Source organism: Callospermophilus lateralis, chromosome X (genome assembly GCF_048772815.1).
Source record: "Callospermophilus lateralis isolate mCalLat2 chromosome X, mCalLat2.hap1, whole genome shotgun sequence".
NCBI lineage: Eukaryota > Metazoa > Chordata > Mammalia > Rodentia > Sciuridae > Callospermophilus > Callospermophilus lateralis.
Window position 1 is genome coordinate 120,641,697 of NC_135325.1, and position 72,089 is coordinate 120,713,785.

A 72,089-nucleotide genomic window follows, 5' to 3' on the forward strand; every position below is an offset into this window, starting at 1 on the left:
ACTGGGGATCAGCTGTAAATGAAATAAATGAAAATCTCTGTTCTCACTGAGCTTACATTCTAGTGAGGGGAGACAGACAGAAACTATCCAGTATTTTCAAGAAACAGCAAAGAAAACACTGTGGCTGGAATGGAGTGAAGGAGGAAAGTAGAAGGTGAGACAGAGGAGATAACAGAAGCCAGAGCTTCTGTGTAGCACACTGAGGCTGGAATAAATAATTATTGACTGTGGCTTTTGCCTGAGAAATTGAGGGAGTCCTTGGGAGGTTTTGAGTGAGGAGTGACTTGCTTGATACCTGAAGAGGGTCATTCTCTTTTTTTATGTTGGGAGTTGACAGAGAAATGACAAGAGTGGCTACACTGAGACCAGTAAAGAAGTTGTAGCCATTTTCCAGGTAAGAGAGAATGGCGACTCAGATCCCAGGTTTAATAGTTTAATAAGAAATCAATTCTGGACTCTGAAAGGATTTGTCATTGGATTAGGTGTCTGAGATAAAGAGAGTCAAAATGACTTAATTTTAAACAGCCTGAGCAACTAATGCAAAGGCAGGTGTTGCCAGTAACAAAGGGGGAAGACTTTGGGCTATAAAGCAGGTTCATGAGCAAGGCTGAACCCAATGTCTGAATTCAGATGGTCTATCTTGAAAAGGGGAAATTAAAAAGCTAGTGATCAGAGCAAGACTGAGAAATGGAGTGAAGAAGGAAAGATTAAGTCAAAGTGTGTGAACGTAGTTGGGATTAGCATTTATTCATTCATTGAACATATTCTGAAACCAAATATTTTTTAGTATGCCTAGAGCCCAAAGACAAGACAATTTCCTTGCCTGAAGGGAATGGAGAGTCCAACGAAGGAAACAGAAATGTAGATAAATGAGTCTAGTACTTTATGCGTCATAACAGAGGCATTCAACATCTGAGTCCCTGCTATATAGGCAGTACAATGAGGAAACAGGAGGTATACACAGTGTTCTTTAAAAGCACAAAGAAATGTTTGCAAAGGTCCATAAATTAATTCACAAGGATTTTTCACTATAATATGATATCAGAGTGTTGGCAATAATCTAGATACTGTATCACTAGGAATACATATCAGTAAAATCTATGGCATACACAAAAGCAATTAGAAATAGCAAACCAATTGTACCCACAGCAATGTGGATATAGCTCCGAAACAGTGTTAGTGGAAACAGTTTCTATAAATGCAGAAGACGTATACAAAACACGACTTGTCCAAAATTATCAAAAAAGCTATAGCAAACATGTTGCAGATTATGTCTAGAAGACAATGGGGATTGAGAATGATGAGGAAAAATAATGTCAATAAAAAAATATAAACAAGAGGAGCCAGGTAGAAACTGATGATGATAATATGCTGAGAACTGAAGAGCAAAGTTAACTCTTTGCACCGGAGGTAAAATAACTACCAAATAGGAATTCAGCTGATAACCTTAAGGGGAAGGGTATTTATGGGGCCTGCAAGCATGTCCAGGCACATGAAGGCATGAAATTGCATCTTAGGTTCAGGAACAGTTGTAAAGAGCCTACATGTTTCAAAGCCCTGGGCAAATTGCACAACATCTTACGGAAGGTATAATCTTTCCAATATGTCCCCTTTTACTATGTTGGAGTTAAAGGTAACACTCTGCTCTCTTTCAGACTGTGGTGAGATTCTCTTTCAGCCCTATTATAGTTTTCATACATTGTGAATACGCCAATGACCTTAGTACAATGGGGCATTTCTGTTTCCTGTAGCCTCAAGGTTTGTGGCCCTTGATCTACTGCTTTAAAGCTGGAGTTCCACCAGCAAGGACATTGTTGTTCTTTCTGTGAGTCATGGGGGAAAGGAACTGGAGGACCAACATGCCTCTCATTTTAGGACACCTGCCTGAGGCAGTTCACTTCACCCACATCCCTGCCGCCGCCCCACCCCCCGCCAGTGCTGCCAGTTAACTCTTACCTCTCACATTGCCACCGGAATCATTCCCTTCTCTAACAATACCCCTCCTGCTCCCCAGACTGGATCAGGTCCCCCTATAATAGGTGTACCTATTCTTCATAGCCCTTATCACAGTTGTAAATCTATATTTATTTTGTGATAATTTGATTGATGTCTATCTACACCTCTAGATTCCAAGTTCAATGCTGGCAGTCATTTTGGTTACCAGTGTCTCACTAGCACTTACCACAGTGCTTGGCACATGGTTTGCACTTAATAAACTTCTTAGTTGAATGCAAGTCTTGTAGACAAAGGGAATATGGGTCAATGTGGATATGAGCTCAGTGAAGAGGTAGGAATGGGAAAGTCATGGCTGGCGCTACTGTAGAGGATAAAGACGGAGAACTGCAAGAAAAAGGTGCAACTGCCCCTGTAGACTGGCCAGATGAGTGCTACATACATGCACACCCTCTGGTGCAAGGTAGGCATTGAGAAGGGCAGAAACGCACTGTAAAGGAATTAATAAGCACAAAACACATTCTTTTTGCATCAAGGTCAAGAAAAATATAAAAATGAATTGAGGAAAGAGAAGTATGTGATCCGGTGCCACTCAGAAGGTACAGAATGTACCCAAGACAGCCCAAGATCTCTTAGTGGGGAAGGGTGTTATTCTCTGCCCTGTACCTCGAAGGGTCAGTGTGCTTGCCACTGTTACAGTTCAAAGTCTTTTCAAATCTAATTCATCACCTTTCTTGTCCCACCTCCAATTCAATCAGGCTCTGCGCTACTTTGGGAGAAAAAAAAAGTGAACCAAATCAAAGCCCCGTCTAATCCTTGCCTGGCCCCAGGATGCAGTTGATCTCCATAGGAGGCCCTTTCCCACGGCCCCCTTGCAGCTCTACACAAATCGGCGCTCTGGCCCTCCCCCGAAGATGCTAGGCCGCGCGACCTGTCACCGCCCTTCGCGCCTTCCCGCCCTGCACCGAGCCCGCGCACGTCCAACCCGCGCGCCCTACGCCGGACCCGGTCCCAGCTGGTTCCCAGCAGCGCGCACGCGCGCCCTCCCCAGCCCTTGAGGAAGAAGAGGGCGGGGCCGAGGGGGCCGAACCCGCGGGGGGAGGGGCAGCATAAATCACGTGACGCAGTTTCACTGTTTACACGAGGAGCGGGCCGAGCGTTCGGCCTCAGTCAGGCGCTCGTCTCCGTTTCGGTTTCACTTCCGGTGAAGGGCCGCCTTAGAGCGGGCGGCGAGCCGACGGCGAGCGCGGGCGGCGGCGGTGACGGCGGCGCCGCTGCCGGGGGGCGTGCGGCAGCGCGGCGGCGGCGGCGGCGGCGGCGGCTGGGCCTTGAGCGCCCGCTGCCCACCTCTCGGGGGCGGGCTCCCGGCGCGAACAAGGCTGAAGAGAAGATGGAGGAGCTGGTGGTGGAGGTGCGGGGCTCCAATGGCGCTTTCTACAAGGTACTTGGCTCCAGGGCAGGCCCCATCTTCGTCCTGCCTTCCCTCCCTTTTCTTCTCCGTGTCTCCAGGAAGGCAGGCCTGGGGCCCTCTTTCGGAGCGCTGCTCCCGGGGTCCAGGACGCGCTCGGCGGGATGTTGTTTGGGAGGGAAGGACTAGACCTGGGGCCTGCAGGAAGCCCCTGGAGCTCCGCTCGGTCTCCGATTAGAGGCCCTGGAGCCTACCGGGATGAGAAAGAAGCAAGGAGAAGAGGGAGCCCTTCTGAGCCCAAGCCCCGCCAGGGAAAGAAATGGGCGAGGGCCGGTGGCAGGTACAAACGAGATCCCGGCGGGAAGGGCCAGAATGGGTTCTAAGTGACGGGAAACGCTTATTCCTTCTTTCCCAAATGTACTCTGTCGGTGGTATCCGGGCCTGACATGTGGGTAGTTGTGGAGGAGCTGGGGGCGCTCCATCGGGGCTGTCTCCTGCCTCGCCAAGAGGGTTTCAGGTCTCCTTTGGATCCAGTGTTCTGGCCCAGCATTGGGACTTGGGAGAGCGCCCCTGTTCTGGACGAGGGGTGTGGAGAAAGAGTAGTAAGAAGCAGTAGTCAGCACCATATCACAATGGCAACTGTTTTTTGGTAGCCTGTCTTTGTGAATTTCAGAGAAAATTTTAGACTAAAAGTTTCAGGAAGACCTTAAGATATCTGAGCGATGCATTAAAGAAGTTGGCCATCGGGAATATTCCTGGACCCCCTCCCTTTCTATAAATGGGGATAAATTCAGGAATCCACATGCTTCAGCGCCTAAAAACATTAGCAACTTTGCTACTGAAAAGAATTCTTTGTATTTAAGTCCTCAAAGACCTGAATATATGCCACGAAACTTCAGGAAATTAACTAGGAGTGCATAACTACTAGGGAATTTTACTAGGGCATGTTTGGAAATATTTTTTTGTTCTCAAGAACTTGATTTTTATTCTCTTTGATTCTGTAGAGTTGCGGTGGCCTGTATTAGTTGTGGTTTTAAATAGGCATTTGTAAGTTTACTGCATTTTTTAGAACTAAAAACATCAGCTAATATCTTAAATTTTTAAATATTTGGATGTAGCCATAGTGCATGCATTTGTACCTTCTTCCTGTAGATCTAGTAATCTATAAATTCTCATCTCCTCTTGAATGTAACTTCTGTAAGTAATATCCAACCTTACTACACTTTGTTGGCAACAGAAGATACACGTGGAAGGAATCATGAAAAATAGCTATTTCCATTGTGAAACACAATTTACAAACATACGAAAATGTTTCCAGTAGAGCATGTTTGGCTATAGGACAATATGTGACTTCAATATATATTTTGTGCTTGTCAATTTTATGGGGACATTGGAGAAAACTATTTTTCATGAAAAAGTAAAGTATGCAAACAGTTCCATACTTTCAGCAAAAAGGTAAGACCTTCTCGAAAAAAAATAAAATAAAAACCCTCCACATTTATGCCCTTAAACTTACCAATGCAGAATTGTTTCATTTGACTCTGCAGTCAAAATTTTCATTTCAATTTACTAGAGTGACTTTGTGTAGAACCATTCTGGGTTCTAGATTGGTAGTTTTGGTCACTAGAGATTTGGCATTAACTATAATTTATGAGCAGGGACTAAAAGTTAAGCGGTATTCTAATCTATGATAGTTTAGATGCCAATCTTACTAAAAGGTGAAGCTGGTTTGCTTTAGAAGACAAGTAACACACCTTACTGGCTGTGGTGATTTTGCTTGCAAAGTGACTGACTGGAATATAAGAAATATCCTCTCTTTTTGCTTTTTTATCTCCCACATTCTTAAAGCAAGTTACTTAATTTGAAGGTGGATGAAAAAGAATGGTTGATCTTTAATTCCATGACAGAAAATTTAATTCTCGAACAAATGTATGTAGAAAAAGTGCTGTTATGTTTTATTTAATTACGGTTGATTTTTAAGAAAACCTCCAAAGATCTGTATTGATGGAAGAATATTTTCTATAATGAAAAAGTTTTAAATAGTCATCTGACTTAGAAAATTGCTGTAGATTGAGTTGCCTTTCTGGTGATGAGGATGGGAAAGATGGGAAGTAAAGAACAATTTTTAAAAATGAACTACTATGGAGAAATATTACAATTATGGAGTAAAATGGGAACTTTGTTCAACAAATTGATAGAATAGCCTTCAAAAACTAAACAAGTCAAACAGCTTCATAATAAATGAATTCAGACTTTGACAAAAGACAAAAGTACCATATTCCAAAGTATAGTGCTCTCTCTTCTGAGCACATTGTTGAAGTTTGCAGTATAAACTAGATAAAATAAATGCTAGGAATGATTTCTTTCTGAAAAACTGACCAAAGCTCAAAATTCGGAATTAACAAAAATCAAGAAGCCTAAACCTTAAGATTGAAACAGCTCTGTTCACTTTTCATTTTTGCCTTTGGTATTTATTATGAAAAACTTAAAAGTTAGACTTAGTAACAACGAGCGTGACTACTTTAATGTTACATATTTCTTTTAACTTAGAAAGTGTTGGTCACAAGTACTACTTATAAAGCCCTGTGGGTATTTTATTTAAGATATGAAGAAACATTGCCTTGTACCTCATAAAATCTTTACAAAGCATTTCCTAAGCGAATAATAATATTAAAATACAGTCTTTATTTCTAGGGCCATCTGCTCCAAATATGGTTTTCTTTGGATTAAGAGTTTTGATGTGTTCAGAGTGAATCCATTTTAGATGTAGGATGCATGTCATTCCAATATGAAGGCACTGCATGTATACTTAAGAAATATTTCTAGGTTTTATGCATTAGTATGAAAATTACTAAAGATGGATAAATTGAAAGTATAGTGGCTAGTATCTATTCATTAATGTAATATGGTGTCATTATGCTAATTTGCAATTGTAATTACAGATTGTACTTTAATATATCTTATTTTTTAAGTTTGGTATCTAAAGACAGACTTTAATTTCCTGAGAATTATTACTATATCTAGTAACTAATAAATATAAAATGTACAGTCAAGAGGAAATGTTTAAAGACATTGGTGGCCTTACATGTTTTAGCTACATTGCCTGCTATAAATCGGTTTTATTACAAATGAACTTGCATAAAGATTATAAATTTACACACTTCCTTAAAATGCACATAAACTTGCATTCATGTTTTCTCTGAGTTCTTCCCAGCTAACTTTGCATACATGTGTAATTCTGCACTTTGAGGAAGTGAATTATTAAGTCAACCACATTTTATCCTTAAAAATCCACATACTCTTTTTAGTGTTTGTATTCATGGATTCATCATCTTTCCCCCTTTGAATGGCACATTTTCCAATTTCATACTCTTGATAACCTCAAAATTATTAATTAAATGAAAAATTCCATGGTCTAGGAGAAGTTCTCATTCCTGCCCAACATGGGAATCTGTTTCCTGAGATGATTAGCATCATAATTATGATAATAGGTAACAGGTGCTGAGTGTTTGCAAGGCACCAGACACTGTACTAGGTGCTTTACCTCTTTCCATTTATTAATTCCTTCCCCAGAATCATGAGATATACTGTTGGTCTCACTTTTTAGATAATGGTGTATATAGAAGTTAGATAAGTAATTTACTAATAAATGTCAGAGTTCTTCAGGCTCAGACCTGGGATTTGAAATTGGTCATTTGACTTCTTAAAGAAAGTCTTAAAGAAATTAATTGGATTTGATTTCCTGCCCAGTTTTCAATTTCATTGTAATCTTTGTATTTGTTACTGTAACAGTACCTTAGCATCCTATAACTACAATTGTTTGGTTATGTTGCCATTTTCTACTGTGATACAAGATATTAGAAAATGTTCCATTTATTAACTCTTGCATCTTTACATATTATACTGTATTTCTTCATTTGAATGCCTATTAAGGAAAGATAAAGTTAGAATTCTTTGGCCCTGCCAGGACATTTGCTTATGTTACTTACACTGGGAGCTCATAAAACTGAAGTATGCAAAAATTAAAACACAGGGAAAATTACTAATTCATTTAATACTGTTTTATCTATATCTGTGTTATCTTTTAATAAGGACAAATAAGAAAAAGTCATATTTTTCTCAGAATTTATGGGAATTGCCCACATGAAGTATTCTGGGCATGTGCTATGGTTGGAAGGAATGTTAATGAGGATTATTGTATTTTTCCCTTTCTGTTAAGTTTCTTTACATTGTTAACTGCCCATATACAAAGGAATACAAAGTGACAACTCACTTTATATTTGAAGCCTTGGGTTGGAGTCTTATTTTGTCCCATTTCATGTGTTCCTATCCTCTCCAACTCTAGGAGGGATATTTTATAATCTTGTTTTCTCTAAAAACAATTTTTTAAGACTGCATGTGCTGTCATCAGTAGAAACCTACTGATAGGTAGTACTTGTGTTTAGTGGTGGGATTTACCTGGAAACTTCTCTATACATTAATCTTTCTTGTGACCAGTGACTCCTATTTGTAAGATAGTTTACCAAGTTAAGGGGTATGAGGTATAATAGGAGAAGGAGGGGTTAACCCAAATACAGATGGGTTTTCTCACTTTCATTCTTTAGTCCCAGTAATGTAATGTTTGAGTTGGATAGCTCTAGTCATTACACACTTTTATAAGTATGGTTTTGTGATTGCCTCTTTGGCTCAGTTGTCAGTAAATCAGGGATCCCAGGATCAGTGATTTAAATTTTCTACTTATTCCTCTGGTCAAAAACCTATATCAGTTTTTAAATGTATTTTATCACTTTTTTCAAATCCCAAAGATTTTCATTACTTTTTTTCCTCCAAAATCTAAATATAAACTTTTAGTGTTCAGTGTCTTTGTGGAAATATCCTTTCCCTTTTCTATCCAAATTTTAAAATCCTTCTTTTTCAGACTTACTTACTTTCCCATATCACCAATCATGGTTTATGCTATGATTGAGAGACTAAGTCATATCTTCTAAGGAAAACTGTTGAGTGACTATGACATCTGTGGTCATAGACCACAGTCTTTGGTCATAGACAGGGGCTCCTGGTTTTGCAGCCCCATTAAAGCCTTTTTTAAAATGTGTACTTTTCTTGAAAGGTTACTTTTACAAATCCAAAACATTTATGGTTCTGCATCTTTGATGAAATATGCCTCTCTTCCTGTTATCATTTATTGTCACCTATGTGTATGATGTTATTACTCATAACAACTTTAGGCTGGTCCAGTTCCTAACTTGCAAATGAGGAATCTGCTCATGATTGGAGATCACTTATTGGGGATTACCACAGCTATAATGTGGTAGAGCTAATATTTTGAACCTAGGTTAGATTCAGAGCTAATATTTGAACCTAGATTAACTGTGTTCAGTAACCCCAGTTACAACCCTGGCTTTCATACAATATAGTCAAACTCCCTTTGTGCTTTGATTTAATACTGTTTTATCTATATCTGTGTTATCTTTTGATCAGGAAAAATAAGAAAGAATCATATTTTTCTCATGAAATTTGCCACCTTTTGGAAGTCTCACGGGAATCTTCCTTAGCTTGTCTCCTCTACAGACTTTGCCTGATAGGTAGTGACCACAGCAAAATGTAGTTTTCGAGTTGGTAGGTGGGATGATAGTGCTCTGGAGGCAGCTAGAGAACAAGACTATGAGTGTGGATGCTGGAGCGGGTATGAGAGGGCAGAGACAAAAGGAGAGTTGTTGGAGAAAGTATGAGGAAATGTAGAAAGATATGGAACTCTTGGAGTGATGCTTTAGTGAATCATTTACACTCACAGGATATACTTGTCCTTGGTGTGTGTGTGTGTGTGTGTGTGTGTGCGTGCTTGCACACACGCACAGGCTAGAGACTACTGATCAGTTTCTTTTATTCTACTTATTAAAGCAGGAACCAGAAGGTATTACATGCCTTCTATATTCATTTAATATGCAAACATTGACTAGAAATGACTGATTTTGAAACAATCATGCAAATATCTATATACAGATAAGCCTCATTAACTCAAAGGCAGCAGGCCTGTTGTCTGTGATGATTACTCAAACCATTTTTGACACTCTACATCCGGAATTGCATTCAGAGTCTATGAAAGCTTTTTTCCTTTCTTTTTTTTTTTTAAATAGTCAATACTTGTGATCTTCCTCCTTTGAGGGAATATTTGATTTTAGGAAATAGGCAGTGTGGTGAATAAGTATGATTAAATTGGGCAATAAATTTTAGGCAAATAAGCAAAGAGCAATGTACTAATAAATCTAAATCTGACTAAAGGACTTCTTTGATGGGTCTGAAAAATCAACAGCATTAAATGTTTTAAGTCATTGCTCTCCACTTGTAGCACCCATTGAGCCTTATGTTGCTATTGAGCACTTGAAATGTGGCAAGAGTGAATGGGAGAATGATTTAAATTTTAATTAATTTTAATGTAAATAACACATAACCTGTAACTGTAATGATAGCACAGATTTAGACAAGGGCAGATGAAAGTCACTTGACTTACTGAGAATAGTGCTTCACCCAGCTGTAACAAGGTTCTGTTTTCTGACAACAGGATTTACCATTTTTAGCATATAATTTACAGTAAAGAACAAATGTTAATTACTGCCAAAACATGCAAACATTATAGAACTTTAGACAAGGATGGAGACAGAAGCAGTGGCCCTTTGTAGAAAATAAGGGATCAGTCATCTAACAGGAATCCTAACTTTATTTATTTTATTGGTGCTTGGGACTGAACCCAGGACTCTTTACCACTGAGCTACATCCCCAGACCTTTTCATTTTATTTTGAGACAGGGCCACTCTAAGTTCGCAAGGCTGGCCTTGAACTCATGATCCTCCTGCCTCTTCCTTCTGAGAAGCTGGGATTATAAGCATGTGCCATGATGCCCAGCTGACTCTTAACTTTAGTCAGTGGTCTAACACCATCTTTCAAATGTAGATTGTTAATTTGGTGTTAGCTGTCATGTAAAGACAAGGGAGAAATGGGGCCTGGGGGATCTTCCCCTTTCTCCATAATTTTTTTAACATACTTTATAAAATGTTAGAGCCTAAGTGACCAACTCCTGTATCTCTAACTCAGTATCAAGCCACGTTGTTGCTGAGGTAATAGGCAAACAACCTTTTAGAGCACTGGGTCATGTACCATTATGAAAAATCTGGTGTATTCCAAAATATCATGCCCATAGTTTTCAAAATATGCTGTAGAAAATGTTGGTAATTTAATTATAGTTGAGGAAAAATAAGCAAGATCAGCCAGGCTCAGTGGTGCATGCCTGTAATCCCAGAGGCCCAGAAGGCTGAGGCAGGAGGATCTTGAGTTCAAAGCCAGCCTTGGCAACTTAGTGAGCCCTAAACAACTCAGGAAGACCCTGTTTCTAAATAAAATATTTTTAAAAAAGATGTGACTCTGTAGTTAAGTGTCCCTGAGTTCAATCCCTGGTACCAGAAGAAGAAAAAAAAAAAAAGGTAAGATCAGAATGATGGGAAGAAAATGTGGATTTCTTCCCCTTTAAACCAGTAACTAAAAGGGTATATACCTCACCTAACCTAAAAATAATTTAATAATTTACCTACCTTAGGTATTGTAGAACACAGAGATGCCATTGTAGTCCACCCTTATCTTTCTTACAAGGAAACTTTCTTTTAAACATAACTTTTATTTTTATTCATCCTGAAATTATTGCCAATAATTTATAAACAGAGACACAATAGTGTCTCTGTTTGTCAATTGCTTCCATATCAGTATTTTCCATGGTCTTGACTCAGCTTCCATAGTTTTTTCTTAGTAACTGTTAGTTAATGTTTGACTCACATGCTTTAATTTGATATTAAGGGGAGTTTCATATTTTAAAGAATCCTTTTGTATCATACTTTTGAAGACATATTTGTTTATCAAGACATTTATGAGATGCCCACTATATGCTAGAAATTGTGCCAGTTACTGAGAATACAGACATTGAAGAATGGTCTTAATCCAAACTAATCTTATTTCCAATAACCAATATGGATATCTAATATCTCAAATCACAAGGATTTACTGTTTTTCCCTAAGAATTTCATAGCATTAGCCCTTACATTTAGGTATCTGATGTATTTTAGTTGATTTTTCTATGTGGTGTGAGGTAAAGTTCAAAGTTTATTGTTTTGCATGGATATCCAATTTCTCAACACCACTTATTGAAAACACTTATTCTTTCCCCATTGAGTTTTCATGACTTCCGTGTTGATAAAGAATTTATTTCTATCATACTTAAAGCTGTTTCTCATAATCTGAGCTTTTGTTCTTTCTGCCTCTTTGACCTGGTAGAATGCTTCTGCATCCTACATTCTCTTGGTTAGCTAATTCTTCCCTTATTCTTTGAGGTTTAGTAGAAACCTGACCTCTTTCAATAAGTTTCCCTTATTAATCTACCACCACCAACACCACACACAATTTTTCCCAGGGCTGGCAGAGCAACTTCTTAGGCAATTATCTGCCTAGTACCTAGTAAGTAATCATTGAGTTAATACTAGGCACTCTGGAAAATAACTAAATAAAATAAGACCTGGTGGCATGGTGGCATATGCCTGCAATCCCAGCAACTCTGTGAGGCTGAGGCAGGAGGATAGCAAGTTGGAGGCCAGGCTCAGCAACTTAGCAAGACCTTGTCAAAAAAAAAAAAAAAAAAAAAAGGAAGAAGAAGAAAGGGGATGTATTCATTGGTAAAGCACCCCTAGGTTCAATCCATAGTATAAGTAAATAAGACCCCAAAACACCCAATATTACTGTTAGTGAGAAAATGAACAATAATATAGTGGAGTAAGCTTATAGTACGGATAAGCACAGAATGCTGAGAAAGCAGAGGATAGGGATTTAACCTAGTCTTCTAGGTTTTCATAGAAAGGGGCATCTGTATTGAAACCTGAAAAGTCAATAGAAGATAACTAGGTGAAAAGAGGCGAAGGTCAATAGGAAGGAAATAGCATTTGTTCATAGACTGCAGCACATCTATGCTGGCTGACATATGGCTCTGGAACAAGTTTCTTTTAAAAAAAAATATTTATTTTTTAGTTGTAGTTGGACACAATACCTTTATTTCACTTATTTATTTTTATATGATGCTGAGGATCGAACCCAGGGTCTCACACGTGCGGGGCGAGCACTCTACTGCTGAGCCACAACCCCAGCCCCTGGAACAAGTTTCTGAATTTTGAATAATACTATCCCAAAGTGTACCTCCAGCTTTATACTCACCACCACATTGTAATTTTCATTGTACTTAACTCTCTTATGAGATTCTGACCTCTGTGGAGCAATTTTTCTTGTTTAGTGTTTGAACTGTTTCTATTCCTAGAGTGCACCATATAGTAGGTGGCAATATAGACGTGATAAATGGATGAATAAACCTCAAAAACAAACTTGTTCCTCAGTGCTCCATTTTATTCTTCAGCTTAGAATGTTTGGTATCTCTAAAATTTAACTAAAAATGGTCTTGAGTTAATTGTATTTTTTTACAGGCTTTTGTAAAGGATGTTCATGAAGATTCAATAACAGTTGCATTTGAAAACAAGTAAGTGTCTTAATATATAGTTCTAATGTTCAGATCATGTAATATTTTATGATGATTTCTCTGTTTGCTTTTTATCTTTAAAATTCAAGTCTAGTCTGAATGTTTTTCATATTACTGACCAAGAAGTTCCTGAACAACTGTTAAATCAGTGGGATGACTGTTCTTGTTAATGACTTAGGAGCTCCCTATCGTATAATCTTGATGCTTGATTTAGTCCCTTTGACTGTGAAAAAGAAACCAGAATCTTCTGTATTAGTAAATAGGAATATTTGTAATTTTTGTAAAAGATGAAAATGAAGGGATTTATGGATATTGGCCACAAAATCATCTGGGTTTTGTAACATTAAATCTAAAACTAATGTTTTTAGTTGGCTAGTATATTTTATCAGAAACAGTCATATTTACCATTACCTTCATATATTTATAATCAATAACAATAAGATCTTTTCTGCATTCTTTAGTTAGATCAGAAAATAAAAATATTTATCTGGAAATATTAGTTGTACTAAAGTATAGATGTTAACATTTTATTGGGGGAAACAAGTCTTTTGACACATTTTTAGAATACTTACAAAGGCTATTTTCATAGTAATTGTTCAATATTCTAAAGTACCTATAAACTAAAGTGTAAGTGGGGCCACAATTTTGAGATTTTGCTGAATACTGATAAATGACCAACAGTTAGAAGTTTGAGTTTTTATGTACTAAGAGAAGTAATAGTATATCAAAAGCAGGCTACAAATATGTAGAGACAGAAAGTTGATTAGTGCCTGCTTAGTACTTGTCTGAGATGATGAAAATGTTCTAAAATTACTAGTAATGATTGTGCATATATGTGATCATACTGTAAGCCACTAAAGTGTACACTGAAATTGGTGGATTATGTGGTTTATGACTCTTTTCTCAATAAATCTGCTAAAATGTAGTACATGACCCAGATGTACTGAGCAATAAATAAAAACATGCTCTAAAAAATTAAGTGCAAGTCTGCATTTAATGTCTAGCAACTCTTGTAATTAGATTGTAAGTTGGTTCTTTAGCTAGTAGCAGGACAAAGTAGTAGTATCCTTTGATGCCTGAGACCCATTTAGAGAGATGGAGGTAAACGGGTTGAGAATATCCAAAACTGTTCCCTGGTAATCTCAGTCCACAATACAAGTTTGAATAATAGAATGTCTTTTTCTTTGCATACCTAAACCCCAAAGTTTCAGCATTTGCCACTTTTCTTTTTTGAGTATCTGGTTATATAGTAGGCGACAATATTATCATACCTCTAATGGAGGAATGTTTGATAACTTGGAGAGTAATTTTTTTCTTGCAGTTATACTCTTATCCCTAAACTAGGTTAACACTGTTTGCCATAATAGGAGAGTTAGTTTCTCTTGTTGTCTGTAATTTACAGCATTAAGCAAATACTCATTACCTCCATTTATGTCAAAATGTGTCTAGTTTATACATTAATTTATCAGATCAGTTCTCTTTGATTTTTCAACCAGATTTCTACTGTAAATATGAAATTATTCTGTTCCCCTCCTAATTATTTATCTCCTGTATCACATCTGCATAAAAGTATCTCTTCAAGCTGTGTCTGTAGTCCCGAGAATTTGAAGTAGAGCATCAGTTTTTCCTCGTCTTCTTGGAGAATGTTTGAACAGTGTTTCAAAGAACTTTAGTTGAGATTTATTCTTCCTTTCCTGTCAGTCATAAAGAAACACTGCTTTACTATTACACAAGATTGTTTTAGGTGCTTTGTTTTTACCTTCCATATTTCACATTTTTAAATAATGAATTTGAATTTTTATCTCTATACACTTAAGAATTTAAATAGTTTTCCTTCATTGGAACCAAGAAAATTATATTTTGCATTATTACATGCATTACAAATTTACTAATGATTTTGTAACATGCTAAAGCCGCTAATTTTCAGTTAGTATAAAAAGGCTTTTCTCAAGTAAAGACTCTTTTTTAAAAAGTTTCTATAGTTTTCAAATGTGGGTAATAAGTCAGGGGGAGGGTCCTGCTAATTTCAGTGCTATTCAGATGTCTACAAATTCTGACTTAATCACTTGCCCTCATATATCCTTTTAAAAAAAAATCAGCACTTTCCTCAATAGAATTTTACTAAGAAAGCCCCTTAACATAACGTAGACTTTAGACATAGAACAAATTGTAATATTTGCTGATGAGACACCCCAGAAAGAACCCAGAAGTGACTGCTCCAGCAGTTGAATCCTCCAGTGTTTTACAAATTTTCTTTTAATAATTTATAATCTTTTGGGGTATGAAAGAATAAGTTGGTATCTTTCAAAGTTTTCCTTATCATTTTAAATTACAAAACATAGACAACTTAATTGAACTCCCATAGGCTATCTCCATCGGGTTTCTGTGGTTTAGGAGACCCCCACCAACCCAGTGCATGCTGATACGTCATTCTGATCAGCAGCCAGCTACCCATGGAATTGACCGCCTCGTGGGATCTAAAATTTAAAGGGGGAAAAGTGAGTTGTGAATTGCTAATGTGCTGACTGCCCCATTTTGCTTGGGAATTAGAGGACAGTTTCTCTGATTATTGGAATGTGGTTAAAATTCCTTTGCAAGTACAAGTATGATGATGTTACTAACAGTTATTGATACTAACATTTAATTTAAGCATCAAAGGAAATTTCTGTTATGTCCTTAATATTTAAAACTCGTAGAAGTTGAAATTATTGAAGAAAGACTTTCTTTGAAAATAAATTGTTGATCTATTTTGTTTAGAGAAATATTCCAAGTGGAAGTACAAGGCTGCTATGCTGCATGCAGACTTTGTTGAAATGTGTCTATATTACCATTATACTCAGCAAAAACTGACCATTTTAAAAGCATTTGCTTCTTTAAACTAGAAATCGAGGGTTACACTTAATCAAAAATTAATGGCAGTGAGGTCACTGTTAGATTTACACACCAAAAGCATGTTAAATAATTACATGTTTGTTTATTTTCAGCTGGCAGCCAGAGAGACAGATTCCATTCCATGATGTGAGATTCCCACCACCTGTAGGTTATAATAAAGATATAAATGAAAGTGATGAAGTTGAGGTGAGTTCCCCCTGCCAGAACATTAAGTGTGGAAGGAGTTGTGTATTTAATTTGCCTTCGCTTTTTATATATCTATCTCTACCTTGCTTTATGCACTATTTAAGCTGCCTTGAGTTTCATAACTGAGGTAGATATGTGCTTTTGACTGGCCCTTCTTAATAATGATTTGAAATAATATAAAATTATACAATACTTAAGGTTGTCTATTTCAGTAGAACTTGGGGAATGTCTTTTTTTTTTTTAAGTACTGGGGATTGAACTCTTGAGGCTTCACACATGCTAGGTCAGTGCTCTAGCACTGAGCCAACATCTCTAGCCCCTCTCAGGGAATGTCTTTAAAAGTCACTGCCCCAAGTTCTTTTGCCCAATAGTACTTTTCCCTTTCCTTCCGTATGTGAATTTTTATTTAAATAATGTTTATTTATAACTGTATCCCTGTTTTAAGCAAAATGTATTTGGAAAATTTATTTTACAAACAAAACAAATCATTCTGTTTAATAGAGCAGTGACCTGAAATTTATTTCTGTAGCAGTGAATTTTCCTGATGTATTTTTTTTAAAACCTACAGCTCTCAGTTGATACATATGGATAAAATCTTTTTCATAGAATATACTGTGAACAACCTGGTCATCTACCATTGAGCTGTTTGACCAAAAGTTGCTATGGAGATTTAGCACATGATCAGAATCATTGTATTTATGATTCTCTGTTCATTAGAAATTGGTTTTGTATTTAAGGCACTTATAATCTCTTTTGTGTTAATTTGTGTAGTATCATCCATTTCCTTCCTACCCTTTCATATTTCATTGTGAGCTACTTCTCTTTTTTCTGCATAACACTTAGCATAATGCCTTATTAGTAACTGTAACTTCATGTGTATTTAAAATATGAAGAAAACAACTAATTACACATATGTAGAGGTAAGGCAAAATGGTACTAGGTCCTTGTACTTGAATTCTTATTTTCTACTCTAGGTACCAAAGGTGCAACAAAACAGGACAGAGTCTCTGCCTTTGTTAAGGTCACATTCTAGTGAGGATAGCTATTATCATGGCAAGTGAAAGTCATGAAGGAAAAAAAGCCGAGATGAAAGGTAATATAGGGGCAGGACTGCTACTTTAGAGAGTAATTAGGTAAGGTCTCAATGTCCAGGCCTGGTTTGTTTTCTATAATTTAAAAATATAAATAATAAAGTATTATTCACGTTCTGAATACTTGCTAGGTATAAGCATGGGGCTTGGTTTTGCAAGGGATTATAATAGGGAACAGAAATGTTATCTATATTTCAAGACTTTTCACTGTCTACTTACCCAGAAGATTACAAGCTCTCTGAAAACAAGGGCCAAGTCTTTTGGTCTGTCTGTATCAGTAGTACTCATAATAGTGTTTGCTGAAGGGGTAAAGTGGACCTTTTTGTTTTTCTCTGTAGTCACATGACATGTGGAAGTCATTGAGATGCTGTTGCTAGGATAACCTCACTGTATTACGTAACAGTTCAGGTTATTTCTTTGGCTAGAGCAGAGTCTAGAGAGCAGTGGAGGCCAGAAGGAAAGGTACGTTAAGTTATATAACCATTAACTCTAGTTGTAAAAGGGAGACAAGTTTGAGCCTTGACCTGCTTGTCAACCTTAGATTCGGTACCTCTCTCTCCTCTTGGGGCCTTTCCTCTCTACCCCTCTTGTCCTCCCCGCTTCTACTTTCTGCTTCTGAGTATTTCTATCTCTCAACATATATATTGTATTGTTTTTTTTCCTATTAACCATGATTTGCTAGTGTCTTCACCAAAGGTTCCATGCTGCACATCGTAAGTGAACTTTGAAGTGGTCACCAGAGAGATCGGTTAGAAGAACTGGTCCACAGTGTGTGAGAGAGCAGGAATGTGATATCCAGAAGATTGCCAGCGTGGATTTGTCCTTTTTAGTGGAGAGGAGGCAGGAGTCCCAACAGTAACCAAGGATCTGTCCATTTAGTCCCCAGAAAACAAGAAAGACAGGGTGGTATCCCTAGTGGGCTGAGTGGTTGGTCAGTTAGTGATCTTACCCATTGGTGACAAGGCAGTAGGCCAGAGTCAGTAACTTCTGATTAGTTTAGTTGCTTATCTGAATAAAACAAAAGCAAGTTTGTACATTTTAGATACATTTTTGTAGTTCACTAGGTAGCTAAGGAAAGTGCCCACGTTTATGAACAATCAGCCTTTCTTAGGCATGCATGTTCAGAGTTCTGAGTATTACTGAAGTAGAACAGAGAACTAGGTGAACTGCTTTTAACAGGGAGCTCCCAGGCAATCTCAGGTAGTTTCTGATTATGTATCTTTGTCTAGCTCAGGGTAGAGACAAGGATACAATTTGTTTGAAAGCATATGGCATATGATTTGAATGACAGGCATTTAAGAAAATTTCCTCAATGTCTGATAATGTATACATTTTTATATTATGTTAATCATAAATATTCTGTGTTGCAATTTTTGTGTAGGTTTATTCCAGAGCAAATGAAAAAGAGCCTTGCTGTTGGTGGTTAGCTAAAGTGAGGATGATAAAGGGTGAGGTAGGAAAATGCTAATTTAAATTTTTTTCTTATACTTCTCTAAACCCAGACACTACATTTCAGTTTGAATTTGTATTTGAATTAATACCAAATTTAAGTCACTTTTCTATAATGTTTTCACTATATGTTCAGTATATTTAAGTTTATTGATTTTTTTTCTGTAAAGAATTTATTTTGAAAATAATTCAATAGGTATAAGTTTTTGCTCTTGATTTAAAAATTAAAACTGTGAGAAGGAATGATTTTATGTATTTCTCAGTTTTATGTGATAGAATATGCAGCATGTGATGCTACATACAATGAAATTGTCACGATTGAGCGTCTACGATCAGTTAATCCAAACAAACCTGCTACAAAAGATACTTTCCATAAGATCAAACTTGAGGTGCCAGAAGACTTAAGACAAATGTAAGTTTATACACAAGAAATGGTGAGAACATGCAGATGATATGCAGTGAATTTAAAAGAATATAAATTTTAAAATAGGACAAGTCAATTTTTAAGTTCAGTAAGCTTTGGCAAAAAAATGGTTTGGTCTCAAAAGTAATTGGAAAAGAACTTATTTTGTTTTTTCTAGTTATATAATCACAGCCAGACTTGGTGCTTGTTTAAACTTAGTTGGCTAGATACATAACTAATGAACATAATATATATTTTTTTTGTAAAATAAACTAACATTTTTGTAAATTTCAAGATTTCAGAACTGATAAAAATAAATATTACAATTTTGACAAATCAAATTCTAGACTATGAAAGTTCCTCCAGATTTTTCCCCTTTAGCTAAAATATTTTTAAATAAATGCACTAAGCAGGGTTAAAAAAGATTGAAGATATGTTTATAATATTTGATATAGAGTAATGGCTAAAGACTTCAGATAAGAGATTACTTTTTCAAAATTTTATCAAGGGCATATAGTAAGTTTGATTTGGACATACTGCAACTCAGATAAATTGCAGATCAGAATACATAGAAATCCTTTTTTATTCTAGAGGTTGTATTTATATGTAAATTTTCTGCCTTCTCATTCATACTTCTTTTTCTTTTTTTCTTTCCTTCAAATTTATCATCTGTTTTAAAGGAAAACCAAAACAAAATTAGATACCCAGTAGCTATCCCCATAAATTTTCAATATTGACTCAAGGAATCTACTGACTTATATGTAACCAAAATTGGGAAGCCTACAGAGAAGAGTGGTTCCCCTAATTATATTTCCTTTGGTAATCTATACCCACAAGTAATTCTTTTAGAACATAAATGTTTCTTTTTTTTCTTTTTTTTTATAAAATTAAGTGCTTGATTTGACTGTTTCAAGATATACAACAAAGGAACTAATCTTTTAAATGGATATAATGTATTTTGCATAAATAAAATTTAATATGAATCCATGATTCTCCTAAGTATAAATCTGAATATATTTTTGCCAGTAGTTAGTAATCACTCAACAATGGGTTTCTTTTTATTTCTAGGTGTGCCAAAGAATCGGCACATAAGGACTTTAAAAAGGCAGTTGGTGCCTTCTCTGTAACTTATGATCCAGAAAATTATCAGCTTGTCATTTTGGTGAGTGTTTCCAAGTTGTCTATTTTTGGTTTGTTTCATTTGGGGAATTTGCTTTGATAATAACGTTGTTAACTTAATCATTTAGTCCATCAATGAAGTCACTTCAAAGCGAGCACATATGTTGATTGACATGCACTTTCGAAGTCTGCGCACTAAGTTGTCTCTGATACTGAGAAATGAAGAAGCTAGTAAGCAGCTGGAGGTATGTCACTTTTCCTAGCACTACTTGTAAGGCTGTCTTGAGTAAAATGTACAATTCCAAAACTTGAATATGGGCAGCTTGTCATTCATTTAGTATTTCTTAATAATTCATTTTAGCTTAGAAAGCTAAATTGTATGAATCATAATCATAGTAAAGTTTTCTTGCCTGATGTTTCAAAATTAAGCAGTTCATATATTTGATGGGACTTCTGGTCAATGCACTTTTACTGTAAGTTTGTCAAAGCTGCTAATAAAATGAGGTAATGCTTCTTCCATATAACATGTTATCATTAAAGTACTAGAAATTATTAAATATCTAATCATATTCCTTTCATTATGTATGTTTATTTCTGTTTAAAAGGGTATAGAACTTCTTCATTCTAATTGGTTGTCATTCTTTAAAACTCCTGTCTTCAGATTCCTGCCAGAGGCTATTTCCCTTACTTACTATTTCGTCTCTTAAGGTGCATTTTATCTACTTTTATTAATTCTCCTATAATTTCCATCATCATACATTTATTTTCATTGATAACAGTCTAGTATTTCCATCCATTACCATAGAAACTAAATGGATTATGGTTCAATGTGCCAACTCAAGTAGATTACTGTCAAAATCCAGATTTCCTTATCATTATTCATTTCATCAGGGGGAAAGCATCAGTTGAAATATTAAAAAAAAAAAAAAGTTCCAAACTGAAGTTTTGGAGAGAAGGTAGTCAAGGCTATATTCTTGTAAAACCCTACAAAATTTGCTACATTCCAACTTGATGTGTGATTACTGAACTATAGCAAGAGAGGAAAATTTTACTTTGTTTTCCTTATGGCCATGGAGGTCTGTTTGATTGGTTGTTTTTTGTTTTGTTTTGTTTTTCTCATTCTTTCTCGATGTCCCTGTGTTCACAATTTTGTGGTTTCTTTAGTGATTATCTTATAATTTATAGGCCAGAGCAGCCTTCTTACTTTTATTGTGAGTATTATAAAATACAAGCATATGCCTCTTCTTAAATGCTCTATTACCATATCTTTGGCTTACCATTTATCAGTGAATCATCAGTGAAAACAAGGAACCAGGTTAATGAACCCGTACTCAAAAAGCATGACTTCTTGGAAAGTCCTAGAAATATTTAATGAATTTTACTACTCTAATCTAAAAAAATGGAAATTGTACTTATAAAATTATTTACATTTAGGTATATTCATTCAATTATCAGTGTGTTGAATAATGAGAACAAGTGTCTAGTGTGCATGCCTATCTTCCTTCACTACTAATATTAAAGAGATTCACATATTCCTATAAGAAATTCCCATTTTCAACATGAGCCACTAATACGTTTGGTTTGCATTAATGGCATGCTAGAACTAAACATTAAAATTTTATATACTATTTAAAAGACAGTGATTATCCACAAGTTTGGGGTATCAGTGGAATTTAGTTTTGTCATTACTGAATATATTTGAAAGAGCTCATTATACTTGTGGATCCAGATCACAAGGTCTTACAGACTCTGCTCTAATTTTAGGTTTCAGATGCATATGTGAGATAAGTTTTAAATCTTTGGCATGCTGTAATCAATTTAACTTCTATGACAGCAAGTCTTAAAATTCCTTTTTCTTAGGTTTGGAGAAAAGGGAATATGTTCTTTTGATGCCATCATTTAAAGAGAGGGATGTTTAGAACACAATACCTAGTGATACTAAGTCCTAAATATGTACTATTTCTAGGAAAAAAAATAATATCCTTAAGTAAAAATAAAATGTTCTATAAAGATGACATTTTCAGTGTTTTTGCCTAAACAATATTGAGTCTGTCAGATCCAGTGAGCTGGTGTTTATTTGGGAACATTTGATCTGCTTAATTGCTGAATTGTTGATATTGGTTAACTAAGGCAGCCTTGCAAATAGGTTTTCAAAAGTTACCTTGGAAAATTGTCAACAAGCTCTTTCCTTTAATATCAAATGGCATAGACCTTCAGTAATAACTTAAAAAGTACTTATGCTGTGGGAGATCTTTTCTAAAATTAGTTTTCAACTGAAACTAATTTATAGACCCCTAATATACAGGGTCAAGATAATTTACATGGCTGACCTAAATACAGTTGTCTTAATAGTTGATAAAGCATATTCATCAGATGTGTATTTCTCTTCAGAGTTCAAGGCAGCTTGCCTCAAGGTTTCATGAACAGTTTATTGTACGAGAAGATCTGATGGGTCTAGCTATTGGTACTCATGGTGCTAATATTCAGCAAGCTAGAAAAGTACCTGGGGTCACTGCTATTGATCTAGATGAAGATACCTGCACGTTTCATATTTATGGAGAGGTAAATATTTTACTAACTAGCCCCCTGCTCCAAATCAGTGTTGCTTCTGGTTGATCATTTTGTCTTGAAACTTTCCTCCTTTTTATTAGGATCAGGATGCAGTGAAAAAGGCTAGAAGCTTTCTTGAATTTGCTGAAGATGTCATACAAGTTCCAAGAAACTTAGTAGGTGAGTCAGAAATAACCATTAACATGCACCACAAAAATAAAATTCAGGTAAACAATTTTTATACCAATAGAATCCAATTTTTCCTCACTCGGGAGTATCACTTAATTTAATTGCAATCTTTGAAATATAGTTTGTTGCTACCATGTTGAGAAAGTGTTTACTGGGTATCATATTCAGGTTATATTATCAGAATGTATGCAAAGGAGATTGCTTTGGTAGTTAAAACCCAGACTTCTCACTGTATAGTGTCTCTATCTTAAAATTGACTGTTTTTTTTTAAATGAATGATAGTTGGTATCTTTATAATTCATAGTAGATAGGTATTTGATTTCCCTAAGAGGGCTATAAAATATAGCATCAATTTTAATTATCTCAACTTGACAATCTGAATGCAAGTTACTTAAATCTAGTACGTTTTTAAGCCAGAAGTAACTAAATGTCTCTGGGACTTTCTGCAAAGTTACTGGTAACTTCTTATTTTAACTTTTGAGTACTGTTCGATGACCATCACCATCATGAGTGTCAGCAAATACCTAAGAACATTTCACCAACCCTCCCAAATGCTGAGGTATTTTTAGTATAACATCAAAAACAGGTGTAATTTTATCAAGGAAATTAAATATGATTTTAATTTGTAAGTAAGATTGAGACCTATTGCCTGTAAATGTTTAATCTTTTAACCTTGAAATCATGATTGCTGTAGGAGGTAATGCAACTTCTTGGGAAACTTTAAAAAAAGAAAACAAGGACGACTATTGCATTTTGTGGACATATTTTCAGAACTATATAGCCTGCTTTTTATCAGCATAGAGTTTTAAACATCTTTAGTGTCATTAAAAAACACTAGTAATGGTATTTTTCTCCCACAGAAAATCAGCTTAAAGATAAAGTACAAATACTAGTGAAATAATGCAGAATTAATAGCTCCGTTGTATACTACAGACAAACTAAAGAACATGAATGTGTAATGTTATTGAGGTAATTCACATACCAGTTGTGTAGAAAATGTATGTATAGCACAGGGTGAAGTGAATATCTCAGGATGGTGAGATTATAAATGATATTTATTTTCTTTGTAGCTTGTTAAGCAAGTACTTACAATTTTAAATAAGAAATATTATTGTAAATTTGGCAAATCTTATGAAAATATAGTTTTTTTAAAAAATATCAAATTGATGATGCTTATATGTCTCATAAAACATTGTTTTAGAGAAGGCATGATGGTAGGGGAAGGTGCTTGGGCATAGGGGTTGGCTCTGGATTTTAGTCTTTAGCTTCCTTGGATCTTCTCTCCTCACCTATCAAATAAGTATAAAATATTCACCTTACAGAATTATAAAGTACCTAGTGCAGTTCTGGGCATAATAGTGGACTCAATTCAATTTCCTTTACCTTATTCAAAACAACCTCATTTCAGTAAAGCAGAATTGTAGTCAATTGTCTGTTGGGATTTAAAATAATTGTTTAATAATTTATTATTAAATAAAAGTAGATTCTACCTATAGTCTTAACTGGAAAGAAGAGGATCTCTGAAAGTATCTTTTACCAGAAAGCCTTGTGAAGTAAATCATCCTGTTTTTGGTTGTGTTGTGTTTCTATTTAGTAAAGTGAGAGTATTCTGTTTTTGAGAGGGCTTCTACAAAACTGGCAATGTTGGGGACTTTAAGAAAGCATTTTTACATAAGATTAGGCAAGGCAATCTTTAGGGGAGATGTCATAATCAATATTACAAGAGTTTTGTTAGGTCTCACAATATGATTTATTATCTATTTTTCTCAAACTCTCTTTAGTGTGTATAATGATTTCCTTTTCTTAAAATTTTCTTTTTCTTCCCTGGCTTTGACAATGAATTTGTTTAATTATTCAGCTGTGTTAAACTTGTACAATTCTTAGGATAGTCAAGATATTATCTTAATAGAAATATGCTAAAATCTCATTTTTCTTTTTTGCTAACTCATTTAGACTTTTATTAAAACCAGCATTGATTCATGAAAATATAGCTATTATAAATAAAAAGAAACTGTGGGCTGGGTAGAGTGGCACAACCTGTTATCCAAGTGATTCTGAAGGCTGAGGCAGGAGGATTGCAAATTCAAGGCCAGATTCAACAACTTAACAAGACCCTGTCTCAAAATTTAAAAAAAAAAATTAGAAGAATTAAAAAGAAGTAAGGAATGTAGTGGTAGGTAGAGCATTCCTGGGTTCAATTCCCAGTACCCAAACAAACTATGGAAACTCCATCCAGGTAGCTTCACTGTCCCTACTCTTCTCCTTTTTATTTGAATAGGACCAGAAATAATTGTCCAAAGATCCTAGGTCAGGTGTTCTAATTTAATGGCATCTGTTTTCTGACCACTGAGTGGACCAAAGGCTCTGATGCAGCTACACACAGCAAAAATGTCAAAGTTGTGCTCTAATTACAAGAGCCACAGGATCCTTCTGTGAGGAGATCTTTACTGAATTCTTATCTAGGATTGGCTCAAAGCAAATTTTGGCTTACATGTTTTTCCTCAGTTCTGCCTCAGAAAAGCTAGTGGGGCAAGCATGTGATGGATACCTTGCTGAGCCCTTGAAATAAGATACAGCTCACACACAGATTTCTAGAATTAGTAGTTATTATATTTGTAATGTCTTGCTTTATACTAATGTGTGATGATGGCTCTGAAAGCAATTATGTCCCAGTGATGTATGCGGCTGGAATTTCTAAAACGAGGGAAAGAATCCAGTGCCTATTTATTACTAGTACTTGAACTCTGTTTTTTTAGTGAAGAGTACTTACACAGGTTTTAAACTTTTGCTTTTCATTATGATTTTCATTGTGCTACCTTGATCTTTTATTCTATGATTTTTGACTACTCCACAGGAATAATATTTTAACAGACTGGCGTGAGAGATTGTAATCCTTTTAGATCTATGTATACCTGCATAAGCCACTTTTAAACTTAGATTATCTTTTATAAAATTCTAAAAATGAGAATGAATGGATAAAGAGGCAGATTTAAATCACATGTAGATAAGAATCAAAATTGTCAGTTGAGCATGGATATTTACAATTATTCTTTCCTTAATTCCTTTTGTAGAACTTTGCAGAATATTAAAGCACTACACTACCAGCAAGTTTAACCTCCTACGTATGCAAAGTAATAGACTATCTTTGGACTTCCTTAGAAGTTTGAATTACCCAATCAGTTCACAAGTATTAATCAACTGTAGTACCTGACCAAAGGCATTTAAGTTATGATGACCTAATCAAGGAGAAAACTAATTTAACTGTCACAACAGGGGCCTGTTTAAATCTCTAAATTCTCTGTGTGTGTGTGTGTGTGTGTGTGTAAACACATACATGTGAGATAATTTACAGGAGAGTGTGCTCAGAGGGACTAAGGTGTGTTTTTAAAACCAAAAATGAATTATTCATTTCTTACTTAGGTAAAGTAATAGGAAAAAATGGAAAACTGATTCAGGAGATTGTGGACAAGTCAGGAGTTGTGAGGGTGAGAATTGAGGCCGAAAATGAGAAAAATGTCCCACAGGAAGAGGTATGTTATATTTCATGTTTCTGATTTGTCTAATAAAAGTAAAAGTCTTCTATTTTTTATCTGACATACTAACTTAGACCTGTCACATATGTATATGTGACTGTAAATATTTTGATCATCCAACATGCCTGATATAACTAACAGTATAGTTGTACATGATGGCCTCTATCTGTTGTCTAATGCTGTGACTTCAGATTAGTCATCTTAACCTATGTAAATCTTATTTTCTAAACTTTAAAATGGTTAGTTACAAATTTTTTAATATGAAACATACATCACTGGGTTTGGCATTAATGACAACTTAATGAGATAATGTGTGAAAATGCTTTGTAAAGCATTTTCAAATGTTAGTGTTGCTGACAAAAACAAAAGTTCCACCTTTTACATTTTTTTTTTTTTAGTTTCAGGATTATGTGTGCTTATAGTTTTTTTATCTTTAAATTTTATATAACTTTTTTTTTATAACTTTCACTTTTATTTTCCTGAATATATGCCTTTTGGTAGCAACATTTGAAGTGTTTGTATGGGGTGAGGGAAATGAGGTTATGCCCTTCTGTGCAGTAGTACTCTTTAAGATACTGTCACCTCCAAATGTCAAATTTCACACATCTACCCACTTTTTGTGAAAGATTCTTTTAGTTAAATCCTTTGCAGTTTTTTAGTGCATGATGTTTATATACCAAAGTACTCTATAAGTTACATTCCTAAAAAATAATCATTTATACAGTTATGGAGTTAACAAGTCTTAAAAATGGTTCTTTTTATTTTTTGTGTTTTGTGCTTGTTTTTAAGGAAATTATGCCACCAAATTCCCTACCTTCCAATAATTCAAGAGTTGGACCTAATCCCTCTGAAGAAAAAAAACATTTAGATATAAAGGAAAACAGCACCCATTTTACTCAACCAAACAGTACAAAAGTCCAGAGGGTAAGAGTTATTTTGTCAATTTGGAAAACATTAAAAGTAATTTTTTTTGATTCAGATGTCACTGTTGGTGTTTTGAATATTTTTTTTCCTGGTTAGACTGGTGAACTACTCATGGTCTATTTTTTTTAGATCTGCTAGTGAACTGATGAGATACTACAAACCAAAGTAATACATACTTCTCTGTTTATTCAGAACGACAACTCTTAACACCATAAACATAACAGGATTGCATTTTTCTTTTGAGGCTGTACTTTATTTTTTCCATGCTCTATCTCCTTTAAGTTTGCAGGGCTTGTAGCTCAAAATGTGCCTTTGGTTAAGCTATTTTTAAAGATAAAAAGACCAGTTAGAAACTCATTTTCACTATTTGAACTAAGCTATCAATTTAGAAATGGGTTTTAGAAGTCCTACAATTAAGTCCTACATCCAGTCTTCTGTATATCATTTGTTAAGAGTTTTTATAAATGCTCATCATCTCTAGCAGTCAGAGAAATGCAAATCAAAACCACCCTAAGATACCATCTCACTCCAGTAAGATTGGCAGCCAGTAGGAAGTCAAACAACAATAAGTGCTGGCGAGGATGTGGGGAAAAGGGTACACTTGTTCATTGCTGGTGGGACTGCAACTTGGTGCGGCCAATATGGAAAGTAGTATGGAGATTCCTGGGAAAGCTGGGAATGGAACCACCATTTGACCCAGCTATCACCCTCCTCGGACTATTCCCTGAGGACCTTAAAAGAGCATACTATAGGGATACTGCCACATCAATGATCATAGCAGCACAATTCACAATAGAAAAAAGTGGCATCTATACACAATGGAGTATTATGCAGCATTAAAAAATGACAAAATCATGGAATTTGCAGGGAAATGGATGGCATTAGAGCAGATTATGCTAAGTGAAGCTAGCCAATCCTTAAAAAACAAATGCCAAATGTCTTCTTGAACTGAACAGAGGGAAAGAGCATGAGGAAAAGATTAACATTAAACTGAGACGAGTGATGGGACGGAAAGGGAGAGAGAAGGGAAATTGCAAGGAAACGGAAGGAAACCCTCATCGTTATACGAAATCACATATATGAGGTTGTGAGGGGAAAGGGGGGGGAGGGAGAGAACGGAACAACAATAGATGAGGTAGAGAGGGAAGATGGGAGGGGAGAGGAGGGGGAATAGTAGGGGATAGGAAAGACAGCAGAATACAACAGTCACTAATATGGCATTATGTAAACATTGTGAATGTGTAACTGATGTGATTCTGCAATTTGTATTTGGGGTAAAAATGGAAATGCATAACTCACTTGAATCAAATGTATGGAAGATGAAAAAAATAAAAATAATAAAAAAAAGAGTTTTTATAATATCACTTGCAATCCTTACACTTCTTTAGGTATTTAGTGGTTTGATCAATTGTAGTAGGGAATTCCAGAAACCTGAACTCAAGTTTTGGCAAGTAGGAAGACACTCATTGAAAAATATATTTTAGGTTTATACTTTAAATGTTTATTCCCCTTGTTAAAAAAGACTATAAATGATCATTCTTGGTTGGGGGCTGGTGAAGGAGTATTTGTGGGAATGTGTATTAATTTTCCTGCAGACAAAGCTCAGGGCTTTCATGCCAATTACTTATCCAGTGTCATCTGTCACCACTCTTCTCTCTTGTACTCTAGAGAAGCTTTGGAATTCTTTGAACATTATCATATTTTGTTGCTTCTAGATATATGCAGTAGAAAACTTTGTGTTTATGCTTCCTAGAGCACTCATTCTCCTCTATTTCCAACCTCACTTTGACCTTACTCATTTCTTTGCTTTCGTACTTGCTTCAGGTTCCCCTTCCCTGAACACATCAAGAACCTTTCCCTTTGTGCTTCATTGTGTTAAACCATAGCATAGAACATAGATCTATACAGTGTGGTTTCCCTTCCCTGAATGCATCAAGAACCTTTCCCTTTGTGCTTCATTGTGTTAAATCATAGCATAGAACATAGATCTATACAGTGTGGTTGAGGAGATCAACCACACTGTATAGATCCTTGAGGGCAGCACCCCCTACCTGGCCTAGGAAGGCTGTTTTTGGAAAAGATGTTATAACTCAAGTATCATTTTGCATAAAACTGTAATTTCAAGTGGGTTGGATATTCCTCTCTGCTGGGAAGCCTAGTTCTCATACTAGAATAGGTAATCACTTTTTCCTGGTATCTCTATTAAAGGCCACCATTCTACTTTATTTTTTCTTTTAATTTACTCAGGTCCTCTGGATAGGTGCTTAAATTAGAGTAGCCTTTGGTTAGTAAAACAATTTGGACCTGGTGTAAGAGAAAATATTTTTAAATGATTTTCTTCAAGGTCAATCTAACCAAGTCTGTAACAGAATTTTAAAGCTGGTTTTGGTGATTCTGTGGGAAGGGTGTAGCATTCTCTTACGTGGGATTTTAGAAAACACAATTAACAGCTATGTAACAAAGTTAGGTGGCCAAAAAAAAAAAAAAAAAACATGAGTTAAAATGATGTTTTTGAGAAAGGAATTCTGATTTATAGACCTGATGATTCCATACTTTACATGTTACATGTGCAAAAACAAATCAGTATGAAGTCCAGGAGTTTTTATTGGCTCCTTTTTAGGTGGCCAGTGCTACTCAGAAGGCAGTTCCTTGTCTATTAGATGAATGTCAGTCTGAAAGTGGTGTTTTTCTGATTTTTCAGTTTTGTTCTTCATCAACAGCCATGCTCACGTACAGGGGAAAAAACCCTGTGCCAGCCCATTCATACCTTTTAGATGCTGTATACTGAATGTGAGCAGGTAAAACCATCCCAGCAGTAGCAACACTTATCAAATGAATGCCCTTATGAAAGACCAATGCTTTGCTCAAGGGAGAGCTTCTTGGTTTCTCATACCTTTTATCTTTGCCTAGAGAGTTATGTTATATCTACAGCAAAGCTACCATCATACTTTTCCTTTAATCGTTTATAGATATCAGTAACCATATGTATCCAATAGCAAAATATTGAAATATTCTCAATTTTGAATGTATGTCATAATTGCCTACTTTTTACAAATCTCCCCTAGGCTTCCCTATTGCTTGTGATGAGAAAGAGTTTATTTTCTCATTTATAGTGATGAGTCAGAAGTAAAAATATTTACATTATGCTTTTTAAAAATCTGTTCTCTTTTATTATAGAATATATAATACTACAATCTAATAGTCAATTATATAAAGTATGCAAAAATTATAACTTTCACTAGTAATTGAGGGAAGTCAATAGAAGGAATCATAATTTTTTACCCATCCAATCAACCTAGAAAGGAAAGCAAAAGGAGAATACAGTGAAACATTCTTTCTCACATTGTTGATGACAGTTTCAATACATGTAACAGTGTAAGAACATTTTATTAATATTTTTCAAATATAAAAAAGTTCATGTACTTTATTCTCATTGTATGACCCCTGGAAATAGTCTATAAATCTAATACAAAATGAGGAAAATGTACATTTAGAAAGTTGATGATATCAATCATTTTTATAATTTTAAACAATTGAAAGCAATCAAAATTTCCAGATACACAGGAGTGTTAAATCCTTCATTGTAACATCTATATTAGCAAGGAGTAATTTGCAGACCAAAACTGATTATTTTGAAAACAATCAAGCCACAGAAAATGTTTTATATAGTAATAAATGGAAAGATGGCATATAAACGACATGTACACTATAGTTTTAACTATGCCACAACTAAGGAACCGCTAATGATTTTATTTAATAAATATCAAAGTGGTATCCATAGAGAGAAAAGAAAATTTTCCCTTTAATTCATCCTTCTAAAATTTTCAGAATATGTTATTGAAATATATATGGTATTGCTATTTGGGTCATGAATGTGCCTGTATCTTTTTTATCTCTCAGCTTGTCAGTGCATTTTTCAATATCCTAATTCTTTTTGTTCCTGTTTTGATTGTACTCTGTTAACTCAACAAAATTTAGGTTTGTTTTTTTACTTTTGAAATCCTGGTATCTAGTTTTGAATTATTTTCTTAAAGAATTTGATTTAGTAAAACTTGTAATAAATGAATTAGAGCATTTATCTATACTTCTCATGTTAAAGCTTGCATATATTTGAATTATATCTGTGTTTTTTGCCAACATTTAATAATTGCTATATTGATCTGTCCTTATTCAAAATAGATGTGTAAAATACATCAACTACTTTTGTTTTTATATATTGATTTGTCTTTTCAACAAACGTTTATGTACCTATTGTTCACCAGACCCTGTGGTAGAAATTTAGTAATTATTTGTATTTTTTCAGAGCAGTCATCACTAATTTTATACATTCATTGCTGTAATTTATTTTTCAGGGTATGGTACCATTTGTTTTTGTGGGAACAAAGGATAGCATAGCTAATGCCACTGTTCTCTTGGATTATCACCTGAACTACTTAAAGGTGAGGACAGAAAAAATATTTTATTTTTCTGGAAAATACTTTTATTTGTATTAAACATCAACTCTATTATACATTGCTAATATGCTATGAGAACAGGAAAAATTTAACTTTCAATCCTTTTGCACTAAAATATAAAAACTATAGTGAATCTTTCAGCAGTTCGGAATCATTCTAGCCTGTGCATAATAATGTATGGCCTTGTAAAAGAAAATAGAGAAAATACTTAATTTTTTTAACTTGAATATATTCCTTCTAAAAACACAACTTACTTTTTTATTGTAAATTTAAGAACCTAATATTCCATTCTCAATAAATTCCTGTATTTCTGCTTATTCTCTTAAACCCTTACACTCAATTTTGGTTTTCTTATACCTAGCCATTTAATCCAATTGATTCGTTCTAGCTTTTGTGGATTTTTTTCCACACTAAATTTTGTGTCTAACACTCACCTTTGTTGTTTCTTTTATGTCATTTATCAAGGAAATTCCAGCATTTCATGAACTACTGTGTTTAAATGTTTGCCCTTCATATTTTCTCTTTATTCTGTTTTTCAAAATACAAACTATTTGTGTCTTCTTGTAATTGCTCATTTTAGTTAGTGTTTGTACAGTTCTACCTCTAGATTGCAAGCTGGGAGGTAGGAACCAAACGGCTACAAGGTATAGTGAAAAGAGCACTGGATTGACAATATAGCTATTTGCTTCTAGTCTCTCTTTAACTAAGAACTAGCTATATGACTTTAGGCAAGTTATTTCCCTAAACTAAATGCTTTTTGAAATTCCTTTTGGCTTATAATATATCCTATAATATAATGAAATGTACTCTTATCTCATTTTTATAATTTCTTCTTTGTACTTCTATTTATCAAAATTATAACACAGCTGGTATTAAATAGTCTTTAAAAAGTAATCCAGCTTTCCATTTTTTATGGCACTATCCTAATAAGATTTATTTTTCTGACTTAAATAAAAAGAGAGCAATTATATGTAAATCAGAGTGAAAGGAAGAAATAGTGCAGTAGCTGGGCATTTTGTTCATTCTTAGTGATGATCAGTTAATCATTTAAAATGGAAGGTTTCATCCAGCAAGGTTTGCATGGGTAGGATACCTTTTTGATTTGCTTTTTGTTGTTGCTGTTATTGTTGTTAACAGTGTGTTTTGTGTGTGATCTGTTGTATGTGTTTTTCTTCATTTCTTAGCTTAAATGATTGTAAAGACCTGGACAGTTAGGGTTGCACTGTATCAAATCCCTTATTCTTTTGACTAATGTTCTCTCTCAGATCTTTTGATTTATTCTTCACAATTGAATAACTTGTTGGTTATCAGCAGCTGTCCTGTTTCCATTCTATCCCCAGATCTTCCTTTGATTGGGCCTGGCATCTCTCACCAAAAGGTGACTGTTTTGCCTCAGTGGTATTACCCTGGAATACCATTCTGTTATGCAAGATCCATATATCCATTCCAGGAGCTATTATTGTACCTTTGGAGGCAGCCACTCACTCAGCTGCATTCTCTCCTTTACTCTTGTGTGGTTTAGAGCACAGGTGATCCTTAACTGACCTTTCTTTTCCAGATGCCACACCATATTTTAGGAACTTAAGCTTTTCAGGGGTTTTTCCAGTGACTTTTTATATAGACAGTCTCTACAATGACTTCTACTTGACTGAAACACCCAGTACTTACTGTAGTTATGGTTCTGATTCCCTGTAGCCAGTAAATGAGATATTTATGGGTAGATCAGAAGGACAAGGGTTTAAAATTAGGTTTTTGTCTGGATTTGACAGACTATAGCTTATTGGAAGTACTGTTTATAAGGGTCTGACAGTAGATCCCGGCTATATGTTTTAATCATCTGAATATATACTGTTTGTTGTATTTGTTGTAGTAGAGTTGTAGACTTTAAGGGGTTTTCAAGGAATAATGTAGGACTGAACTGTTTTGTTCAGTTATTAAAGTGTTTTCCCCTTTTATATAAGGAATATCAGCATTTTTTAGTTCATGGAAAATAATTGTTCCTAACTATATAATCACATCCAAAAATAGTATATGTTCTTTTAAAGCAAAAGATGCCCCAAACTCAGTGATTTGTAAATTGAGATCTTAACTGGCAAATCTATTTTAATTAAGATAATTTACATTGTGTTATTTTTGAGATTAGATGGCTATACTTTAAAATGTCATTTATCTGTATTTATATAGTTTAATATTGCTTTATTCAATATCCTATCATCAAGAAGTCCCAAAAAATAACATATTTGTGCCTTAGCCATAGAATAATTGGATAATTGTGCCAAATCAAATAAACATAAATTTTATTCAGTATAGTTTTAATTCTAAGTTTTTATTATATTTCTAATTCTGGACATCAATAACCGTTATCTATAGTAATTTTCTTTTTTAAGGAGACCAATTTCCTGATAATTTTGTGTAACAGTGTTTACTATAAATTTAGAACTGAAATTTAAATATTTCCAGTATATTTTTTATCTGATAAAAAGGAGAAAGATATTATTAAGAAAAATGTCAAATTATTTTTACTGTTATCTTGTATATTTTAAATAGGAAGTAGACCAGTTGCGTTTGGAGAGATTACAAATTGATGAGCAGTTGCGACAGATTGGAGCTAGTTCTAGACCACCACCAAATCGTACAGATAAGGAAAAAGGCTATGTGACTGAGGATGGTCAAGGAATGGGTCGAGGTAGTAGACCTTACAGAAATAGGGGGCACGGCAGACGCGGTCCTGGATATACTTCAGGTACAAACTAAGCATTTTACTCAGTAACTTTATCTGTTCCTAGACCTAATAGCTGCTAATCTCTAATATCATTAGAACCCCATTATAACAACTTCTCACTACATGGTTTCCAATTCACAGTGGGTCAAATTGTGTTTCAAGAGACAGAATAAAACTAATAATGACACATAGTTCAACAGGGCAGTTCTGAGTTCTGTCCATGTTCTGATTGGGGATAAATCCACTCAAGCCCTTGTGTGTTGATGACTTAAGACCTCTCCTGATTTTATTACTGTATAGCCAAAACTTTTTTCATTTGTGTACTGTGGCTCATTTTTTGTCAGGCATGTGCTGGTCATACTTGCTGGATGGACTATGTAAATCAGGGGTCTGCATCCTGTGACTCATAAGGTGATTTTGAGTGGCATGGCCAATGTCAGCCCTAGACACAGTCAAGAAGTAGGCGAAGTTTCTCTTTGCCTTCCCAGTTCTTCTGTCCGTGCTTCTATCTTCTTTCCCAGTATCTTTCAGTGAACCCGGTCCCCACCTACCAGTGCCTACTGTCTTTCTTGCTCAACTGTGTATCTACTATGTTACTTGCTAATGATGGTGTAAGGTATAATCCATCTCACAAATATTTGCATTTCAAAAAGGAACTCTTTAAGATGGAAAAGCCTTCAAGATCCACAGGAATGAAGCTATAATGGTGAAGCTATAATTGGTCATTAGCTCCAACAGAGGAAGAGAGAGGGAGGGAGAGAGGGAGGTAGTAGAGTTGATATTCTGGAGTCGGGGAGAGATACCTACTCCTAAGGCCAACCTTGAACCTAACCCCTAACCCCTCTCCCAACACTCCGTTCTTTTTACCAATGAATTTCACTTCACCATGGAGCTCTTTTCCCACACTCCTATCCCCTCCACTATTAACCCCTCAGGCATACTGAGGTTTTCAAAGTATTCCTTTATTAATGATCAGTTAATTCAGTGGGAGTGGGAGGGAAGGTTGTGGGCCAAGCATCGGACAAACACATCCCCCTAAGAGACCCTTCCCTGAGATAGATGTCATGGTGGCCTTCATTTCTGCCCTTTCAGAGGTGACCAAAATGTGTACATTCTCCTCTGTTCCCAGGCCAAATCTTATAACAAGCTCTCTTTATAGATTTTTTGTTTATTAACGTATTGCACTGAACTGTTGTAGACAACTTTTTCTCCAGAGAGCAGATGTTTAAAGGAGAACAGCTGTTTACAGATATGGCATACTCAGATTTGAATTTAGATAGCTAATAAAATATCTTTTTTTAAAAAATAAAACCCAAACAGTAACTGTTTATAAATCACAAAATTACATCTCAAATATTTCAAAGCACAACATTTCAAATTTTCAATTATTTGTTTTACAAAATGGAAGGTGTTGATACTCTGGTGGGCTTCTAAATTGGGAAGAGTATTGGATTACCCCTGAATCGTCTCTGGAAGCTTCTGTTAACCTTTTTTTTTTTTTTAAGTCGGACAATGGTATATAACTTTTAACTCTCGATAGGAACTAATTCTGAAGCATCAAATGCTTCTGAAACAGAATCTGACCACAGAGACGAACTCAGTGATTGGTCATTAGCTCCAACAGAGGAAGAGAGGGAGAACTTTCTGCGCAGAGGAGACGGACGGCGGCGTGGAGGGGGAGGAAGAGGACAGGGAGGAAGAGGACGAGGCGGAGGCTTCAAAGGTACAGAGGTTTTCATTATTGAGAAATAATGGTGAACTGTAACAGCTGGCTGAACTTCCATGAAACAGCTTAGTGATGCAGTGAAGTACTGTCAAATCCTGTCTCCTTTTTTGTGCTGACCATCATAGGAAAGTATCAGACTTTCCTTTGTATAGTAACACAGTATTAGTTTTGGTTTATGTTGAATATATGAAAAAACACAGATAAGTAGCTAATTAGTTATCTTCATTAAGTACTCTGAAGAAAAAGCATTTGATTCTTAACTGAGATTGACCTGTTTATGCTGTATATAATACCTTCTGTTTCTTGGTAACAGAAAAGATTATTAACAATTATGTAACTGGAATCACTAGGCTATCAATTACATTTTAGTTTCTGTGGTTGGTCTACATAGAGGACATGGTATTAGAACTTCCATTAAGCACTTGAGAATCAGTAACTGTTAAACCTTTTGAAAATCCTCCTGTAGGAAACGACGATCACTCCCGAACAGATAATCGCCCACGTAATCCAAGAGAGGCAAAAGGAAGAACAGCTGATGGATCCCTTCAGGTAAAACTTATGTGACTCTTTCCATAAATTATTTGAATACAGTAATTTCAGTTTTGAGTTTTACTTTCTTTTTAAACATGTTCAAAGAATTCAAATTTGGGAGCATGTGAAGTATTTTTCCTTCAATATTATAGTTGTAGGCAGTCTTAGTCCTCTGTGACAAGTATACAAGTAAGAGGATTTCTTTAGAGAAGATGGAGTCTGAACATTAGGAAGACTTGGACAACCACTTTAGGATTTTAATACCATTGAGGACCCCCCTCAAATCCCTAAGAAAAGGAACATTCTGAAATGTACTAAGAGACAATAAGTGAGTACCGTAGGCCCCTTGTCCCCTAAATTTCAAGACTAGGGTATTCTCCTTGAGTAGGAAGTATGGGGAAGCTCTCTCTGCTTGCAACTAATAGTTACGATAGATAGGGCTTATGATGTTCAGGTAGTCTTCAGGCAAAATTAACCATTTGTTTTAAGATGGTCTATTCTGAGGATCTCTTCTCAAATGGTCATTATCAGTGGAAAACCCAGTTTTCAAGTAATTTTAAAATTACCTCAAGCACATCGGGCATCTTTGCTACATGCCTCCTGTGTATGTTTTATCTTATTCAATCTTACAGCTCACTGAGATAAGTAGTTTTATTATTCTGTTTTATATGTGAGAAAACTGAAGTCATAGTCCTTTGCCCATATTCACATAGCTAGCATGTTGTGGAGTGTTATTCCAACCCTGGTGGCAGATTTAAGAGTTTCCTCTATTGATTGGTTTAGAATCAGCACTCATTATTAGAAATAAATGTTAAGAACTTTATGGTAAAATATTTCTTATAGTTCATATCACCTCTAAGTAAATTTTAACTATTGGTATTTTCCTAAGGAATAGCATAGAAAAGGCCTTGGACCTAGATTAAAAACTTTGGCAAAATATTACCATAATGTCCTTTTCAAAGATACCAGGCATTTCTCTACTAGTTTTGTGCTTCTTCACTTAAACTGACAAGTTTCATGAACTTGACAATGTAAACATATTGGTTAAAAGTATGCATATTTATAATTATAATGGAATACTGAATAAAAATGTTTTCTGTGTGAGAATGCAAATGAATACAAAGCACTGAACCTTTGACAACCAAACATTTAAAACACAGGCCTAAAATTTTAACATACTTTGCAATTGAAGTCATCCATTTGGACACATTTTTAGCTTATACACTTGAAGCACATAAATATTTGTTTTAGGTACACTGGTCAATATCTTTTCTTCTATACAGCACCAGGACTTCTGTTAGTAGTTTTCAGAATTAGCACAATATTTTGTAACTTTTAGAATGTTATTCTAAAATTACATTAGTCCTTATACTGTTCTAGGATGCTAGTCCTTCCACAAGTTATCATCTTCAGATTTCCTTCTAACATTCAGTTCTTCACAGTTCAAGTTGTAGGATCATCTGAATTGCCTTCCTGAAGCACATGCTACTAGAAAGCAGTAGTCATATGCAATGGGAATTTTAGTGCAGAGAAACTTAATCATACCTATGATAGATATAAAAGTGCAAACTAAAAGCTGTCTAATAAGTGAATTAGCTGAGTTCTTATCCTGGTAAATCCAGAATAGGAAGACATTGTTTTGTGTTTCTCCTCCTGGGTTCCACAGTCTTTGGAGAATAGCCTGTTCTTTTTTAACTCCAGCATTAGCATAGCATGAGGTATGTTTTACACACGCACACACACACACACACACACGTGCACACATACACACACAGTGCTCTATACTCTCTATATAGCATTGTATCTCTCTTCTGGTGTTCAGTAATACTAATTCATTTTAATTAAATGTTTCTCACTGTTTATTCTGTTTAGAAGGAGACATGGTAGGATTGTGAGTTTTTCTCTAACTTTGGATGCAGTGAGATGACCAGTATGCTCCAGTTAAAGAAGAGTATTTTCAAATCATAAACCAAATAAAGAACCCACCTCATCTTATTTCTTGCAGTTCTTCTATGCTTATCTCCATTTCCCTTTTGAACATGTGGAATTTACACTTCAGACTTATTTTTCTTGTCAGGCCATTTAAAGATTAAAATAGGATATGGTCTATATATAACAACTATAACTTGTTTTAGATCAGAGTTGACTGCAATAATGAAAGGAGTGTCCACACTAAAACATTACAGAATACCTCCAGCGAAGGTAACCGGCTGCGCACGGGTAAAGACCGTAACCAGAAGAAGGAAAAGCCAGACAGCGTGGATGGTCAACAACCACTCGTGAATGGAGTACCCTAAACTGCATAATTTTGAAGTTATATTTCCTATACCGTTTCTGTAATTCTTATTCCATATTAGAAAACTTTGTTAGGCCAAAGACAAATAGTAGGCAAGATGGCACAGGGCATGAAATGAACACAAATTCTGCTAAGAATTTTATTTTATTTTTTGTATTGGCCATAAGTGACAATTTTTCAGATTTGCACAAAAAGGATCTTAAAATTTGAAACATTGCTTTTAAGTATACTTAGCACTTCAGGGCAGGATTTTAGTTTTATTTTTTAAAGTACTAAGCAATGATAATATTTATTAATTTGGACCATTTTCCTGCATTGGGTGATAACTCACCAGTTCATTTCAGTCTTTCTGAATAAATAGCATTTATGGTAATCATACTGGACTTCTGTTTTCAATCTCATTTAGGAGTCTATGAAATGCTATGTCATTTCATGTCCTGTGTCAGTTTATGTTTTGGTCCACTTTTCCAGTATTTTTGTGGACCCTGAAATATGTGTGATGTGACATTTGTCATTTTCATTAGCAAAAAAAAAAAGTTGTATGATCTGTGCCTTTTTTATATCTTGGCAGGTAGGAATATTATATTTGGATGCAGAGTTCAGGGAAGATAAGTTGGAAACACTAAATGTTAAAGATGTAGCAAACCCTGTCAAACATTAGTACTTTATAGAAGAATGCATGCTTTCCATATTTTTTTCCTTACATAAACATCAGGTTAGGCAGTATAAAGAATAGGACTTGTTTTTGTTTTTGTTTTGTTGCACTGAAGTTTGACAATAGTGTTATTGAAAGGGATGTGTAATTTTTCTGTATAGACAGGAGAAGAAATAACTATCTTTTCATTTGAGAGAGGCTAAAATGTTTTCAGCTAGGAACAAATCTTCCTGGTCGAAAGTTAGTAGGATATGCCTGCTCTTTGGCCTGATGACCAATTTTAACTCAGAACATTTTTTATTTTGTCCTCCCTAAGTTTTGTGAAGTTTTTCACATTTTAAGTTCAGGCTTATGTGGGGGAGATAGGAAGGTCATTTTCATGTACACATAATAATCCTGCAAAGTACAGGTACTTTGTCTAAGAAACATTGGAAGCAGGTTAAATGTTTTGTAAACTTTGAGATATAAGGTCTGATGTATAAGCAGAATTGAAAAGCAGACTAGGATTGGTTAGCAAATAATACATTTTTTTTCCTTTTTTGGATGTGTTGGATTTTGTTTTTGTTTTTGAGTCTTTCTTTTTTAAATGAATGAAATTTACTGAGGAAAAATATGTGAAGGACCTTCACTCTAAGATGTTATATTTTTCTTAAAAAATAACTCCGAGTAGGGGTACCACTGAATCTGTACAGAGCCGTACAAACCGAAGTTCTGCCTCTGATGTATTTTGTGAGTTTGTTTCTTTGAATTTTCATTTTTGTTTCTTTTCCTTGCATACAAATAAGCATATAAAAATGGCGACAAACTGCACATGATTTCACAAATATTAAAGTCTTTTAAAAAGTATTGCCAAACATTAATGTTGATTTCTAGTTATTTATTCTGGGAATGTATAGTATTTGCAAACAGAAATTGGTACCTTGCACACATCATCTGTAAGCTGTTTGGTTTAAAATACTGTAGATAATTAACCAAGGTAGAATGACCTTGTAATGTAACTGCTCTTGGGCAATATTCTCTGTACATATTAGCGACAACAGATTGGATTTTATGTTGACATTTGTTTGGTTATAGTGCAATATATTTTGTATGCAAGCAGTTTCAATAAAGTTTGATCTTCCTCTGCTAAATTGATGTTGATGCAATCCTTACAAATGATTGCTTTTAAAATTTTAAGATAGGAAAAGAAATCTATAGAAAGTGTTCTGTTACAAAATGTAACTGTTGCCATTGGAATTTTCACATGTCATAGGAAGTTAGCCGTTATCTACCAACTTTCAAGAACTTACTATTGTTTAATAAAGTGAAAAAAATCAGCAAAATGGTACAAAACACAATGTACCATTACAATATGCACTAAGTCTCTTTTTTACAAAGGCTGAATTCAGCAAGGCGCTAACTTGCTTAAATGTGAATTACTAACTTCTAAAACTGTAATTTGATTCACATGTTTTCAAATGGAGTTGGAGTTGATTCATATTACAATATTTGTGTGCTAAATGTGTATGTTTTTCAGTTTGAAGTCATGATGTTTTTAAAATCTTATTAAAGTTTCAAAACTCTGAAGATTGTTTATCTAGATGTAAATTTTTATTAAAAAGTTGCACTTATGAAAAAGCAAAAATATAGTCTGACAGATGTTTGCTCCTGGTTTTAAATTTCTATAAACCTAAAACAATATTGATGTCGGGGATATTTATCATGTAAAGCAAATGTGTGATTGCAGTTTATCTTTTAGGTGTCCTTAAAAGGCAAAAATGAAGATACTTGAAAATTCTCCATGTTCTCAGTTATAAAATTTAAATACATCTTATAGGATGCTGCTAAACCATATTAAATACATACTCCTACCTGTGCACCCATAATGATATCCTCCCTTTAGAAAATATTATTTCAGTATAGTTTAAAAATATTTTGATATCAATGTCTTAGTAATAGAATTTAGGTAGAATGTATCTAGGAATTAGCTATTGTGGTCACTTCAAGAAACTCCAGCAAGGTTACAGCCTTTAAAGAGGTACAATTGAGAGTTGACAGTAGCACCATTCCATCTGCTATTGGAATCCAGAGTGATGCTAGACAAATATTTCTGGGAGAGGGGGTATGCCCCTTTGTTATCTGCTTTTCAAATTTCCTCTGTGGTACTTTTCTGATTTTCTGATGTTGATTTTGCCTAGCAGGGCACAGTCCATCTCTAAGGAGTAGGTAGAAATGCCATTAGTAACTTGTTTCATAGTAGCTTTCAGCCCTACAAAGGAAAAGCCTATTGGCAGCCACTGGCTTGACACTCAACTTGGCTGACTTAGAAGCATTTCTGTCATCTGATCATGATCTTAGAGCTCCTGGTGGTTTTGACTGTAGTGGCTTTTAGAGTCCATACACTGATTCTAATTTCTATTGAACCAGTTTGTCACATGGCCATAAATGGCATTTCCCGTGTAAACCTCAGATTCTTCTGATAACCAGTTATTCTGAAATATTCATTACCAGATGCTAGTCTTGATTGCTCAGAAGGCACAACTGTTGCCAGGATTTAAATCTTGAGCATCTTTTTCTCAGTGTATTTTTCTTGAGCTTTTTTCTCTCAGAATTTTTCACAAAGAAACCAAGAAAATCCTTTTTTAAAATATTTTTTAGTTGTATATGAACACAATACTTCTATTATTTATTTATGAGGTGCTGAGGGTCAAGCCAAGTGCCCCACACATGAGAGACAAGCACTCTACGACTGAGCCACAACCCCAGGCCCCACCGCATCCCATCCCACTTGTCTGCTCTTATTTTAATGCTAAGGAGTTTTATGTTACTGGGAAGGCATAAAAAGACTTTGAAAATTGTGCTTGCTAAATGATTAAAGACAAAGCTTCAAATTTGAGTCCTTAAACGTCTTCCAATTTCTGTGTACCGTACACTTGATTACAGGGATAGATTGAAATTAGAAGGAGGGAAGATATAACTGTCAACAAAAGATGGTTACAAGGAATCCTGGGAATTGGGGTTTATTACCATTATTCTGTATCATGCAAAACATGGATGGTTTATGTTGAAAGAACTCATTTGTTCAAATATAAAGTTATTTTGATAAATAATAAGGCATCTTAGTCATATTTCCATGGAGATCAAGGCCTGTAAGATATTGTATGAAAGAATAGTGTACTAATAGTGCTCAAGGAATCTGTCCTTAAAACTTGCTAGTGTAGCACAGATAGCTGCATGACAGGAATGAGAGAAATGAGGAGGTGAATTCCACATTTCTACATCAGGATAAGTCATTTCATCTCTACAGATTTTAGTTTCTTCTTGGATTAAGGAAAATTAGTGCTGGGGGTACTAACTCCAAAATTGTTCACACATTAACGAAGTGTATGGCTAAAGCTACAAAGAATAAGTGCTACAAAGCACCGCCTACCTGATTTCATTTGGTTCTCTTAAGTATTTACTAAACTTGCACTATATATGCAGGTACTACAGAAGCTTCTTAGAGATACAAGGATAATAGTACAAGAGCTTGGTGAGTCCATGAGCATTTTCAGTACATAATACCAAGATGTACATGGTGAGATGAGCCCACATAGGAGGGACATGACCTAAATTGGGGCCTGGCATGGAGTCCTTTATTAAAGGTCTTCCCAGATGAAGTAAAACCTTACCTAAGACTTATACAAAAGGAGTGAGCCTGGGAGCATTGAACTAGGCATGGAAAATCCAGTGTATCCAGAAAGCATCCAAAAGTTCAGTGTGACTAAGATACTTTGAATTTGAGGAAGAGTGGAGATAAGATTGCCAAGGAGGACGTAAGGTACCTAGTTAAAGATGCTGGGCTTTAATGAGTCTTTGAAGAGCTTTACACAATCAGATTTAATTAACAAAAGTGTGGAGAACCCAACAGGAGCTCCTACCTAACTGCCCAGTAACCAGCTAGCAGAAGGAGGGTGTACACAAACTGAACTCTGGCTTGGCTAGCTGGAGATTTCAGTGCCTTGGAGTTCAAATCCTGCTTCCCACAGGGTCACAGGTACTAGCAGCTAGGGTTCCCAAAAAAACTCTGCTAACAGTTGGTATCTAAACTCAGACTACTGAGTATGTAAACCTTTATTTGAGTCTCCATGTGCAGTGCTGTTAGACTTGCTCTTTGGAAAGATAGATGCACAGGGAAGAAATAGTACAGCCCCAAGGTGCAATCAGCAATGCCCAGGCATTGGCATGGGAGAATGGTATCCTTGTGCCTCTTTCCCTTCTCTAATGATGTCCTCATTGAAATCTTTTATATGTTTCTTTTTTATGTGCCCTAATTCAGCATCTAAAATCACTGGTGAACATGCTATCACAGTGCTTATTTATAACCATAAGTTCCAAGGGCCTTGGAAAGTTCGTTGTATAAGGAAGGCATTTTGAGACAGTGTGATCCTTTGACACTCCACCCACCCTGTGAGCTCTAAGGAGAAAGAAGTTGGGAGAAAAGAGCCCTTGGCCCCCAAGTGCCATTGGAAAAATTGATGCAACCTAACCTTTAGATTTGAAATGTGTCATACAGTGTCACCTATGACCCTTTGGAGAAAATTGAGGCACAACCTGTGGGGCTTCTGTACACTAACGGAATTGGACTCCCAGCAATGGTCATTAGAGTCCATTGAGGCTTGAATTACTTATATGATAAACAGGCTACCTCCAAGAAATAAGTGAAGCTGAATGGCAAGCATTTTGGGTTTCATGCAGGATTATCTTTTTTTGCCAAATTAGCTCGGTTGACCACTGGAAAGGGAGCAAATATGACAGCACTGTATTGCATTAGATGTCCCAGGAAATCTCATTCACAGCCACTAAGAGGAGACTTCCTGGGATGTTGAATGTACAGAAGAACAATGCTACTGAAGTCTGAACTGCTTTGTGACACCTTGGCATTTTAATATGATTGTATGAAAATCCTGGGTATCTATAATAATTGCCATCAAGTGATTTTAAATCATAGAATGCTGGAAAAGTCGATGGGATCTTATATAAAGACATCCGTCACTTTTCTCCCTCTGCCATCCTTTGGAGCTGATTTATACTTCCCCCCAAAAGGAACAGTGAGATATGGGGCCCTGTGAATGTGGCTCACATCTCAGCAAAAATGAAAAGGTAGGGGAGGAGCACCATTTTAGTTTTCCTTCTGAGATTTTCTCAGGCAGTACATTATGGTTCTGGGTCTTTTAAAGGGATTATTAAATACAAAGATAGTAAAAATAGAGAGGCTGATAAGCAACCCAAGTAACTCAGGAGATTTTAGGGAGAGTACATGGGTTCAGTAGATAAAAATGGCTGATTTTTAGGGCAGGAATTAATGAATCCCTGAAAGATCAAGAGTAGATTCAAGGAGATCCTGGTGGGAGAGTTTCTTTTGGAGGGGGATGCCATTAACTCTCCCCACTGCTTCACCATATAATTTTTGGATTATTTTTCTAGGTGGAATGTCATTGTTATTTTGATAGATATTGCATACTAGTCCAAAATAAGGCTGGGGTAGGGAGAGGGGATTCCATCAAAATAGAAGATAGATGGGTGGACTAGATGAAGGAGATTGAGGGAGAGGGGAAAATGATGGAATTAGTGAAGACTGTGGAATGAATCCAACATAACTTTCCTACATGCATATATGAATGTGCCACAGTGAATCTCACCTTTATTATATCTACAAGACAAAACCTATAAAAGAAAAAGAACTAGATAGCAGAAAGATCAGTAGAATAGAGGGAAGGGAACAGGAGGGGTGAGGGTAGAGAAAGGGGAAGTACTGGGGACTGAATTAGAGCAAATTATTTTCCATCCTTTTATAATTTTGTCAAAATGAACCCTAATGTTGACTGAAAAGAACCAATAAAAGTGAGCAAAAAACATGAATAGATATCTCTCAAAAGAAGGTATACAAATGGCCAACATTCATGAAAAAAAAAAAAATGCTTATCATCCCTAAACATCAGGGAAATGCAAATCAGAACTACAAGGAGATTTCACCTAACCTCAGTTAGAATGGCTGTTTTCAAAAAGATATCAAGTGTTTGCAAGGATTATTTGGAGAAAAGGGAGCCCTTAGAAACAATGAGACTAAATGAGTACGGTCATTATGGAGTTTCCTCAGAGAACTCAGTCCATAGATGGCTGACTCAATTCCTCAAGGCTTGAAGTAAGGAAGAACATCATGGCAGAAGAGTGTGTTTTAGGAAAGCAGCTCAGAAAATAATGACCAAGAACCAGAAAAACTAAGCTAAGCTCACAAAATATATACCCAAAGGCATTCCCTCAATGACCCACCTCCTCTAGCCACACCCTACCTGCCTTTGGTTACCACTTAGTTAATTACCATTTTGGATTAATTCACTGATTGGGTTAAGACTTTCATAACCCAATCATTTCACCTATAAATGTACTTGCATTGTCTCACACATGAGCTTTTTTTTTGGGGGGGGGTAGGGGCAACAGTTGGGGGAGGTGATTACTGGCAATACCAAATTTGGCCTGAAATACAGGCCTGACAAACCAACATTGCAGGACATAGAGTGTGCCTAAGTGACTAGGAGAAAATCAAAGATGGAGAGAGATTTACACAGGGGAATACTGGTCGTGGAAACCCACTCGGCTCCCCCCAACCCAGTCTGGCCACTTGCAGGACCTGCTGGGATTGATTCACCTGGCCAGCAATTTGAAAGCCAGAGGTCAGAGAGATTGAGTTTAGAGACTGAACCTAAGAGACCAGGAAATGGGGAGAGGGAGTCCACAGGGGACTATGAATTGGCTTCTCTGCCACAAAAGTGGAACACAGGGGAGATCCCTAGGGTGCAGTCTTCTAGCATGGACTGGCAACTTCTGGACCCTGAATATGTGCTGATTTAAAATCTTCATACCAATCACCACTCAATAAATAACCTTTTAAAGCCTAAACCCCAACTTTAAGAGCTCCACCTATGGGATTTACTCTTACACTCCAATAACCCCAACCTGAGGGAAGACCAGGCATCACACTCCAGCCCACTGCACCTAGCACTGCTAAAAGGGAGGCCAAGAATATTTTTAACTCCACCAGAAATCACTCTTAACTTTTCATCAAGATCTTTCTGTTTTTAATTTTAGTTTTAATTTTGTTTTATTTTTTCTTTCATCTGATTAATTTTCCCTAAATGTTTCATGCACACTTATACATTCATATTTGTTTTTCTCTCATTTCTAGCATTTTTGAAGCCAGCTATTTTTCATGGATCATTATTTTGAAAACATGGATGTTTGGTTAGTATATTTCAGATTTGTATTTTTTAAAAAATTTACCTTATACAGTTTTTCTCTCATTTATCTGTTTCCCTTGATTGTCTTTCTCTCTTTTCTTCTACTAACAGCCAATCTCTATTCTCTCTTTCACCCTTTGTTTAATATTTTACTTCTACTTACTCTTCTCCTACCTCATACTCATCACATCCTATATCACTTCTGTTCTCTCCCTGTCCACCTTTCAAAATTGTAAGCCCTTTTGTAAACTTACTGTTATTACTGTGAGCAATAACTGAACACATTATTTCTGTTTATTGTGACAATTAACATTGTAGATGTCATAGTAGGAACTATTTGTTTTAATTCTATATATTGTTTGCATTGGTTGTTATTATTTGCCTGCCCCTAAATGGTAAGGTACAGGAAACTTTCAGGGACACTATCAGTCCACAAGGTAGAAACTCTACTGCCTCAAATCCATACTATTGGATGGGTAGACACACAAAAAACATGAAAAATCAAGGGAACAAACTGCCCCAAACAGATGAAGATAATTCAATAACAGATTTCATGTGGAAGAAATGTCAGAGAAGGAGTTTAGAATCATCATAGTTAAACTGAGATAAAGGATGATGTAAGGAGTGAAATCAGAGAGAAAATACAGGAAGTGAAAGATCAATAAAGAGAGATTTTGAAAAAAAATTTAGTAGAAAGCCTCACAATGAAGGAATCAATAAACCAAATTAAAAATTCAATAGAAATCATCGCCAGCAGAATAGACCACTTGGCAGAGAGTTTTAGGCAATGAAGACAAAATATATAATAAAATAAAGTTGACCATGGAGAAAAGATGTTAAGAGACCATGAACAGAACTTCCAAGAAATACGGAATAACATAAAGAGACCAAATATAAGATGTATTGGGATATATAAAGGCTTGGAGATAGAACCCAAAGAAATACATAATCTTTTCAATAAAATAATATCAAAAAATTTCCCAAACTTTAAGAATGAAATGGAAAATCAAATACAGGATTCTAATTATAAAAAGTTATAACAAGGGGCTGGGGTTTTGGCTCAGCAGTAGAGCACTCGCCTAGCACATGCAAGGCCCTAGGTTCTATCCTTAGCACCACATAAAAATAAAGATAAAAAACTTTTTAAAAAGTTATGACAAATCCACACCAAGGCACATTATTATGAAAATGCCTACTGTACAGAAAAATGTTAGAATTTTAAAGGCTTCCAGAAAAAAAATGACAGGTCATTTTTACAAGGAAACCAATCTGGATCTCAGCTGATTTCTCATTACAGACTCTAAAAGCTAGAAGGTTTTGGAATAGTACATACCAAGATCCGAAAGAAAATGGATGCCAGCCAAGAATAATATACTCAGAACAATCAAAGTTCAAAATTGGTGATGAAATAAAAATCTTCCATGGTAAACAAAAGTTAAAAAAATTTACAACTAGAAAGCCTGCACTAAAAAACAATAAAATATTTCAAGAAAAAGAAATGGAAATAAAATTAAAAACCAGCAAAGGGAAAAATTACACTAGAAGAATAGTTAATCAAAGGGAAAACTAATTCAAAATAAAAACTAGAAATAAATAAAAATCACAGGGAATAAAAATAACATCTTAATAATAACATTGAATGTAAATGGCCTAAACTCATCATTCAAAAGACATGGAGTGGCAGATTGGATTAAAAAACAAGTCTCAGCCAGTTGTGGTGGCACACGCTTGTAATCCCAGCACCTGTTGTGGCTGAGACAGTAGGATTGTGAGTTCAAAGGCAGCCTCAGCAAAAAGCAACGTGCTAAGCAACTCAGTGAGACCCTGTCTCTGAGTAAAATACAAAATTGGGTTGGGGATGTGGCTCAGTGGTTGAGTGCCCCTGAGTTCAATCCCCAGTACCAAAACAAAACAAAACACAAAAACAAAAACAAGACCCAACATATACTGTCTCAAAGAGACTCATCTCATCCACAGATTGAAGGTGAAAGGATTGAAGAAAATATATCACTCACATGGATCTCAGGAAACAAGCAGAAGTTTCTATCTTCACATCAGATTAGGTGGACTTCAAGCCAAAGTTAATGCAAAGGTACCAAGAAGGTCATTTCATACTGCTTAAGGGAATTATACATCAACAAGACATAAAAAAAAAACATAAATATTTATGCCCCAAACAATGGAGCATCGATATACATTGAACAAACCCTTTTTGATGTCAAGAATCAAATAGACCATAACACAATAATACTGGGTAACTTTAACCCACCTCTCTAATCACTAGATAAAGTCCACCAAATTAAAAACTAAATAAAGAAGCTATAGAACTTTCAAGTACAAAATTAATAATTTAGACTTAACAGACATATATAGAATAGTTCATCCATCAATGATTGGATACACTTTCTTCTCAGCAGCACATGGATTCTACTCTAAAATTGACCATAGTTAGGCCACAAAAAAACTCTTAGTAAATACAAAAACAAAGAAATAGTAACTTGCATTTTATCAGATCATAATGGAATGAAATTAGAAATCAAAGATGAAGTTAAAAATAGAAGCTACTCTAACACCTTGAGATTAAATAATATGCTATTAAATGACCAATGGATACCAGAAGAAATCAGAGGTGATTTAAAAAAAAAATACTTAGAGGGCTGGGGTTGTGGCTCAGTGGTAAAGTGCTTGCCTTGCATGCATGAGTCACTGGGTTCAATCCTCAGCACCACATAAAAATAAATAAATAAACAAACAAACCTATTGTGTCCATCTAAAACTAAAAAAAGTAAATAAAAATTTTAAAAAATACTAGGAAGTAAATGAGAATAGCAATAAAACATAACAAAATATCTGGGACACTATGAATAAAACATACCAAAATCTATGGGACACTTTCCTTTCTTAGGAAAGTTCATTGCATTGAGCTCATTCATTAAAAGAATAGAAAGTCACCAAATAAATAACCTAATATTACATCTCAAAGCCCTAGAAAAAGAATAACAAATCAACACCAAAAGCAGTGGAATACAGGAAATAATTAAAATCAGAGCTGAAATCAATGAAATTGACACAAAAAAATCAATGAAACAAAAACTTGATTCTTTGAAAAATAAATAAAATGGGTAAACCCTTAGATAAGCCAACAAAGAGAAAGAGAGAGAAAACTCAAAATTAATAAAATTTGTGATGAAAAAGAAAATATGATGGAATTTTACTAAAATACAAAGAATATTCAGAAAATATTTCAAAAATTTACAGTTCAATAAAATAGAAAATCCTGAAAGACATTAACAAATTTCTAGAGACATATTACCTACAAAAATTTAATCAGGAGGACATAGAAAATTTAAACAGATGAATTTCAAACAATGAAATTGAAGACACCATCAAAAGCCTACAAACAAAGAAAAGCCCAGGACCAGACAGATTCTCAGCAAAGTTCAAACAGACCTTCAAAGAAGAACACCAAACCTTCTCAAATTATTACATGAAATAGAAAAGGAGAGAACCCTTCCATTCTCATTCTATGAAGCTAGTATCACCCTGATACTAAAATGAGACAAAGACCATAAAGGAAAGAAAACCTCAGACTAATATCCTTGATGAACATACCTGCAAAAATTCTTAATAAAACAAATAAATCACATACAAAAACGTATTTAAAAGACAGTGTGCACCATGACCAAGTGAGGTTTATCCCAGGGATGCAAGGTTGTTTCACCTTATGGAAGTCAATAAATGTAATTCATCATATCAAAAGACTTAAAGATCTCAATAGATGCAGAAAAAGTATTTGACAAAATACAGCATCCATTCATGTTCAAAACACTCGAAAAACCTAGGGATTGTAGGAATATATCTCAATATTGTACAAGACACGGATGTCCTCTTTCACCACTTCTATTCAACATAGCCTTTGAAATTCAAGCCAGAGCAATTAGGCAAAAGAAAGCAAGTAAAGGGATATGAATAGGAAACAAGAGCTCACACTACCCATATTTGCCAATAATTCTATATTTAGAAGATCCAAAAAATCCACCAGAAAACTTCTAGAACTCAAATGAATTCAGCAAAGTAGCAGGATAAAACTTTAACACCCAGGAAAAGCTGATGGCCTCTCTCTTTGGTCAGGTCATTAGGCCACCCAGGATGAGACTATTGAAGTCATATGCATATGGTGCTCCCTAAGTAAACAGACAAAACTCATCCATAAACTCAATTAATAAGACACATGTGTATTTATCTTCTAGAAAGGACTACATCCTGAGAAAACCAAAGAATCTGGAATGAGAAAGTCAGTTGAGCCTGAAAGCTATCCTATCCATAGTGTCCTAGTGAATTCATGTTCAGACCCACCACAATAACAAAAGCACCATTAAGGGCTGTCATTTAATATACAAACAAACTACTGACACCCCCAGATCCTTCACTCTTGGGTAATTTCACAAGCATTTAATTCAAGGTGAACATAAATTAGGAATGATTCATGCTTGCAGATTCATTTATAGGTCCACTTCTTCTACATAGGAGCATGTAGTGGTTTCTGACTGCTTTGAATACACTATCAGGTTATTGTTCACCTCCCCTATCAAATAGTACACATGGATATAAAACTTTATCTTTTTCAGGTATGGTGACTCATGCCTGTAATCCCAGAGACTTGGGAGGCTGAAGCAAGAGGATGATAAGTTCATAGCCAGCCTCAACAATTTAGTGAGGCCCTAAGCAACTTAGCAAGAACCTAAGCAAAAATTCTTAATAAAACAAATTTAAATTTTAATCTCAAAATTAAAAAAAAAAAAGTTATACAGAGATGGGGATGAGGCTCAGTGATTAAGTGCACCTGGGTTCAAACCTCACTACCAAAAAAGCAAAAAAAACTTTATCTTTGTCATGTGTTGCAATTTCCTTACATGATACAATATGAAAACTGAACCTATTTATGGCCACTGTCAAGCAGCAATTAGTAATGGGTGGATTGGCATGGAATTCATTGGCAGTCCCAAGCTCCTTTCTGTTTTCATTCAGCAAGTGCAACTTAGTACTAGAGTGACCAGCTCAAGGAACAACCATGTTGGCCACTTCCACAACAGGCACTATAAGTGTTACTATTACAACTCTCCTTAGCTTTGTACACAACCATCTTCTATGCATTAGTTCAGGGCTTCTGAGAAGCTGATGCCAAAACAGGATTATATGTGCAAGAAATTTTGGAAGGAAGAAACACTTATGAAGAATAAAGGGGAGTAAACCAGAATCTCGAGAGAGACATCAGACTCTGATGAAGATCTGACATCCATGAAGGAAAGTGAAGAAAGGAGGATTAGGAAGGAAGAGCCTCAATTATAGTTCAGTTACAATTGAATTTCACTGAGTTTTATGGAGAATTCTGAGAAAAAATCACCTATTAATGGAGTTCCACTCATAATAATGGCTGTGCTCAAATATTGGCTGGGAGTAGCCTGCAGGAAGCAGGACCTTGGTGCAAATACCGTGATGGATCCAGAAGGGTAGCTGCTGGGGCTATCAGTAAGCATGCTCTCTTCAACAGGAGATCAGAGTGGCACACTTTTATGACCACCACAATATATAATAATAACTTCCCTCCTTTTTTTGAATGCACACTGACCATAGTAAGTAGTTTTCTGCATGGATCACAGAAATGTGGATGACCATAAATTTGGGAGGCTTTCTTGTTTTTGCTCATGGGATAGCAAGTGGTCTTCCCTCCAGGCAGACAACTCTGATGCTGGGTTTGCCACACACCTCTGGAGATGCTTCTGTTGTGTCTGTGCTCCTTTAGTAAGTCACCACTGCACTGTAGCTATATTCCTTTATTTCAAGAAGAAGCATTTGGTAAAGAGATTGTTACACTTTGAGAGGAGCTAACAGACTTAAACTGGATAGTCATGAACAGATCCAACCCAGGGAATCAAGAAGAGGGTCATAGAACAAATAACCTCTCTGTCTTCCTGTTCCAGATTGAACAAACTGTCCCTGTCTGAGGCAGTGACCCATAAGTGTCAACTATCACAAAAGTAGATAGGTCAACCTCAACTTGATTTGGCAGTGGGGAATATCTTAGTCCATTCTGCTATAACAGAATGTCTGATGTATTATACAGCCTCAGGATAACAGGTTAATTTTTTTCACAGTTCTGTTGAGGCTCTTCTGTCTTTCACAATGTGGCAGATGACATCACATAGTACAGATTTATGTGGAGTGTTAGCATCCATGCAGAAAAGAGCAAACACATGGGGTGGCCTTGCTTTATAACAATCCACTCTCAAAGTAACTAATCTCAGTCTCAAGAGGCCTAATCTCTTCTGCAAGATAGGCATTAATCCCTTCCAAGGCTAATTATCTCCCACTAGGCCCCACCTCTTAAGGTTTTCACCACTTTCCAACACCCTTATATTGGCAACCAAGCTTCTAGTACATGGCTCTTTGGGTACAAACTATATCTAAATCATAGCAAATGATCTTATCAGAATCCTATTATCTTAAACAATGTCTCAAATGTTCCTACAGGCAGAGGCCTAATGTTTGTTGGCCTGGGCCTTGGCCTTTTCTGTTCACGAATCTATTCCTTGAAATATCCGTGTCAAGTGGATGCAAAAGACTCAAAGCAAGTAGCATTTATTCTTCCCTCAACCACTTCAAGAACTAGTTTTTCTGTGCAGTTAAAACACTTCCTTGTGTCCCCTCCCTCCCCCTTCATAGAGTTACCCACCTGCCAAGAGTAACCATAAAACTAAATCTTTGATAATCAAAGAACCACTGGGCACAGATTGTATTGTCATCCTCTGGCACCATCAGTCAGACCTCATGGGGTGTTAGGACATAATTTATTTTTATTTTACATGGATTATTCTTCATCAAGAGGTGTCCCTGAGGCTTACCTGAGATTAACAATGAGATAGTTAGGGGTCTTAGTACCAAAGATATGGTTGGTGCCCTACCTCAGATTGTGTTGGATATCTGCATAACTGTGGATCACAGTAGTCCCCCTCTTCACCCATGGGGGATATATTCCAAGACCTTCCTCTAGGATGCCTAAGGCAACAGATACCACCAAACTCTATATATACTATAAATGCATTTTTTGAGAAAGTTTAACTTATAAATTATGTATAGTACAAGATTAACAACAATAACTACTAAAAAGAGAAAAATTATATAATATATGCTATAATAAAAGTTCTGTGTCTCTCTGTCTCTTTCTCTCTCTCTGAAAATATCTTAATTCCTTATTGCACTATAATATTTTCAGGCTGTAGTTGGTCATGGGTGACTGGAACCATGGAAAGTGAAAAAGTGGGTAAGTGGGAGGGGTAAGTCTATTTTTCTGACAGGCAACGTGTACTATGGTCAATGTACTTTTGGATGAATACCTCACCACAAACAGAGCTATCCATCAGCAACCGTTGGAGCTAACCAGAGAGCTCTAAATCACCCACAACCTGAACTTTGGAGTCTATTTTCTCATAACTTAGCCTAGGCTCCATGACTAGAAATTTCAGTGAACTCTATAGGTTTTTATGATGAATTCTATTCCATTATTTAGGACATTGCTTGTTTTACAACATCTTTGGCATATTCATGAACTCCGGAACACCACAGAAAAATCCAATTAATTTCTAACCTCAATGATTAGATTCATCTTTCTGCAAGATAATGAAAGAACAGGAAAGCATATGCCTCATCTTACTAACACTTTGACTTGGAAATAGCCCTAATTAAATACAGTCTTACCCTCATTCTACATGTGATACTGGTGTTTTCTTTCACTCACCTTCCAAAGATAGATTGAAGAGAGGAAGACTAGAGGCAGAGAGACCAAGCTTTTTGAATTAGAAACCAATACAAAGGTAGTGAGAATGGAGAAGGGTGAGATTCTTTGATATTTAGGAGATAAGATTAGTGGAACTTAGTGATTATTACATGAAAGGAAGAGGGAAGAAACTAGGATTCTGATTTACAGATTTTTAGTGTAATTGTTTTGTTTTGGAAGAATGGAGATGTATTCATTCAACTAATGTTCACTGAACCTATAGCAGCAGCCAGGCAGTATTTGATGGTGTGGATAAAGAAGAAAAAACATTAGTAGACAAAAATTAATATAAAATTATAGATCATTACAAAGACAAATAGATATCATGTGTCTCTTCATAAGGTGTACTGAGAAGGGCAGAGTATCACCTCTGTGGTTTTTCCTTCTTAAAGGTGAATCAGCTGAATGTAATCATGTACAAACATCAGACAAGCCAAAATTGATGACCGTTTTACAAACTAAATTTGTTGAATCCTTCACAATTGTCAGGGTCATAAAATATAAAGAAATACTGAGGAATTGTTTTAGATAGAAGAATATTAAAAAGACATGACGATTAAATGCAACATGACTCTGGATCAGATCTTGAACCAGAAAATGCTGTTGTATTTTGTTACAATGGAAATTGTTGGAACAATTGGCTAAATATTAGGACTATAGATTATATAGCACAACAATGCTAATTTCCTGATTTTGATGATTGCACTGTGGTTATTTAAGAAAATGTTGTTTTTAGGAACTACACATTGAAGTACAAATGTTTCCGTATTTATGATGGTTTCTTTTATGATTTTTCCACATTGCCATGATGTAAAAGTAATATACATTCAGTAGGAACTATACTTTGAGGGCTGTGGTTGTGGCTTAGAGGTAGAGCAAATGCCTAACATGTCTGAGGCACTGGGTTCAATTCTCAGCAGTGCATATAGATAAATAAATAAAAATAAAGGTTAGTTCATGTGCTCAATAAAAAATCTATTAGTAGTAATGCTGGTGATAGACATTTCTAGAGCTTGTAGCTTTTCCTGGTTCTCCTTTCTTTCCAGGCACATGTTTCCCTTGAGAGAATAACAGTCCTATACTTTACTTTGGCTAACGAAGTGCAAGCAGAAAAGATAACATTTCCTTTCTGACTGCAGCATTGAAGAGTTACTATGATTTGGTTCTCCACTCTCTTTCCCAGAAGTAACAATTTGAAATCTCATGATAGCAGTGTCATAAGATGGTGATAAGCCTCTGTCAGTCCAAGACTCAGTGACAACAATAAACAGAGGTTTCCTCCCAACTGCTGTTCACATGTGGTATGAGAAAGCAAGAAAACTTTGATGTTTAAGGCAAATCTTTGGCATTTTACCAAGACTTTTTAAAATCATCTTTAGCCACACTAATAACTCTTCCTAAATCATGAAGAATTTGGGACTTTTCTAGACACCTTGGCATCTTGTACCAGTCTCCAAATAGGAGAAAATAGGCATTATTCAACTCTCTCACCTTGTTCATGGGGTGACAACAATTGGATGCAAGGTTTGGAAATATAATCATTTAACAGAAGAATCTCAGTTCAATGAAAAAAAAAAAAAGCCACCAAGCAGATGTGTGATTACTTCAAGACATCCTGTATTAAGGCTCCCAAACAGTGAGTAGATGTTGGTAAACATTGAATATATCTTTCTCTTTCTCTAAATTAACCCCCAATTCTATTATTCATATTGAAGTACAATAGGATTAATGACATTAAAACCAAATCTTGTGGGAAAGTATAAGAGGTGAGGTCACGGATGATTTCCTGAAGAAGTGATACTTGAGTCTTGAATGAAGAGGAAGAATTAGCTGGGGTCAAAGAAATAGGAAGCGTGTGCAAAGGCAAAAGATAGAATCACATGTCTGGGGAAGTTTGGCATGATCCTAACATCTGTGTGATGTGGACACCAAAAGCTGAAGTGCAGAACAGGTGAGCTTTCAAAAATCAGGGAAAGGAATGTGGATTGTCAGGGAACTTAGCAGCTATGGAAGGTCATTGAGCAAGAGAGTGACATGATCATGTTTACATCTTTATGAGTATATAATAGTTACAGTGTGGTGAATGGGTTGGAGTAGGCAAGTTCACAGGTAAAGATGAGTTAAGAGACTATATTAGGGGGCTAGAGATAATAAAGCAGGAGGCATCCATCATAGTGGTAGAGAGATTGAAGATATCATGTATAAGTCAGGGTTCTCCAGAGGAAAAAGTTTAGTCATTAATACATAACAGATATAGATTTATTTTAAGGAATTTTCTTATTTGATTGAAGGGGCTGGAAAGTTCAAATTTCATAGGGCAGGCTGGAAACTCAGGTAGAAGTTGAAGTTGTACTCTTGAGGTAGACATTGTCCTTACTTAATGCTCTAAGCTATTTCAGCAAATTAGATAAGGCTGACCCAGAGTTTGGAGGAAATATCCTTTACTTAAAGTCAACTGAATGTAGCTGTTAGCCCCATCTACCAAATAGCTTCAAGCAACACCTGGAATAGTGTTTGATTGAATAGCTTGGCTGAATGCCTCACCAAATTGATACATAAAACTAATCAGTACAGATAATTTCAGAGATAGAGAGATTTTTTGATGGAATGATGGGAATTTTAGAATATAGAGGAATCAAGGAAGATTCAGATTTCTACTTGAGAAGCTGAATAAAAGTGCCAATGATTGGGATAGAAAAGTGGAGAATGTGCAAGTTTCTGGTGGATAATCAGTCAACTTTGGATAGAAGAAATTTTAAGAGCTTGCAAATTATCTCAGTGGAGATGCTTAAGCGGAAGTCAATAGAGAGATTTAAACTGTCAGTAAGTCATCAAGATATAATGGTGAGTCAGCCATTTGGGGAGACAGTGTAGAGTAAGGAAGGAAAGAGAGGAAGGCCTAGAAGAGGGTCCTCAACAAACACAACACTTAGTAGAAGAGGAGGAATCAACACAGTCAATGAAAAGCAACAAGCAGAAAAGCAGACTTCAAGGAGCCAGCCGTTATTTAAGTAGAAATAGTCATTGGTTAGGAGAGCATTTAGGAAACAACTTTTAGCCAAGGAAAGTAATGAAGGTCTGATCTAGGGATGTTAATGTAGGAATAGAAGAATGGGCCCGAGGAGAATTTTGAGGCAAAATCAATATGCTTCTAATTGGATATGAGTGTTAAGAATCCAAGATGACCCAGAAGTCTTGAATTGAAGGCATCGGAGGAAGGATGAGGATATCCATAGGGAAAAATGTCCCGACCGGCAGGACACATCAATGAAGGCGGCGAACCTAGGCGGGGAGGAATGAAGGGACAAGAGACACGAGGGATGACAGCAAGACAGGAGTTCTGATCAAGCTGCAATTTTTTATTGTTCACACAGGGGTATTTATATGCTGGGGAATGGGGAAGCTCTCTTATCGGCAGTTGCTGGATGTCTGCACAAGGTGAGGTAACCCCAGGATGTTTCAGGAAGACAGATGGCCGCAGGATGTCTCAGGGAGATAGATGGCTGCAGGATGTCTCAGAGAGATAGATGGCTGCAGGATGTCTCCCAGGCAGGATGTCTCCCAGGGGGCTGTTTCTTGTAAGTGTCAGGCTATTCTTTGAAGGAGAACTTCCTTCTAGCCCCTGACAGAAAAAGAAATCAGGAAGACATAATGATTTAGAAAGAGAAGACTAAAGTTCAAGTTTCAACATAGTTTTAGGTGTGGCAGAATATCTATCCCTTTTTTCCAAACATACCATACTGTCATACCCTTTCATTATTCTTGGTATCTCTTTAGCCTCCTCCATGAAAATACCCTTTCCTACCTTGGTTGCCTGGTCATTTTCTACTCAATCTTCAAGTCTCAAATTAAATCACACTTCTCAGTAGGTTTTGCTAATAACCCCAGGCTAAATTATTCCCTCTAATCCATGTTCCTGCAGCACTGTATTCATACCTGTTTTTAAGAGCGTTCCTCACATTACATTATAATTTTATTTTAGTGTCTGTCACCCCCACTAGGCAGATGTTCACAGATTGCAAGGCCTGTAACTTATTTCATCAGATTCTTCTAGAAGCAAGAACATTGAACTTGCTCAGTTGGTTGGTTGCAGCTTGGAGCTCAGGAATAGAGCAAGGCTATATAAATGGGGAGTGAATTTCCATTGACAATAGGTGATCTCTTGAGAAATGGAAATAAATACATAACCCAGTGGTGGGAGGTTTTTTTTTTTTTTTTTTTTTTTTTTTTTTTGGTTGACGTAGAGACCACAAAGAATAGGAGGCAATAGGTTAAATCTTAGGGAATATACGTAATTAGAAAATTGATCAAGTATTAGGAGGACAAGATAATTGTATGTTGTGCATTTATTATCTATTAAATGTATTTATTGGATGAATGCCATAGGCCAGTCATATTTACACACTTAAAATACAGCTATACGTGAGACAGATGAGATCTCTTATCTCACAAATCTTTCAGGATGGTAGGGTCACAAAGATTCACTCAGTTGAAGAAGGCAGTTAGGGGTTGTGGATGTAGCTTAGTGACAGAACACTTGCCTAAGGTGCACAAGGCCTCAGTTCAATCCCCAGAACAAAAAAGAATAAAAAATTAAATAATTAGAGAAGTTAAATATTTCAAATGCAGTAAACAGTTTGAGAAAGACAAATATTTTAGTAGCTTTGAGATTTGAAAATTGGAAGGCAATTGAAAGGCATGTAGCCAGTTTGATTCCAAGAATAATGGCCAATATTTGTAATGGAAAATAAGTTAAATTCAGGTGCTAATGTATGGAAGTAGGTAATAGAGATTTTGGAATTAAGTAGGTGCTTGGGATGAAAAGCTGGGGGGCAGAAGCAGGAGGAGGTAGAATAATCAGATAATGTAAGATCCAAAAGAGGGGAGAATGACCACTGCACTGATACTCTGGTCTGGGAAGCAGGAGGTGGAACAATATTCATCCAAGGGGTTTCTAATACAGTGATTAACCCAAGAGTGTTCATCAGTATGAAGTTAAATTTCAACCAATTCAAGGGGAAGGGAAGAGGAGACAGGGAAAAGTGTGAGGATTTAGGTTAGTTTCTTCATATTAGGATGAAGATTTTTAAAGAGGCAAGGTGTAAGGAGCTAATGAATGACTGTCAGAAGTGGAATGTGCTTGAGTGACAGTTGCCCTGAACTAAGTAGGTGTGACCTTATTGAAGGTGATAGTGGCTGTTATGGTTTGGACAATGCAAGAAAGTTCAGAGGAGAAATTATTGGGTTGTGAGAGTCTTAACCCAATCAGTGAATTTATCTCCTGATATAAATTAACTGAGTGGTAACTGGAGGCAGGTGGGGTGTGACTGGAGGAGGTGGGAATTGGGGATGTGGCTATGGGGTATATACTTTGTATTGAGTCTCTCTCTGCTTTCTGATCATCATGTGAGCAGTTTCCCTCTGCCATACTCTTCCACCATGATGTTCTGCCTTACCTTAAGCCCTGAGGAATGGAGCCTGCTGTCTATGGACTGAGACCTCTGAAATTCTGGGCCCTTAAATAAACTTTTCTTCCTCTACATTTGTTTGGTCAGATCTTTTAGTTACAGTGGAAAAAAAGCTGACCCAAACAGTGGCTTTCCAAACATCTTCCCTAATTTATTCAGGTATGCCTTCCTATATTGTTCAAGGTAGATGGCTAAAAGCTACATTTTATAGATTCTCCTGCAGACATGGTTAGGGGTGTGATTTACATACAACCAGTCAGATGAAATTTCAATATATTTGAAGGGAAGGCAATTCTACATAGGAAAGTGAAGCAGCATGCAAAGTATCAATTTTGCTGGTGAGGGTCTGGAGCCAACAGTTCTGGCAGCAGGTCCTAATCCCCTGATCCCAGCTCAAGTACTCTTTTCCTAGGACCAATAGTTCTGGAATTGACTTTTTGATTCCCTAACTTCTTAACAATAGCAAATGTAACAGTTTCTTTCACTGGATCCCAAACATACCCCATAACAGATTTGTTAGTGTGGATCACTTTTGAAATTCCTCTTTCCTCTAAATGACAAAATTATTTTCAGTAATATTAATTAAATCTTATCAATAAAAATAATGGGCCAGGAAAGAAATGCTTGAAATGTAAAAATTCTCTCTATTGATCTGTATATGTAAAATCATACCAGAAAAATAAATGACACAATAAATGATAGAGTATAAAGGCAGCAGGGAGCAAGAGGTTAATACATTAATAAATTTCATAAAAAAGGGACAGACATCTATATGGTGGTCTCTTTCAGGAATGGATAATTACATTTATTGAATAAAAGGTAAATAAGAAGAATAGCAGTATAATAAGAAAATCATATTTTGATTTTAAAGATTTTCAAATTCAGTGAAACATTTCATGTATGAAATATTAGTTCATATATGAACTAACATTTACACTTACTAAATAACTACCTTATACTTCACAGTTGACACTCTGCTTCACTAGTGTAAATTTTTTATTACATTTTTTAAAAAAATTAGAGTATTATAGTTTTACATAGTAGTTGGGTTCATTTTGACTGTCATACATACATGGAATTTTATTTACTTCATTTTTGTCCTTGCCCCCCACCCTGCCCCACTTTTCCTGCCCCCCTCTCTTCCCTTATTCTCCTTCCTCTACTCTACTGTTCTTCCTATTGCTTTTTTTTAAAGAGCGAGAGAGAGAGAGAATTTTAATATTTATTTTTTAGTTCTCGGTGGACACAACATCTTTGTTTGTATGTGGTGCTGAAGATCAAACCTGGGCCGCACGCATGCCAGGCGAGCCCGCTACCTCTTGAGCCACATCCCCAGCCCCTTTTTGCTTTTTTATCCTTTGTTTATATTTGACTGGTGCTTTGTGCATATACATAAAAGTGGAATTCCCTGTGGTATATTTATATATGTGCATAGTATGATTTTGTTTAATTTATTCTGCAATTCCTCCTTTTTCCTATTCCTTCTCATTCCCTCTAAATCTACTTCTTCTACTCCACTGACCTTCCTTATATCTGTATGATATCCAATCCCCCTCTCCTTTTTTCCCTTGACTCAGACAATCAAGGGTCAAATATTTTTCTCACCATTGTAAATTTTGAACACAAATAAACTCTAAGTGGTATCATAGGATATCAGACTGGAAGAAACTCAAGATCTGTGTCTTCATCTTTTAAAAAAACCATTTTTTTAGTTGCAGATGAACACAATATATTTATTTTACTTATTTTTATATGATTCTGAGGGTTGAACCTGGTGCTTCACATGTGCTAGGCAAGTGCTCTACCATTGAGCCACAACCCCAGCCCCTGTGTCTTCATCTTTATAATCATTGTGCTATCACTGTTTAAACACACAAATATGCAGTATCACAAATGTTGGAAGTCATGAACTGTACCTGAAGTGAGCTGAAATGATTTTGAATAGTGATGAACTTATTCTCAAAACAGAAATGTGTAGTTGGATCCATAGATGCTCAGGATTGGCTGTGTAATTGGACAGTTTCCAAATTAATTTTTATATAAGTACAGTGTTTATGAAAGTATATGTAATTCAAATGTTCCAATATTTAGTTATCTATTATTGCAACTCAATAGGAGCCACAACAATTTGTTTAAACCATAGTGCATCAAATATATTTTATCAGAAAACGGTATGTTACAAGTGCTAATGTTAAAATTGTTAGCAAATAGTGATAATAGCAAAACAGACCTGCTTATAATTAATTCGTTTTATTGTTTTTACTTCTCTAGAGAATGTTTACACCCTCATTGCCTATACCCATGGTGGACTGCTTTCACTTACCTGGCCTTGGTATGCCAGTAGTTTCCTCAGAAAGTCAGTTTTACAGTTTTGTTCTAAAACTTTCCTAGAAGCCCAGTTGCATCTGCTTCTCTAGCCTTGCCCACAATTTTGTAATCATTGAATTTCCTTTATTAATTTTATTTTTTTCCAGTGGAATGACATTTTTAATATGCTTAAAGAAATAATTGATAAGCTGAAAATATCTTTTAAGAATGAGAAACGCTTAAAGACATTTTCAGATATCCACTTCTCCCCCCAGATAACAGAGTTTAGCTCTAGGAACCCACAATAAAAGATACTCTATTGGATATATTTCAGGCAGAAGAAAAGTAATTTTAGATGGAAGAATTGGGATGGGAGAAAAAAGAAATAGCAAAGATAGTGAGATATGTAAGGTCAATTTTAAACAAATATCAAATAAAATAATAATAATATTTTGCAGTTTTATAAATGCAAACATACAAATAATTACCAGAGTCAGGGGGAGATTAAAGAAGTTAAAAGTCTTAAGGACCTTATATGAGTATGGAAGGTGAAGACAATGAGTAATTTTTAACTTTAACAAGTTAAAGACACATGTCAGAACTTCTAAAATAAGCATTGAGAGAAGTATAACCTATAAACTAGTGGAGTACAAAGGACTCTAAATTATCCAAAAATAGATAAGGGTGGAAAAAATTTAGAACAGATACAACATAACACAGATAAACTGTGGATTTAAGTCAAAAATATTAGTAATGAATAACATTAAATATAAGAAAGCTAAAGATTCCAGTTAAAGAAAAAATTATAGGGATTAATCAAAATGAAGAAATGTGAGCTATGGTTATACATAAAATTCTGCAACCAAAACTGGAGGAAACATATTCTCTTAGTATGTATAAAATATTGACAAATATTGGACTTATAATGGGTCTTTAAGAAAAATTCAAATGATTGAAATTAAAAAGTGTATAATCTTTAACCACAGTTCAGTTAAATCATGAATCAATAATAAAATAACCTTACATTACTTTATATTTGTAAATTAATAGACATGTTTCTAAATAAGTCATAGATCAAAGAAGAAATCGATGTGAATTAGAATACATTTTGTTATGATAATAATTAAATTAGTACACATTCAAACATGTAAGATAGAGCTATAGGAACATTAACAATAAAATTATAGCATTCAAGTCACGTATTGGACAAGAAAGCCTAACTATTAATAAGGTAATAATATACTCAAGATATTAGAAACCAAGGAGTAAAAAGAAAGAAGAAATAATAAAGTCATAAGAATGGAACACATTCAGTAAAGATAACCAAAAAAAAAAAGCAATAAATGGCAAAGACTGCTTCTTTCAAAAGCTAATAAAAATTTCCAAACTTTTGGCAAGACTCATGGAGAAAAAGAACCCACAAATAACCAATATAAGAATTAAAATTAGAATATACTAAGAAACTATAGAGATTAAACATTAATATGATGTCAGGTGGAGGCTGAGGTAGGAGGATCACAGGTTTGATGTCAGGTTGTACATCTTAGCAAAACTGATTTCACAGATTCAGTCCATGTTTGGCCATCTCCATTGCTCTGGGCTGGTGATGAGATAGAACATCATGGCAGAAAGGCATGGAGGAGTAAGCTTCTCAGCTCCTGGCAGCCAGGAAGCAGAAAGCTCTATTAAATTTCTTTTTGTTTAAACTAATTACCTTTGTATTTTAACCAATCAACTAACTAGTATAGTTATGTGCAACTAAACCCTGACTTATACAAACAATAAGGGAGAGATATATGTACTTAGAGCAAGAGCTGTTGAAAACATTTATTATTCTTATGTTTGTTCATTAATTCAACAAGTACTTAAGGATCTCTCTCCATATATAGCTTTTACCTATGTGGTTTTCAAATCTGGAGTATTTTCTATTGATGTTGTTGAATTTGGGCTATGTGAAGAAATGGTACATGTCATGATATCCTTCCTCATAAGATAGATTGGACAACTGTATTGAGAATATTTGGCTGTCAGAAACAAAAACACAAACTTAAAGTGTTTCAAACTATCAGGAAATGAATTATGTCACACAACTAGAAATTCCAAGATAGGTCAAATTTTGGTGTGATTAAATGATATCCTTAGGGATCCAGTTCTTCTTGTCCATCTTTTCTGCTACTGTGCATATTAACTTCATCCTTAGTAAGGTAGTAAGAAGGCTGAAATTTATCTAGAGACAGAAATGGTCAGAGGAAGTAGGGAGAACAGTTCTTTCTTAGGAGTATGTTGATTGCTGTGATATTTCAGCTATACTTACAGGTGATCAATAGGAGAGTGGAGAAGGGAATACTTCCTGGTATGCAGAAGTTTGAGCAGTATAGCTGGTCATCCCTTTTGCCTGGAAGTTATCTCATTTGCTTTGAAGAAGAAGTTTGGCTTCAGAAGTTTTGATCCATGTTACTTGGCCCTGTTGTGGCATAGTATATCATGGTGGGAGTGTGTAGCAGAGGAGGCCCATTTACTTCAAGGTAACCAAGGGGGAAAAAAAGGAAGGGGACAGGAATGCAATATTCCCTTAAGACCATGACCTCAATTACCTAACTTCCTTCCACTGGGCCCCACCTCTTAAAGGTCCCACTGCGTCCAATAGTACTGTAATCTGACAACCAAGCTTTTGAAACATGGACTTTTGGGGGACAATTTTGAACTATACCATTATTTAAGAGAGGAATTTTTTTTCAGGGAACACAATCATGATTACATTGAATTAGAATTTGAGACTGCCAGCATGGTAGGAAGTCAGCAAAAAAGAGAATTACTTTGTTGGTTAGTGTAATTGCTCTTGTTCATCATTTGGAGTTACACATTGACCCACTGAGACATCTTTGGTATTATTTTCATTAGAAAAATGAACACCTTTATACATCTCTCTTTGTATACATAGTGAAATAGTAAATACCTAAAATGGAATTTGAGTCACAGAGTAGGCGAATATTTAACTTTACAAGGTTTTGTCAAAGGAAAAAAAAAACCCAAAACACCCTGTCATTGTACCCATTTGCACCCCCATGAGCAATGATTAAATTCCTATTTCTGTAAATTCTTGGTGTTATTGATTTTTCTAAATCTGATAAAGAGTGAAGTGATATGTTATTGATTCAATTTGTATTCCCCTGATCACCTGAGGTTGAACATTTTTTCATTTTTGTCTATGGTGATATATTTATTTATTGTGGTATAATTATTCAGTAACACAGGAAAATAAAAAAGATACCAAGCAAGTTAGTTACAAGCCGTATATAGAGGATGACTTCACTTTTGTTAAAAAAAAAAATTAAGTGAATCAACAGGTGTACAGAAAACTGGAAGATTATATACCAAATTATCAACAGTATTACTTCAGTACAGTGATTAAATATTTTTCCTTTGCTTTGGTGTTTTTGAAACACAATTATTTCTGAAACAAACAATAGGTGCTAAAAAGAGATACAGTTATTAAAAACCAGAGTTAGGAATGCAAGAAGCCAAGCCAGGTGCCTAGTTGTCAAGGTCTGAAACCCAAAGCAAATCCATCCAGGTGACAACATTCAAGGCTAGAGGTGGAACACTTTTCTTTTCTTATTGAAATGCTATTTATCCAATTGTTTTCTTTAATTGTGATGATCTCTGTGTAATTACATTTAAAGGGACATTATGAATATTAAGTGGCACCATAGCAAAATGATGCTAGCAACAATTGGTTTTGAGTTGCTATAAAAGGCAATTATTTTACAGTAGTTTATGTGGTAGTATTTTAAAAAATAGTGTCAATTCTCTGTTTTCCACAAGAATAGTAGTTATATTCTGGGCAATGATATGTACAGTATCACAATTCATTTTTTTTCATTTTTTGTTTTGTTTTCATGAAAGAGGAAAGCCAGTGCAGGATTTTAAATTTATATTTGATAATCTATAAAAGATGCTATGCTCTGAATGTGTTACCCAAATTTCACGTGTTAAAAACATAATTCCCATATTCTTTTCTTAATGGCATTTGGTTGTGTAACCTTTGGAATAACCAGGATAAGAAGAAGTCAGGGAGGTGGGGCCCCACGGTAGCATTAGTAGCTTTATAAGGAGAAAAGAGATCTGAGTCAGCAGCTTGCTGTGTCTCAAGTTGTGATGCTCTCTGCTATGTTATGATGCAGGAATAAACCTTAGGTGTAATAGTAAGAATTTTGATCTCTGAATTACTGTTAGTAAGTTGGGTGTCCAACAGTATAATGTGGATTGCTTAGGAGTGTTGCCTGTTTAGAGCAACTCCAAATACTGCAGTTAAGTATGGGTCACAGCATGCCAGAGCCAGGAGGCATCCTCACAATCAGGCTATCTACAGCTCATCACTGGTGTCTGAAGGCAAACTGCAATTTGTCTCACTTATAAGTTCTTCTTGTAATGTAACAATAGGTTGAATATCTACTATCTTCACTGTAGTCATGTTGACATCCAATACAGCCCAATGAAACTTTTTGCCATGATGGAAAAGGTCCATACCAGTACTATCTCAGATAGTAGTTAAAAGCCAGGTGGCAAGCGAGCCCTTGATATTGTGGATATTATGATTGAGGAATTGATTTCTTAACTTCATTTAATTTTGAATAATTAATATTTGCATTTAAATAGTCATATTTAACTAGTGTTGGCTATAGAGTACTGTGGTGACTAATTGCAGTGACTGTAGCAACTAGCGAGCATATCATAGGAATGCACGTGAGGAGGAATAAGCATCCAAGACAGGAATATAAACAAGTTATTTATTTGTGTGGATGTATGATAAACAGTCAGGCTACTGACATGGCCTCAGCCTCATACATGCATTTATTGAATAAGCAGTTAACAAGAACCTATACGGGTTTTAAATGGGGCAGGGGTGCGCAAGACACCATCCAGGGAGTTTAAAAGGGGCAAGACATTGGAAAGAGACGATATTTCACAGGGAACGATCCTGACTCAGGCCTCGCGAGGGCTTCACGTGCCACGAGAGCTCCACTGCCCAGGGGCTTCTGGGTCATGGGCTGGCCCCAGGGGCTTCTGGGTTGTAGAGCAGTTAGTCAGTGAGGCCACAATTCGGTGGGGTGGCATACTAGAGCCATGCCATCCGAGCTTCGGTCAACAAGGCGGAGGACTAGGTCCAAGAGCCGGGCAGTGCGGGGGGCACAAGCAAGACTGGTATCTTGTGAGGCAGGGTGTAATGTGGAGAATCCGGCTATCGCGATGCATCCAAGGAACATAATTTCTGGTCGTGAGGCCATCATGGCAGCCACGCCTCAGACTAGCTGGCTGACATCTCTGAGAGGCTTCAGGGCCAAGACACACCAATCTTTGATAAAAATGTGGGCCCGCAAGAGATTGGGATTTGTCATGCTGTCCATCATGGCCCTACTGTTGTTGGGCTGCTACTTCAGCTGTGGTGAGTGCTGATTCCGGACTACACCAAGCGTCACTAGCGATCGATGGGTGGGGGCATGCCAACCCTGTTCCTTTCATCCTCTCTGTGGTCTTCTCCCTGCCCAAGCCAACTTTGGCCTGGGCACGTCTTGACGACCTTCCTGTGTTTTGTCCCTCAGCCTCCTCAGTCACCCTCACAAATTCCTTCTCTCCCTCCTTCCCCCGCTGTCCTCACTGCCTGTCTTCTTTCACCTCCAGCCTCCCTAATCTTCCCACCTTTTTTATTGAGCAGAAGTTCAAATAGTATAAAGTTATGTTATAGTGAGTGGTTCAGGTGATTTAGAGTATTGAAATGTTCAATTATCACGTTTATTTGGTTCTAAAATATTTTAATTTCCTCAAATTAAAACCTCTACCACTGACTTGTAAGTCCCCATCCTATTTTACAGCATTGTTTTCAGGACTCAGTAGTATTCCATTGCATGGATATGCTACACTTTGTCCATCTGTCTATCAAATTTACCAGATTTGGGTTTCCCTTTTAGGGCACAATTGTGCTTTGGATTTTTGAGTACAAGTTTTGTTGTCATTTCTGGTACTACAGAGTGAACTCACAGGTGCAATACCACTGACCTACATGCTCAGATCTTTTTTTTTTTTTTTGGCACCGGGAATTGAACTCAGGCACTCCACTGGTGAGCCACTTCCCCAGACCTATTTTATATTCTTTATTTAGCTACACTGAATTCCTTAGCCCTCCCCATTGCTGAGGCTGGCTTTGAACTTGGAATCCTCCTGCCTCAGCCTCCCAAACCAATGGGATTATAGGAGTCTGTCACCATACCTGGCACTATTTTTTTTTTTTTTTTTTGGTACCAGGCATTGAACTAAGGAACACTTGACTACTGAACCACATCCCAGCCCTATTTTGTATTTTATTTAGAGACAGGGTCTCTCTGAGTTGCTTAGTGCCTCCCTGTTGCCAAGACTGGCTTTGAACTAATCCTCTTGCCTCAGCCTCCCAAGCTGCTATGTTTATAGGCATGGGCCACTGTGCCCAGAATTTATTTATTTTAAGAAACGGTCTGGCCAAGTTGTGAAGGCATCTGAAACTTGTGATCCTTCTGCCTCCATCTCCTGAGTGGCTGGTTTTGCAGGTGTGTGCCAGCATGCTAGGCCTTTTACAAGTTCTTCCGTAGACATACCTTAAGTTCTGATAAATTTTTGGATTTATTTCTGGGCCACCAGTGTGGAATTATGGAGTCACATAGGAACTCCATATTGAACTTTTGGAGAAACTCTCAAGACTGTTTTATAAAGTGACTAAATAATTTTATATCTCCACCAAAAATATTTGAGGATTCCAATTTCAACATTTGTTATCCCTACTTTTTGATTATAGTCATCCTCATAGATATGAAGTGGTATCTTCTTATGGCTTTGATTTGTGTATCTCTAATATCTAATGAGATTAAGCATCTTTTCAGGGACTTTTGTTATGCTATTTGTATATCTTTGCAGAAATATATTTTCAAATCATTGGACCATTTTTTAAAAATGCATTGTTTGTGGTTTCATTGACAAATTGCAAGAATTCTTTATGTATTTTGTATATTGGATCCTTATCAGATAATGTGATTTGCAAATATTTCTTCCCATTCTATAGATTCTCTTTTTATTTTCTTGATAATGTTCTTTCATGTGCTAAAGTTCTTTTTATCTATTTTTCCCCTTTGGCTGCTTGGGTGTTTTTAGTAGGTGTGTGTGTGTGTGTGTGTGTGTGTGTGTGTGAGAGAGAGAGAGAGAGAGAGAGAAATCTAAGAATCCATTGCCAAATCTAAGGTCATGAAGATTACTCCTATGTTTTATTCTGAAAGTTTTATTATTTTAGCTATTATATTTGAATTATTGATCTACCTTGTGTTAATTTTTTTATATGAGGTATGTTAGTGGTGGTTTAATATTGTTCTTTTGTATGTGGATATCCAGTTGTCCCAGCATTCTTGGTGGAAGAGATAATTCATTCCCTAGTAAACAGTTTTGGCATCCCTGTTGAAAATTAGTTGACCATAAATTTGTGGATTTATTTCTGGGCACCTAGTTTGATTCTTTAGATATTTATGTCTATCTCTTTGCCAGTACTATATACTCTTTTGATTACTGCAGCTTTATAGCAAGTTTGGAAGTTGAGATATATGAGTCCTCTGATTTTGTTCACCCATATTGTTATTTAATATATCTTGCAAATCTATGTAAATATGGGAGGAAGCTTTCCTATTTCTACAACAAGGCCATTGAAATTTTTATAGGGTTTTCATTGAATCCATAGCTCACTTTGAGCCATATTGCCATTTTGACAACCTTATATTCTGATCTATGAATATGAGATGTTTTTCCTTTATTTGTATCAGTTTCCAATTTATTTGAGTAAGGCTTTGTTGTTTTCACTATATAATTCTTTATTTTTTAGATGTTTTTGCAAACGAAATGGTTTTCTTTTCCAATTGTTTATTGCTGTTATATAAAAGCACAACTGATTTTTATGTATTGGTTTTGTATCCTGCAAATTTGCTACATTTGCTCATTAGCTCTAGTACATTTGTTTTCTTTTTTGAATTCTCTTGTCCTAATGCACTTATAGGCTGGTTCTCCCATTCAGTGTTGAATGACAGAGCATGTCATTTTCTTTTACCAGACATTAAAGGGAATTATCCTGTAATTATATCATTATGTATAATGTTTCTGTAGGTGTTTTTTTGGTAGATCACCAAATAGCAAATATCGGTGTGAAACATATTACCATAATACCTATTCACAGTAAATTATTTTTACATTTTCTCACATCTTTATCAAGATTCAATATCATCAGTATTCTGGACTCATAAAACATGAGATTTATACAGCTGTCCCTTTATCATGCTATAATATATAACAATGTATATGTGCAACTATTTATGAAAAATGTGATATCTAATAAAATTTCCTAGAACTCATGCTTAAATTTGTCTGGATCTGATGTTTTCATTTTTCTATTTGCTATATTTTTGTGGCCTTTTCCAATATTCTACATATAAATATTATTTGTAAATGGAGATAATTTTACTTCTTCCTTTCGACTTTGGATGCCTTTTATTTCCTTTTGTTGCATAATTTCTCTTGCTAAAGCAGTTAGTATAATATTGAATAGCAGGGGTGATTGTGGGCCTGTTTGTCTTAATGGGAAAGCTTTCAAACTTTCACCATTGATTATGATGATAGCCATTGGTTTTTCATAAATGTTCTTTATCCATGCTGAGGAAAACTTCTTGTTTCTAGTTTGCTGAGGAAATTTATCAGGATAGGGTGTTGGATTTTGTCAATTTTTTTCTGCATCAATTGTAATGATTTTTCCCTTCGTCCTACTAATGTGGTGTATATTACATTGGTTGCTGTGCTTGTGATTTCTGTTGAAACATCTTTGTATTCCTGGGATAAACTCCAAGTGGTCACCATGGATATCCTTTTAATTATGCTGTTCCTTTCGGTTTTCTAGAATTAAGTTGAGGAATTTTGAATCCATATGTATAAATAATAATTGTGTGTAGTTTTCTTGCTGTGTCTTGATCTGGCTTTGGTATCATATTAATACTGGCTTCATAGAATTAGTTATGAAGTGTTCCCCCTCATTTTCCCTAAAATCTTCTTTACATTATCTCTGCCACATCTAATAAATTCCCTTACCTCACCACTTAAAGTACTAACTTCTGTCTATTCTCTAAAAGCCTTTTTACTTCTAACCTCACCTTACTAATCTCCCTTACTTCATTGCTCAAATTATTTCTTCTTCTTTCCTTTATAAATACCTTTCTTTACATATTCCCCCTCACAAATCCCTTCCCATTCTCACCTCCTATTGCAAACCTCTAATCTTTCTTATGTTTACTCACATTTAAAATGCCTTCTTTTCTCTCTAAAGCCTTCCCATCTCTTCTCAAAGTATTTCCTTTTATTACTTTGTGCTTAAAGGCCTTTACTTCCTCAATGATATGCTCAAATTTCTTCTCTCCCAGATCTCCACTTACAAACACATTTTACTCCCATCCCCCTCCCAGAGTAAATAACCATCTTAACTTCCCCTAACATGGGCCTTCCTTCTCTCACTAATGCATTCACTTCTT

General features: G+C 35.7%; 1 protein-coding gene across 9 annotated transcripts; it reads left to right on the top strand.

Moving 5' to 3' along the window:
• Positions 1–3,240: 3,240 nt before the first annotated feature.
• Positions 3,241–41,209, top strand: Fmr1 (fragile X messenger ribonucleoprotein 1). Of its 9 annotated transcripts, none has more exons than XM_077106303.1 (16): positions 3,241–3,394; positions 12,871–12,923; positions 15,908–16,001; positions 18,474–18,545; positions 18,805–18,953; positions 20,013–20,106; positions 20,192–20,308; positions 22,455–22,625; positions 22,715–22,793; positions 26,223–26,332; positions 27,125–27,259; positions 31,612–31,698; positions 34,261–34,456; positions 35,976–36,158; positions 36,628–36,710; positions 38,828–41,209. In XM_077106303.1, exons 1-16 carry the CDS (start codon positions 3,344–3,346, stop codon positions 38,987–38,989), a joined length of 1,836 nt encoding a protein of 611 aa, XP_076962418.1. In that variant the 5' UTR covers positions 3,241–3,343; the 3' UTR covers positions 38,990–41,209. The 9 variants fall into 9 exon arrangements, with proteins under 9 accessions (XP_076962418.1, XP_076962420.1, XP_076962419.1 ...); XM_077106305.1 differs by having other exon boundaries at positions 38,879–41,209; XM_077106304.1 differs by having other exon boundaries at positions 36,012–36,158.
• Positions 41,210–72,089: the final 30,880 nt, after the last annotated feature.

What these genes read in the sequence shown, in the direction of transcription:
- Fmr1 (XM_077106303.1), top strand. Translation starts at nt 3,344, where the DNA reads ATGGAGGAGCTGGTGGTGGAGGTGCGGGGCTCCAATGGCGCTTTCTAC. An exon ending in ATTATCAGCTTGTCATTTTG is followed by an intron (nt 20,107 to 20,191) that starts GTGAGTGTTTCC and finishes TTAATCATTTAG; the next exon opens with TCCATCAATGAAGTCACTTC. An exon ending in ATCACCTGAACTACTTAAAG is followed by an intron (nt 31,699 to 34,260) that starts GTGAGGACAGAA and finishes TATTTTAAATAG; the next exon opens with GAAGTAGACCAGTTGCGTTT.